At 43.8% G+C, this 71,454-nt stretch overlaps 6 protein-coding genes and 1 pseudogene across 6 annotated transcripts; 6 read left to right on the top strand and 1 right to left on the bottom strand.

Moving 5' to 3' along the window:
* Positions 1-26,304: 26,304 nt before the first annotated feature.
* Positions 26,305-39,069, top strand: LOC127334274 (probable UDP-N-acetylglucosamine--peptide N-acetylglucosaminyltransferase SEC). Its single transcript, XM_051360691.2, has 28 exons — positions 26,305-26,670; positions 29,041-29,186; positions 29,263-29,361; positions 29,457-29,507; positions 30,798-30,914; positions 30,988-31,044; positions 31,152-31,271; positions 33,686-33,748; positions 33,834-33,912; positions 34,464-34,573; positions 34,660-34,713; positions 34,789-34,856; positions 34,943-35,045; positions 35,216-35,418; positions 35,541-35,637; positions 35,908-35,979; positions 36,090-36,166; positions 36,259-36,375; positions 36,456-36,540; positions 36,614-36,781; positions 37,184-37,294; positions 37,400-37,486; positions 37,564-37,691; positions 37,773-37,855; positions 37,970-38,075; positions 38,181-38,327; positions 38,408-38,528; positions 38,637-39,069. The coding sequence occupies exons 1-28, from the start codon at positions 26,490-26,492 to the stop codon at positions 38,748-38,750; spliced, it is 2,964 nt and encodes a 987-aa protein (XP_051216651.1). The 5' UTR covers positions 26,305-26,489; the 3' UTR covers positions 38,751-39,069.
* Positions 39,070-42,335: 3,266 nt separating this feature from the next.
* LOC127330338 (cysteine proteinase inhibitor 10) lies at positions 42,336-42,915 on the top strand. The gene has a single exon (XM_051356586.2). The coding sequence runs from the start codon at positions 42,362-42,364 to the stop codon at positions 42,791-42,793; it is 432 nt and encodes a 143-aa protein (XP_051212546.1). The 5' UTR covers positions 42,336-42,361; the 3' UTR covers positions 42,794-42,915.
* A 16,299-nt stretch (positions 42,916-59,214) lies between these two features.
* LOC127330337 (uncharacterized) lies at positions 59,215-60,099 on the top strand. Its single transcript, XM_051356585.2, has one exon. The coding sequence runs from the start codon at positions 59,270-59,272 to the stop codon at positions 59,999-60,001; it is 732 nt and encodes a 243-aa protein (XP_051212545.1). The 5' UTR covers positions 59,215-59,269; the 3' UTR covers positions 60,002-60,099.
* A 915-nt stretch (positions 60,100-61,014) lies between these two features.
* On the top strand, positions 61,015-61,722 carry LOC127329005 (uncharacterized). Its single transcript, XM_071826401.1, has one exon. It carries the CDS (start codon positions 61,015-61,017, stop codon positions 61,720-61,722), a length of 708 nt encoding a protein of 235 aa, XP_071682502.1.
* A 1,230-nt stretch (positions 61,723-62,952) lies between these two features.
* LOC127334273 (uncharacterized) lies at positions 62,953-65,583 on the bottom strand. The gene is made up of 3 exons (XM_051360690.2): positions 65,377-65,583; positions 65,200-65,277; positions 62,953-65,070 (listed from the first exon to the last, which is right to left on the bottom strand). Exons 1-3 carry the CDS (start codon positions 65,446-65,448, stop codon positions 63,913-63,915), a joined length of 1,308 nt encoding a protein of 435 aa, XP_051216650.1. The 5' UTR covers positions 65,449-65,583; the 3' UTR covers positions 62,953-63,912.
* Positions 65,584-66,961: 1,378 nt separating this feature from the next.
* LOC139835696 (uncharacterized) lies at positions 66,962-67,799 on the top strand (annotated as a pseudogene).
* Positions 67,800-68,747: 948 nt separating this feature from the next.
* Positions 68,748-69,644, top strand: LOC127334271 (uncharacterized). Its single transcript, XM_051360688.2, has one exon. The coding sequence runs from the start codon at positions 68,748-68,750 to the stop codon at positions 69,453-69,455; it is 708 nt and encodes a 235-aa protein (XP_051216648.1). The 3' UTR covers positions 69,456-69,644.
* The last annotated feature ends 1,810 nt before the right edge of the window (positions 69,645-71,454 follow it).

The raw sequence follows: 71,454 nt of genomic DNA, 5'->3' as shown, positions 1-71,454 counted from the left end.
CACGTATTTTAGTTTTATTATGGGTGACACTCCCCCCAACCTTTGCTTACACAAGCCATGGTTAACCGTATCCTCGGGTGCCTACCATCAATCTCATACCATGGAGGAGTGTCTATTTGCAAAATTAAGTTGCTTACTGATGAATCAGAGCAAAACATGTGAAGAGAATTATTAATAAAGTTATTAGTTGGGGCTGGGCACTCCGTTGCTAGCTCTTATTATGAAGGTTGATACGTCTCCGATGTATCGATAATTTCTTATGTTCCATGCCACATTATTGATGATATCTACATGTTTTATGCATACTTTATGTCATATTTATGCATTTTTCGGCACTAACCTATTAACGAGATGCCGAAGAGCCAGTTGCTGTTTTCTGCTGTTTTTGGTTTCAGAAATCCTAGTAAGGAAATATTCTCGGAATTGGACGAAATCAACGCCCAGGGGCCTATTTTCACACGAAGCTTCCAGAAGACCGAAGATGATACGAAGTGGGGCCACGAGCTGGCGACACACTAGGGTGGCGCGGCCCAAGCCCTGGCCGCGCCGGCCTAGCGTGTGGGGCCCTCGTGTGGCCCCTGACCTATCTCCTCCGCCTACTTATAGCCTTCATCGCGAAACCCCCAGTACCGAGAGCCACGATACGGAAAACCTTCCAGAGACGCCGCCGCCAATCCCATCTCGGGGGATTCAGGAGATCGCCTCCGGCACCCTGCCGGAGAGGGGAATCATCTCCCGGAGGACTCTTCACCGCCATGGTCGCCTCCGGAGTGATGAGTGAGTAGTTCACCCCTGGACTATGGGTCCATAGCAGTAGCTAGATGGTCGTCTTCTCCTAATTGTGCTTCATTGTCGGGTCTTGTGAGCTGCCTAACATGATCAAGATCATCTATCTGTAATACTATATGTTGTGTTTGTTGGGATCCGATAGATAGAGAATACTATGCTATGTTGATTATCAATCTATTACCTATGTGTTGTTTATGATCTTGCATGCTCTCCGTTATTAGTAGAGGCTCTGGCCAAGTTTTTACTCTTAACTCCAAGAGGGAGTATTTATGCTCGATAGTGGGTTCATGCCTCCATTAAATCTGGGATAGTGACAGAAAGTTCTAAGGTTGTGGATGTGCTGTTGCCACTAGGGATAAAACATCGATGCTATGTCCGAGGATGTAGTTATTGATTACATTACGCACCATACTTAATGCAATTGTCTGTTGTTTTCAACTTAATCTTTGGAAGGGGTTCGGATGATAACCTGAAGGTGGACTTTTTAGGCATAGATGCATGCTGGATAGCGGTCTATGTACTTTGTCGTAATGCCCAATTAAATCTCACAATACTCATCATATCATGTATGTGCATTGTCATGCCCTCTCTATTTGTCAATTGCCCAACTGTAATTTGTTCACCCAACATGCTATTTATCTTATGGGAGAGACACCTCTAGTGAACTGTGGACCCCGGTCCATTCTTTTACATCGAATACAATCTACTGCAATACTTGTTCTACTATTTTCTGCAAACAATCATCATCCACACTATACATCTAATCCTTTGTTACAGCAAGCCGGTGAGATTGACAACCTCACTGTTTCGTTGGTGCAAAGTACTTTGGTTGTGTTGTGCAGGTTCCACGTTGGTGCCGGAATCCCTGGTGTTGCGCCGCACTACATCTCGCCGCCATCAACCTTCAACGTGCTTCTTGGCTCCTACTGGTTCGATAAACCTTGGTTTCTTACTGAGGGAAAACTTGCCGCTGTACGCATCACACCTTCCTCTTGGGGTTCCCAACGGACGCGTGCTGTACGCGTATCAAAGGTCTGTCAAAAGTAAATGACAAGGTTGAAAGATAAACACCACATACTTCCTCATGAGCTATAAAACATTAACACAAATTGAGAAGCATTTTGAATGTTTAAAGGTAGCGCATGAGAATTTACTTGGAATGGTTTGAAATGCCATGCATAGGTATTTATGGTGGACACTTTGGAACAACTTGGTTTTCAGGGGTTTGGAAGCACGAGCAGCGTTCCCGCTCAGTACAAGTGAAGGCTAGCAATAGACTGGGGAGCGACAAATCAAGAGAGCAGTCACTGTCGTAATCATGCTTGCGGCAAAATAAATTAACGGAGGCATAAAAGTGATACAAGAACTCTGAAGCAATGTAAATCATAGAGGCTTAATTGACTTTTGTTCAGTCATATGCATGCGTGAGCATGTGCCAAGTCGATTCAAATGAATTATTCAGAGGAGGATACCACAATGTCATACCTATTTATGAATAAAAAAATGCAAGCAAACATCTATGACATTGAAAGGATCGTATGCCGCACCTAGAGGGGGGTGAATAGGTGCTAACCAATTTTTAGTTCTTTTTCAATTTAGGCTTGACACAAACGGTAAATTCTCTAGATATGCAACTAAGTGAATTTACCTATATGACAAGGCTAACAACTAAGCAAGATATAGCTAAGCAATATAAGAGATAGAATAGGATAGAGGTAACCGAGAGTGGAGCACGCGATGACACGGAGATGATTCCCGTAGTTCCCTTCCTTTGCAAGAAGGTACGTCTACGTTTGGAGGAGTGTGGTTGCTACGAAAGCCAAACCAACAGCCACGAAGGCTTCACTCAGATCTCCGGTGAGCAACGCCACGAAGGCCTAGCCCACTTCCACTAAGGGATTTCCTCGAGGCGGAAACCGGGCCTTTACAAGGTTCTTGGGGCACACATCCACAACCAAATTGGAGGCTCCCAAATCTGTTACAACACAACAATCAACAACAATACATCAACACAAATCAACTAGGGAACCAAATAGGAACACTAGCATGAGATCCCTCAAACAAGAGAGGGGGAAATGAGAATCGCTTCGGTGAGGATGTAGATCGGTGTCTTCTCCTTCGAATCTCCAAAGATCAAGAGCTTTGGTTGGGGGAGGAAGGAGATCTTGCAAATCTTGTGTTTGCTTGAGGTGGCTCTAATGGAGGTGGCTTGGCAGATTTCTTGTGCAATGATTGAGCAAGCAACCAAGGTAGAAGAAGGGGGGTATTTATACCCCCGAAAAATGAGCCGTTGCGGCTTAGGGGCCGGATATTCCGGCCTAAGTAAGGGCCGGATAATCCGCCCCAGGATAATCCGGCCTCTGGGACAAAACCATGACAAAATCCGGCCAAATGTCCGGCCCCATGCCAGACTTGTTTTTCTTCAGGTCCTTAGCCAAAATCGAGGGGGCCGGATATTTCCAAAATATCCGGCCCGGATATTCCGGCCCTGGTACAAAACCGGGACAATATCCGGGCAAATGTCCGGCCCCTATACTGCGTTGCTTTTCCTCAAAGACTTAGCCGAAAACTGGGGGCCGGATATTTCCACAATATCCGGCCCGGATTATCTGGCCTGACCAACATTTTGCTGTTTTCTTTTGACAGACCGACCATATCCAACACACATAAACATGTATCTATGTAATCCCTGTACCACTTAAACAAACATTAGTGTATCACATATATTGACATCAAACACACAAAACATAATGTGAGAGATGTTCTTTCAATCTCCCCCTTTTTGGTGTTTGATGACAATATACCGATATGCAAGAGAATCACTATAGAGACAAGCATGATGGCAAAACATAGAGGCACTCCCCCTACATGTGTGCATATAAGTAATTTGCATTTGAATACAAATACACAACACATAGGAGTGAGGTGCCTCAACACAAGAGATATCCAACATGAGCTCTAACAATAGACATCGACAAATATGAAGTTGAGATAGGATGAAAGAAATCATACCCATGTGTAGATATATAATACGGAGATATAGCATCACACATAATGTAATATCCTTGATCTCAACAAATAGAAATCCGAAAACCATAACAATGTCTCACACCACATAGCACATAGTTTTGAACGGCACACAAACAAACCAAATAGTTCAAATAAGAGGGAACACAAGCAATATAAGAATGATAAACGCATATGCTTGTGCCCAAACCATGCAAATCCCCGAGAGTCCTAATAGAACACTTCTCCCCTTTGGCATCGAGACGCCAAAAAGGGGACAAGCGCGTTGCTACACGTCCCATGGGAATCACTCGGAGGCATCTTCATCATCGGACTGGTGTGCCGCTTCCTCATCTTCATCTTCAGTGTCAGGTGCATCCGGAGAGCGGCGAGTGAGGTTGGACCTTTGAAGGCAATCATCAAGATCACTCCATGGAACATGTGCAGAATGCCATCCACTGTAACCTTGGTGAGCTGGAGGCTGAGGTGGGGGTCCTTGATCACCACTGAGCTTGTGTAGAATAACCACCTGAGTATGCTTAATCTTAGAACGCTCTCAGCTAGCCGCATAGTTCTCCTTATGGATCTCAATGTTCATGCAAAGGATGTGACGCTGAAACCAACTAAGCCGGCTCACTTGCTTCCTCATAGCCGGGACATCAGGATGGCGAGCAGGAGCAAAACCACTAGAGCGAGCATCACCCATGAAAGAGTCAGGTGCAGGTACAGCAGAAGAGACTGGCTTAAGCCTGTAGGCCTTCTTTACATTGTGCTTCACCAAAGGGTACCCACTCAAGTCTTCACCACCCAAAGCCACAGAGTTGTTGATGAGAAGCTGGATGTAGGGTGCATAAGGTATGGTGGTCCGGGAGACCATGGCATCATGGATCTCATGGAAAATGAAGTCCATGACATCAAGAGTGAAGTCCCGTTCCTCATCGACATCACGAGCACACCTAAAGCTGAGGTGCATAAGATCCACAAGGGCTCCCCGGAGAGCATCATTGTTACCACCACTTGGGCAAATGGTTGCCCGAAAGAATCGGAGCAACTGACTGTAGATAGGAAGCAGTCCCTTGGCAGAACCATCTGCTCCCGCTGAGGTATAGAGATGAACCAATGCATTCTTATCTGTCTTCTGTGGTCCATGAAGGCGACGACCACCTTCTGCAGGAACTCCAAGAAAACCAGCAAATCGGCGTAGAGAGGCACTACAGTGAGTGGAGCCCGTCATCCATTCCATAGTGCGGTCATCATCTTTCTTGATTGCCAATGTGGCAAAGAATTGCTTCACCAACTCTTGGCTATAGTCACATTGAATCTTCATGATATCCTTCAAGCCCATCCTGCCAGCTACCCAGATTGCATCTTCAAAGTGATTGTTGACTGCCAGAAGGTCCACATCAATAGACTGCATGGGTCTCAGATTCTTCATGGGCTCATAGATGTCCTTGTAGATGAACTCCTGCTCCATGCACCAGTATTTCCTGCCCTCTATCTCTTCATCCCTTGGGAGGTCTTCATACCAGTTCTTCATGCGGATAGCGGAATAAGAGATTGGGTCCATGGTCTTGTAGTTTTCCCTCACTTCCTTGTTCTTCCGCCTTGAAGTGACAGACTTGCGAGGTGCATTGGGTGCAAACTCGTCACTTGAGCGATCATGCCTAGGGCGTCTCCGACCACCCCGAGAAGCACCACCTGTGAGAAGCAAAGGCGGGTAGCAAAGAGAAGGTAATGCTCATAAGTCATGTAAGATACAGTAATATACTCTAGAAACATACTATAAGACGGTACAAATCTAGACATGATAGATTGAAACAAAACTGCAGCGGCGATGAAGCTCCAGGCCGGATAATCCGGTGTCCCCTGGGGGCGGATAATCCGGCCTGGCCGGATATTCCGGCCTGCGCGGGGGCCGGATAATCCGGCCCTGCGAAACTTGCAGTTTTCCAATCAAAAGCTTGTCTAAGACCAGATCGGCCTTATAGCATGCAAGAGGAGTATACTACACTTGATTTGTGACAACTAGACACCAATTCCACCAAGAAAATAGCACATATAAAACACAACATCTAGGGTTAGAGATTGTGAATCATACCCACATCCATTGTGGAAACCGCTTGGAGGAGAAGGTAGCTAGGGAGGAGATGCACCCGATCCACCCAAAAAACTCCGAGAGGGAGCGGAAGGAGCGTCTCCGGCGAGGAGGAGGAGTTCCGGTGACCTTGAGAGGAGAGAGAGGAGAGAGAGGCGCGTGGGGGGTGGTGTGAACCGTTTGCCCCCCCCCCCCCCCGCGGCCTCGTCCTCAGCCCTTGCAAGATCTGCCCAGGCCGGATAATCCGGCCCTAGCTTAGGGCGGATAATCCGGCCGGGCCGGATTTTCCGGGGTGTCCTGGGGCCGGATTATCCGGGGTTCTGGAAAATTCCAGAACACCGGGAATCCGGCCCATCTTTCGTTGGTTATTTGCATAGACTCATATGCGATGCAATAATGTATCACGTCACATATAAGATGCAAATTTACCAATAAGATGGAGCAACCTAGATCATCCGACTGAAAAACCTCAAACTCCAAGTTTTTACCAAACATGACAAATGAGCAAGATGGAAGTGGCTTATAGGAGAGAGTAGGCTTAGGTTTTAGAAGATACAAACTGTTAATGGTACATGGTCACTCAAGTTTGCAAGATATGAGCAAATAAGGCCAAACTAGAGTGATTTCCCATAAGAACATGGAGTTGTCAAATAAAAGGCGATAAGATCCAAATAACTCCAACTCTTCACAAAGAAGAGTGTGGTGGCCTAGGCCACCATATATGAGTGTTGTGGCATGGCACCGCGAAGATATATCTTGGGTCCAAGCCACTACTCATCATTGAAGCTCACATATCAACATATGATATAAAGAGAATGATTTCTTAATGTTGGCATTATGGGGGGAGGGATAGCTCAATAATTTAAACCACACTCCCCCTATTTCCATGCCCACATCTAAACCAAATAAAGTTTTGAGACGAAGGTGTGTTTGCAAGATGGTCAAGCTATACTCCTTGAATCAATGATATTTAGCTCATTCCTCAAATAAGTGAACCTTGCTTCATCAAGAGGCTTCGTGAATATATCGGCAAGTTGATCTTTGGTAGGAACATAGATAAGCTCAATATCACCACGGGCAACATGATCCCTAATGAAATGATTCCGGATATCAATATGCTTCGTTCTTGAATGTTGCACCGGATTATAGGCAATCTTGATAGCACTTTCATTGTCACATAATAGAGGCACTTTGTCACAAATGACACCGTATTCCTTTAAAGTTTGCCTCATCCATAACAATTGAGTGCATCCACTTGCGGCGGCAACATATTCGGTTTCGGCGGTGGAGAGAGATATACAATTTTGCTTCTTAGATGACCAACACACCAAGGACCTACCAAGAAATTGGCAAGCCCCGGAGGTTGATTTCCTATCATCCTTGTCTCCCGCCCAATCCGCATCGGTGTATCCATTGAGAATAAAACTTGAGCCTTTGGGGTACCAAATACCATATCTTGGGGTATCAACCAAATATCGAAAGATTCTCTTGAGAGCTATCATGTGGCTCTCCTTAGGAGAAGCTTGATACCTTGCACACACACCAACACTCAACACTATGTCCGGTCTAGATGCACAAAGGTAAAGCAAGGATCCAATCATGGAGCGATATACCTTTTGATCCACCTCTTTACCATTGGGATCAAGTGCAAAATGACATTTGGTAACCATAGGAGTGGCAACACCTTTCATCTCGGTCATCTTGAACCTCTTGAGCATGTCTTGGAGATATTTTGCTTGGTTGATGAAGGTTCCTCCTCTCAATTGCTTGATCTCAAAACCAAGGAAGAACTTCATCTCTCCCATCACAGACATCTCAAACCTATCGGTCATAAGCTTTGAGAATTCATCATTGAAAGCTTTGTTAGTAGAGCCAAAGATAGTATCATCAACATATAATTGGCAAACGAAAAGCTCCCCATTGACCCTCTTAGTAAAAAGAGTGGGATCGATTAGCCCAACATCAAACCCACGGTCTACCAATAATTCCTTAAGGTGCTCATACCAAGCTCTAGGGGCTTGTTTGAGACCATAAAGAGCTTTATCGAGCTTGTAGACATGGTTAGGGAAGTTGAGATCCTCAAACCCTGGGGGTTGCTTAACATAAACCTCTTCATGCAAAGGACCATTAAGAAATGCACTTTTCACATCCATTTGTTGTAACTTAAAGTTATGATGCGATGCATAAGCAAGAAGGATACGGATGGACTCAAGGCGAGCCACGGGAGCATAGGTTTCTCCAAAGTCAATTCCCTCAACTTGAGAGAACCCTTGAGCCACCAATCTTGCCTTGTTCCTCACAACATTTCCAAACTCATCTTGCTTGTTCTTGAATATCCATTTAGTGCCAATAACATTGCGGCACCCCTTTGGCTTCTCTACTAAGGTCCACACTTTGTTGCGCTTGAAGTTGTTGAGTTCTTCGTGCATAGCTTCCAACCAATCCGAATCTTCAAGGGCTTCAAATACTTTCTTGGGTTCCACTAAGGAGATATAAGCATGATGGTTGCTAAAATTAGCCAATTGCCTTCTTGTGGAAACCTTCGCCCTTATATCACCAAGAACCTTATCATGAGTGTGATCACGAAGCTCAAGGTTCCTTTCTCTTCTTGCTAGACGACGGGCCTCGATCTCCTCCTTGGTTCTTCTTGGCCTTGGAGGTATCACTTGATCAACTTGATCTTTTGGGTCCCCGTCTTGACCTTCAACTTGAGCAACTACAATTTCTTGTGGGTGCTCAACATCATGTGCTTGATCTTGGACATCATTTGGTGCGGAGCAAATATCAAATGGATACTCGCCGGAACCATCATGAATTCTTGGTTGATCTTGACCTTGATCTTGTCCTTGATCTTGTCCTTGATCTTGCCCTTGATCTTGTCCTTGATCTTGCACACTAGAGGGAGGGTTTTGTTCTTGATCTTGGGTTGGTGCATCATTTGCTTCACTTGATGGGGTTTGTTGATGTTGTGAAGATGAGGGCTCCACCGTGGTAGAGCATAGTCCTTCCCGAGACGCCACACCGTGTCCCTCAACGGGGCGGAAAAATCCCACACCCATTCTTACTATGGCATCTTGAGGTATTTCATCACCTGCACATACATCAACTTGCCCCACTTGGGAGCCATCATTTTCTTCGAACCTCACACTACAAGATTCAATGATAATCCCGGAGGCTATATCAAAGATTCTATAAGTGTGAGACTCGGCACCGTAACCAACAAATATACCCTCCAAAGCTTTAGGAGCGAATTTAGATAAACGAACCCCTTTGATTTTGTAGAAACACTTACACCCGAACACCTTGAAGTATGAGATATTAGGATTGTTCCCGGTGAGTATTTCATATGGAGTCTTGTTCAAGCCCTTGCGGAGATAGAGCCGGTTGGAGGAGTGACAAGCGGTGGAGATGGCTTCGGCCCAAAAGTTATAGCGGGATTTATACTCCGCCATCATAGACCTTGCCATATCCATAAGAGTCCGGTTCTTCCTCTCCGCAACACCATTTTGTTGAGGGGTGTAAGCAGCGGAATATTGATGACGAATCCCCTCATCACTAAGAAAATCATTGAGTGTGTAGTTCTTGAACTCAGAGCCGTTGTCACTTCTTATTGCCATAATGAGGAGGTTGTGTTGGCGTTGCACCTCGGTGGCAAAGTCAATGAATATTTGTTGAGTCTCATCTTTCGTCTTGAGAAAGTAGACCCAAGTGTATCTTGAGTAGTCATCGACAATCACCAAGCAATGTTTCTTCGCACCAAGGCTTGCATGAGTAACGGGACCAAAGAGATCCACATGAAGGAGCTCCAAGATCCTCTTGGAAGAGATGATGGTCTTGCTTGGGTGCGGAGAGTCATGCATTTTGCCTTCAACACAAGCCCTACAAACACGATCTTTGGCAAAAGACACATTTTCCATTAGTCCCACAATATGGTTCCCCTTGTGAAGACTTTGCAAAGTTCTCATGTTGACATGGGCTAGGCGGCGATGCCACAACCAACCCACGTCCGCCTTTCCGAATAGGCACATCGCACTTGTCATGGTGGTCCCCGAAAAGTCCACCACATACAAGTTGTGTTCGCGATACCCAACGAATGCCACTTTTAGAGTCTTGCTCCACAAGAGGACCACAATATCATTATCAATAAAGACGGCGAAACCCATCTTGCCAAGGGCGGAAACGAAAAGCAAATTGTAACCAAGGGTTTTGACAAGCATGACATCCATAAGAGTAATGTTGTGTGCAACCACAACCTTGCCAAAACCCAATACCTCGGATGTAGAATTATCGCTAAAGGAGACGGTGATATGATTTATGTTGGGCCTCAACTCCTTGACGAGGTTCTTGCCGCCGGTCATATGACTTGTACATCCACTATCAAGTACCCATTTTGAACCTCCGGCGGCATAGTCCTACATGAGATCAATTCTTAGATTTAGGTACCCATTTTTCAATGGGTCCTCTTTTGTTAGCAACAAGGGTCTTTGGAACCCAAATAGACCAAGCAACATAACCATCATATGGACCAACATATTTAGCATAAACATCACCATAATAATCTTTAAAGAGAACATAGTGAGGGTTATTTATTCCCGCACCATCATCATTAATGGTATTGCCCTTTCGGGTTTCACCATTAGCTTTCTCATGTGCGGGCTTGGTCTTTTTCTTGTTTGCCTTTTTAGCCTTGGTATTATAACCAAGTCCCTCCTTCCCATTGTTTGACCTTTGCTTACTCAAAAGATCATCCAAGGAAAGTTTACTTTGGGGAGAGGAGGCCTTAGCAAGTTCATCCTTCAACCTAGCATTTTCCTCAATAATATTTGCATGATCACATGAAGGAGTAGAGGTACTAGGTATGTCATATGAAGCAAGCCTAATTTGAAGTTGCTCATAAGACTCGGAGAGGAGAGAGTATTCACTCTTCAAGGCTTTGTGAGCCTTGTCTAGTTCATCTAGATCCTTCACAAGTTTCTCATGATCAACACCAAATTTGGCCTTTTCCTTTATAAGCACTTTAGTCTTAGCTCTAGCAAGATCTCTAGCTTTAGTGAGCTTGTTAAGTTTATCTTGAGGTTCTTCAAGACTTTCTAGCTTCTCTTCAAGAGATGCTATAGTTTCTTGACATTCCTCAAGAGCATTTTTAAGAGCATGTATTTCTAGAGAGTCTTCTCTCTCTATTTGGCACTTTTTCTCAAGAGTATCATTTAGTTGAGCCATACGAACCATGAGACTTGAAACATGCTTCTTAGTGTTACCTTGTAGGTTACTAATGAAATCATCAAACTCTAGCATTTCTTGTTTCACTTTTAGACTAGCGGGGTCAACCCCTAGATCATTAGAAATGTTAGGCATAGAGGGGTTAGGAGATGATACCTCGGAAGATTTAGCCATGAGGCAACTTTCTTCCTCCACATGAATGACCTCATTGGGAGATTCACTTGTTGATGAAGAGTTAGTGGAGAGGGAGGCAAGGGCAACCAATCCATTTGAGGTTGCATCTTCTTCATCATCAACATCTTCATCTCCGGAGGTATACTCTTCTTGAGTTGATAGCACAATAGATGTGTCCAAGGTGGACCTTGCCATGAAGCAATGTGCATTCTTGCGTTGAGGGTTCTCATTGGTTGAATCAAAGAGAGAGGAAGAGGGAATGTTGGTGGTGACAATGGCGGCCACTTCTCTTGAGCTTTCCTCTTCATCATCACTAGCACTTGCAATCTCATCGGAAGAGTATTCTTCATTAGCCACTAGCACAATCCTTGAGGGCCTCTTGCCCTTCTTGTTCTTGTTATAGAATTTCTTGTTGGGGGGCTTTGAATATTTGCCCTTTGAGTCTTTGCTCTTGTCCTTGGGGATGAGCCTTCCACCATGAGTCTCCCTATTCTCATAGGGACATTCGGCAATGAAATGGCGCTTGTCATTGCAATTGTAGCAAGATCTTGTTCTTGGGCCCGAGCTTGAGGGACCCCTTGAGTTGTTTCTCTTGATGTTGTCCTCCTTGGCCTTGGAAGGATCAATCCAAAAGGTGTTTGCATGGAATGCCATGTGGTCATGGTAGTGGTGTTCCAAGTCTTCCGGATAGGTCATGCTCCAAGATGCCCTATAAGATTCTTGAGGAATCACTTCTTGCACGGGGTTGACCACCAAGGCAAGGTTGGACCCTTTTGTCATCCCAATGGCACGATTTCGGGAATCATGAGAGTTTTACTCAAGCACCTTGAGAGCTTGCATCTCGTGCACGGCTTGTTGAGAGGTGAGAGAGGCATAGCATTCTCTTCCGACAAGAGTCTTGACATCAATAGGCTCGAACGGCATCATGCACTCAATGTACTTCTCCTTGATCCAAGAGTCATTAATGTGAGTGGCTCCAACAATCCGGAAGGCGTCGGCAATGGTGAGAAGTCTTCCATACATGTCTTCATGATCTTCATCCGGAAGCCTCATGAATCCTTCGGCTTTATTCCGAAGAGCATTATACTTGTTCCTTCTTGTGCTCTCACTTCCAATGCAACCCGCGGCCAAAGCATCCCAAGCATCCTTGGCGGTGGTGAAATGCCGAACACGAGACAACTCCTTTGTCCCCACGGTAGTTTGAATCATGTGCAAGGCGGTGTTGTTGAGTTGACTATCAACCGCTTCTCTTCTAGTCAACTTCTTGGGGTTGTAAGGATTGAAGCCTTCCTCGATGATTCTCCAAAGTTCATTGGAGGCACTGCGAACATGACAGCTAAACTCAAATTGCCAAGTATCGTAATCATTAACGGAAAACTTAGGTGGGTCGCCCCGGATGTTTATATGAGGATGGGGAACCGGTATATCGGGTGATTGGAAAGGTGGAGGTACTCGATTGTAGCTCTCACTTCCACTAGTTCCCTTGGGAGATGCAATGGGGGGTTTGTTAGTGTTTGAGTTATCACCATCCATGGGTGTGGTAGCGGACGGTAATACCGAAGTATCACCCTCTACAACCGCATCCGTGATATTAACCTCTATGGTGGGAGCCACGGGACGGGGAGAAGCCAAAAGCTCGGAAATCATTTTTCTCATGCTTTCCATTTGAGCATCCATGGATGACTTAAACGAGTTGATATCATCCATGGTGACCGGCCTAGCCTCCCCTTCCGAAGGTCCATCGTCCGGCATACTCTTAGGCGGTTAAGCCCGAAATAAGAGCCGAGGCTCTGATACCAATTGAAAGGATCGTATGCCGCACCTAGAGGGGGGGGGGGTGAATAGGTGCTAACCAATTTTTAGTTCTTTTTCAATTTAGGCTTGACACAAACGGTAAATTCTCTAGATATGCAACTAAGTGAATTTACCTATATGACAAGGCTAACAACTAAGCAAGATATAGCTAAGCAATATAAGAGATAGAATAGGATAGATGTAACCGAGAGTGGAGCACACGATGACACAGAGATGATTCCCGTAGTTCCCTTCCTTTGCAAGAAGGTACGTCTACGTTTGGAGGAGTGTGGTTGCTATGAAAGCCAAACCAACAGCCACGAAGGCTTCACTCAGATCTCCGGTGAGCAACGCCACGAAGGCCTAGCCCACTTCCACTAAGGGATTTCCTCGAGGCGGAAACCGGGCCTTTACAAGGTTCTTGGGGCACACATCCACAACCAAATTGGAGGCTCCCAAATCTGTTACAACACAACAATCAACAACAATACATCAACACAAATCAACTAGGGAACCAAATAGGAACACTAGCATGAGATCCCTCAAACAAGAGAGGGGGAAATGAGAATCGCTTCGGTGAGGATGTAGATCGGTGTCTTCTCCTTCGAATCTCCAAAGATCAAGAGCTTTGGTTGGGGGAGGAAGGAGATCTTGCAAATCTTGTGTTTGCTTGAGGTGGCTCTAATGGAGGTGGCTTGGCAGATTTCTTGTGCAATGATTGAGCAAGCAACCAAGGTAGAAGAAGGGGGGTATTTATACCCCCCCCCCCCCCAGAAAATGAGCCGTTGCAGCTTCCGGGGGGCCGGATATTCCGGCCTAAGTAAGGGCCGGATAATCTGCCCCCCCGGATAATCCGGCCTCTGGGACAAAACCATGACAAAATCCGGCCAAATGTCCGGCCCCATGCCAGACTTGTTTTTCTTTAGGTCCTTAGCCAAAATCGAGGGGGCCGGATATTTCCAAAATATCCGGCCCGGATATTCCGGCCCTGGTACAAAACCGGGACAATATCCGGGCAAATGTCCGGCCCCTATACTGCGTTGCTTTTCCTCAAAGACTTAGCCGAAAACTGGGGGCCAGATATTTCCACAATATCCGGCCCGGATTATCCGGCCTGACCAACATTTTGTTGTTTTCTTTTGACAGACCGACCATATCCAACACACATAAACATGTATCTATGTAATCCCTGTACCACTTAAACAAACATTAGTGTATCACATATATTGACATCAAACACACAAAACATAATGTGCGAGATGTTCTTTCAGACATGCTACTCATATTAATAAATTGGAGCTAAACATGAGAGATCATGAACTACTAGATTTTCTTAAATGACATATACCTCACATGAACCAACTAAGCATGCTAACATGGATGAGTATATGTACAAAAATGAAAACAAATAGAGTTCATACCAGCCTCTCACCACAATCGAATTTTCGTAGATCGTCATTATTGCCTTTCACTTGTGTAGCTTGGATAATATGAAATGAAAACCACGCTCCAGCCACCGAAGACCATTGAACTCATAATGAACTTTACAAAACTAAAGAAGAACAGCAAATATTTTTGGTGTTTTCGAATTTGGAAACAAGAACAAAAGGAAACAAGCAAACAAAACAAAATCTTTTTGGATTTTCTTATAGCAAACCAACGATAGCAAATAAAGCAAAATAAAAGCAAGAAAACAAAATAAGCAAATGATGAAGAGAAACAACAGAAATATTTTTGGTCGTTTTGTGTTTTAGGAAAGAAACAAAGCAAAAACAAGAATATGAAAACTAGAAGAGTCACATAAACACAAAGCAGCAGGAATTCGTCAAACTTGATAGCAGTACAGTAATCGATTTTTAAGAAATTCTTCCGCTGCTCAAATCGAAAGTGTTCAACTAATGAAAGTTATATAACAACCTGGGGAACATGCACAAAAATTGGCTTCGCAAAATAACGTTCTGGCTATTTTTGAGATTTTTTTAGTAACAGCCCAGAATCTGTTTTCAGGCAGCACTTCCCCAAATATCATCTCCCTCTCATTAGAAAACCACTTAAGGAAACTAAACAAGTATATACAAGTATCCAGCAACCATAATATGCAAAGAATGAGTGATGCCGGTATACCTCCCCCCAAGCTTAGGCTTTTGGCCTAAGTGGAGTTCAATCCCATGGTGCCCATGAAGTAGCACCTCCGTAGTACGACGAAGATGGATCATATTCCGGGTATGTGCTGGAAGAAGCACCCGGATACGTGACGGTGTAGTCATAGGAGGGCTCGGCGTCCTCGGAGTCATGCTGCTGGTGGAAGGCTTGTATCTTCATTTTCTCATCCACCTCCTCCTTAGAGCGCGACCATGGTTTCCTGTCAACACTGAACAAATCTGGCTGTGGCAAAGGGATTTCCCTTTCATCCCCGTCAGCAAACAACATTCTATAGACCAAATTATCTGAACTAGAGTCAGCTGTAACAAATTGATGGCTCTTCATAGCAGCAATATCAAGCCTTATAGGAGTTAATGGCACATCAGTAGGGTCAAGAGGAAGTTCTAGATGTGCTAAAATGCGTGATGCAATAGTTCCTCCAAAAATCGGCCCCTTGTTAGACAAGCGGCGAGCAATAAGAGAACCAAGATGATAAGGTGTCTCTCCAGTAAGTGCAGCAATTAAGAAAGCAAGATGGTAGCTAGAAATATTGCTAGTGTTCTCCCTACCAAGAATGCTAGTAGCAAGGTAATAAGCAAAGTACTTAATGGTGGGGAGTTGGATGTTTCTTATCTTGCCACGCTGAATGGTGCGGCAGTCATCATTGGTGATCCCTCGATAGAGCTCAAGCAAGGCCCTGGGATTGTCCTCAATCCTCTTCGCTGTACCTACAGGGGCAATACCCAATGCAACACAAAATTCTTCCAATTTCATAGTAATAGAATTACCATAGATCTTGAATGCAACTGTCGGGCGATATTGCTTGTTGTTGAACTTGAAGCTCTCAACAAAGATTTTGGTGAGCATGAGGTATTGCTCTCTTTCATCTCCCATATAGGCGGTTAAGCCCGCCTTATCAACGAGGGTCAAGAAATCATCCAGCAACCCTGCATTACTCAAAAAGTCATAACATGGGAAAGATGAAGCGTTAGGGACTCCATTGTCTTCTTCGGGCTCGAAGCTTGGCGCGATGACATCCTCATTATAGGATCGCCTAAATCTGGTGGCGGTCCTAGAGGGCCTTCCCGTGCTTGTCGTCTCTCTCTCAAACACTTCTCCAAAGTTAAAATTATCCATCTTCCTTTTCTGAAATTTTTCAACAATCATTATAAAATTTGATTTGGTGACATATAATTGAGGGAAACTACCATAGGAACTTGCTAGAGTACTAATCATGCATCAAAACTAGTTTCTACAACTTAGAACAAGCATGCAAGCTCACTAAACATGTTACCTACAACAGCAAAATATTCAAGATATACTCAACCAAACAAAATTCTACTTGGATAATCGGAGGAGTCACATACCGGAGAGCAAATGTGCCAAATTTCAGACAGAAATCTGGGCTGAGCAAAGAGATCGAGAAATCTTGAGCTCTTGAGCAGAAACGCGAGTGAGAGAAAGCTGGTGCTGGTTTTTTGGGAGAGAGAAGAGAGTGGGAGTAAGAGATGAAAAAGTGGGGCAAAGGGGGACCCCACACGCCAGGGTGGCGCGCCCCCCTTCCAGGACGCGCCGACCTGTGGGGTGCCACCCTGGGGTGCCCCACTGGTCATCCCCAGGTGCTCCCAGGTGCGTCTTCGAAAATAGGACCAACGGTATAATTTTCGTGAATTTTTGAAAAATTTGAAAAATGCACATTTCTGGGTATTAAATTTATTATTACTGGACAGGAAAAGATTTTGAAATCTCTAATTAACTAAGGAACTTTGCAAAACAAAAGTGCTACAGCAAGTAGAACAAGTGGAGGAAGAAAGAAATGTTGTTTACCTCCTCTATGCATATAAAAAGTATTTGTTAACAAGGTTGATCAAGTCTTGCCACCAAATAAATTTTACATAGCATAAGAAGAAATAAACCTCAAATCAACCATGTTACCTTGAATTGTATTGATATGGATCCAATCATAAGATTTTGATATCATTCTTTAGGCTCATATATAGGACAATCAATAGTTCCAACTTTGATAGTTCTCCCATTAGAAATAGTATTAACTCCACATACTTTATCAATCCTCTTGGGGAAATAGACGGTATGCTCCTTGTCATCAACATTGAAAGTAACTTTTCCTTTATTGCAATCAATAACAGCCCCTGCGGTGTTAAGAAAAGGTCTCCCAAGAATAATAGACATTATAACATCGGTCGGTATCAACTTATCTAAATAAAGTCTCTTGTAAAGAGAAAAAGGCATAACACTAACACCGGCTCCCAAATCACATAGAGCAGTTCTAACATAATTATTCTTAATAGAACAAGGAATAGTAGGTATACCTGGATCGCCCAACTTATTTGGAACTTTGCCATTGAAAGAGTAATTAGCAAGCATAGTGGAAATCTCCTCATTAGGAATTTTCCTTTTGTTAGAGGCAATATCTTTCATATACTTTGAATAAGGAGGCAATTTAATAGCATCAGTCAAAGGGATTTGCAAGAATAAAGGTTTCATCCAATCGCAAAATTTATTATAGTGTTCTTCTTCCTTCGATTTTAGTTTCTTAGCAGGAAAAGGCATTTGCTTTTGTACCCAAGGTTCTCTTTCATTACCATGTTTCTTAGTAATAAAATCTTCTTTAGTATACTTTTTTATTTTTAGCATGCTTTTCAGGTTCATCTTCAACCTCTTCTTTATCAGAAGCATCTTTCTTATCATTATCATTATCATGTTCATTACCACTTTCAGTTTCAGCATCAGAAATAGAAATACTATTAGGATCATTAACAGGTTCAGAGGATTCTACAACATTTTTATGTTTCTTCTTCTTTTTCTTAGAAGGAGCACTACGTTCAGTTCGTTGAGAATCTTATTCAACTCTTTTGGGATGCCCTTCAGGATATAGAGGATCCTGGATAGAGACACCGCCTCTAGTTGTTACTTCATAAGCATGTTTCTCTTTAGAATTATTTTTTAGTAAGTCATTTTGCACTTTAGTGAGTTGATCAATTTGAGTTTGAACCATTTGAAAATGTTTAACAAGCATCTTAACATCATTGGAGGTTCTCTCCACAATATCATGCAAATTGCTAATAGCTTGAGAATTTTCCATCAGATGATTCTCTACTCTCATATTAAAATTTTCTTGCTTAACAATATAATTATCAAACTCATCTAAGCATTGAGCAGGAGGTTTTGAATACGGAATATCTTCCCTAGTAAAGCGTTGAAGGGAGTTTACCTCAATCATGGATGAAGGGGGAATTATCTCACATAAATCTTCTATGGGGGGTAAGTTCTTCACATCTTCGGATTTAATATCTTTCTCCTAAAGAGACTTCTTGGCTTCCCTCATATCTTCATCATTTAATTTAATCAAACCCCTCTTCTTCAATATTGGCGTCGAAGTTGGTTCAGGTGTAGTCCAATCATCATGATTCTGACCTATTTTAGCCAATAATTCTTCAGCTTCGTCTGGAGTTCTTTTCCTGAAAACACAACCAGCACAACTATCCAAATATGCTCTAGACTCAACGGTTAGTCCACTATAAAATATATCAAGTAAATCATGCTTTTCCAAATCATGTCCAGGTCGAGCTCTGATAAGAGAGCAAAATCTTGCCCATGCTTCAGGCAATTTCTCTCCATCTTCCTGGTTAAAGCTATAAATTTTCTGTAAAGCAGCATGTTGAGCACTAGCAGGAAAGTATTTCCGAAAGAAAACATTAAGCAAATCACGTGGACTTTTAATAGAACCAGGAGGCAAATTATTATACCAAGTTTTAGCATCATCCTTTAATGAGAAAGGAAAAATTTTAGCAACGAAATAAGTACGCATCTTGACATCATCAGAAAACAAGCTACTCATAGAAGAAAGTTCATTCATATGTTCTACAGCACTTTCTTTTTCAGTACCACAAAAGGGTGCTTTCTCTACAATAGCTATATGAGATAGATCAAGAGAAAAATCATAATCTTTATCCTTAATGTTTATAGGAGATGTGACAAATTTAGGATCAGGAGATAGCTTATATCTAACAGTATATTGTGCGAGAAACTTTTTAATTTTTCTTGCATCAGCAGTAGCATTGCATCTATTAATAAAATCATCATCAAGTTCCACATAATCTTCATCAGGATCATCACTAGAATAATCAACAGACTCAGGTGAATTAACAGGTGTAGCAGCATTAGGAGTTTCAGTATTTTCAATTTGTCTAGACCTAGCAATTGTAGCATCTAGAAAAGATCCCAATGAACCACTATCATCAAGCACAACAGAAACATTATCAATATTATGAGAGTTTTCAGATTTAGCAGAAGTACCAGCAAGTGAAGCTTGCGGCGGTGAAACAAGTTGACTCATCACAGATGGTGAATCAAGAGCAGCAGAGGTACTCAGAGTTGTACCTTTTCTTGTAGTGGATGATAATATGGCGACTTTAGGATCGCGAGATTTATCCATGATGGAGAATTTGCAGCGAACAATATCAATCTAAGTGAACTTCCAAATAAAGCTATGCTCCCCGGCAACGGCGCCAGAAAATAGTCTTGATGACCCACAAGTATAGGGGATCGCAACAGTCTTCGTGGGAAGTAAAACCCAATTTATTGATTCGACACAAGGGGAGACAAAGAATACTTAAAAGCCTTAACAGCGGATTTGTCAATTCAGCTGCACCTGGAAACAGACTTGCTCGCAAGAGTCACTACAAGAAATCTGCCATAAGTTGACAAAAATAAGGTGTCACTGAAACGTCACTGATGGCTACTTGTGACGTTACAGTGACGCTTTTCAAAACGTCGAAAGCTGGGAGTCAGCAGTGACTGCTTAAGACGTTCCACTTGAAAACGTCGTAGAGCTTTGTGACGTTTTAAAATGTCACTGGCGGCATGACGTTCCCAAAACGTCATGGGCACCTGCCCCCGAGTCCAGCGTGGCAATCCGACGTGGCAAAATTATGACGAAACCAAAACGTCTTAATTCGAAATCAGCCCGGTCCAATTCTGTATTCTACATGGGCCAAGCCCAATAATTCCAGCCTTTTACCGTAAGCATTGGCCTTTGTTTTGGTCCATTTCTGTTTTGGGCCTTAGCCTTTTTGCATCCTTTTTCTATTTTGGGCCTCACCATTTTTACAGCCTTTCTCTATTTGGGCCTTAGCCTTTTACGATCCATTTATTCTTGGGTTGGTCAGGTTTATATTAACAAGATTAGACAATATATAAACATCAACACATGATGAAATCTTCCATATAAGAGCAGTAACTGAATATATTACAATATTTCCACAAATCAGATATATATACAAGAGAGACACTGACAACAGATTCATATTTGTACTACAGTGACCCATTGCATTGTAGTGATCTCTGCTCACTACTTGTTGTTGTGTCCAGTGCCACCCCAAAGACATCCTGGGAAAAACGAGCAGTTCCAGATTCAGTTCCAGATTCACATTACAGGGACAAGGTACTTCTTGTCGTGTATGATAACAAAATAGTAGGTGAACTTGCTAACAGTATGAATTTTAATTCGCATGTGTCCAATTACGTTTAACAGCGAAATAATGCAACATAGGGCAGCAGTACTACAACAGGCGTAAATGAGAAAGAACAAAGCAGCAGTGTATGATTACAGGATGGGCGACTCTACAAGTGTTCCCATGTAAACAATGACAGCTAAATAGCATGTGTACAGACTCATAGGAACCTGACTATTGGTTCAGTCAGGAACAACAAATAAATCTGATACATGTAACATGCTTTGACACAACAAATACGATTTAGCTCAGATTAAGTAGTGGAAGGAAATTTATCATCTAGGTGCTCACAGAACAACTGCAATTATAAATTCTGGTGCTCACACAACAACTGCAATCATAAACTGCAGCAAAGACCATGGTTCACACATGTTGTCAAGCAGCAATCTTGCAAAAGGCACATGCATGCATATCTACAATCTACAAACCATTAAGGCTGTACAACATTAAACAACACAGCTAACTGCAGAATAGTGCCGAATTCCAACATTGGCAACCAGCCAACTATAGTATTTACTGTGAGCTGATTTCACATGATCACATAAGCATCAAAGAAATGAGCAGGATATTTCAGAACTGACCTAAGGTGTTAACTTGGCAGCATCTTGCTGAAACTGTGCCTTCCCAAATAAACATGCTCTACCTTCAACTTCCCAAAAGCTCTCTTAATAATACGTCCCTGTTAAAAATACGCATGTATTATTGCATGGCTGCATGTAATTTCAGTGATGTCATGAAGTTGTGATTGAAGAAAGAACAGTGGTGCTTTGTTTGCCTGTATATTTAATAATACAACGGTAATTTTACAAAACCAACACCTATCAACTTGTAACCAAACCAACCAAGGAGATAGAATATGCAAAGAAAACGTGGAAACACAAAGGCAAATAATCCATGGATGAGAAACTACAGCCAGATCATAGGCACACATTATAAAGTATTTAAGCTACTTCAGGGGTTACTTCAATGCAATACAGAGAATCCTAATCCCTAAGTAAGGTAGTGCTTAAGAGAGAAAATCAAGAGACATAATGAGTGCAAGCGATAAAATCACCATCACAGTTAGAAGTAATTGCTTCTTACTTTTAGAAGATATTATCAAACAAGATAATTAACAAAGTAATAGGAAGGTTACAATTCATATATACTGAGATAGTCGCAAATGATAGCAAATATAGATTACTGTACCAACTAATGTTGCAGGGAATAATGAATCAGATTAGGACTTGCTGATGTCTAATGATCATCATAACCGCTGAAGGAAATAACTTCCCCACCATATTCCTTTCCAGACACCAGATGGTCACATGTGATCTTTCCATACATAATGCCCAACCCTGTATCAAAATGGAAATTAAACAATAGTTGTAGCAAACCATTCGGTTCCGAAAATCCAATTAATCCAGAAAGATCTACCATGTCATTCAGCAAAGCATCAAAACAGAAGGAACCAGGTTTGACATGAACGCCAATGGTGAAACTGAACTGTAAAATATGAACTTGCTCAATGCTTGTACCCCACATAACCATCATGTGATTACTTTAGAACAATTATGTAATTATGAGTTTCCATTCACTTCTAAAAGTCAATCAGAGCTCCATTATGTAATTATGTAATTATGAGTTTCCATTCACTTGTAAAATCTGGAATTGCCCCGAGTGGCGGCAGGAGGAAGGCGACTCAATCAGAGCTCCAACGCTTGCCTATTGTAAACGGCTGCGGGCCGGCGATCCAATTCAGTCCGCATCTTAGTTATCTATATGCCTGAAATCTCTTGGCCTATTTTGTTTGTCCGAAAAATCGCCCAAACAATTTCTTGCCATAGCTGCACTAGCGAACGAAATCTGGATTTGCCCCGAGCCGCGGGATTCACAGCATCGCGCGCGCGACAGGAGGAGGAAGGCGAGTCGACCAGCGGTCCGGTCCGACGCACGCCCTAACCTCAACGGCGGCGCGCCGGCGAGCAACCGGTGCGGCGAGGACGCGAGCGAAAACGAACCGTAGCATGTAACCGAGCAAGCATTTGGGGAAAAGGGGGACGAGACGCGTGTGGGTGGACCGGACGTACCCTGATTCGCGCGGTGTCGTCCCGGCCGTCGCGGAGCAGCGCGGCGACGTCCCCGCGCATCTTGCGCAGCTGCGCGTCGCGGCGGTTCCGCAGCAGCTTCATCCTCGCCGCCGCCATCCGCGCCTCGGTCTTGCTGCAAACCACAACACCGCGCGCGCCCGTCAGTTAGTAGTCTTGCGAGACATCGAACACGGCGCGCCCGATGGGGGCGGAGGAACGGAGGGAGGGAGGGAGGGGACGCACCATTTGGATGCGCTGAAGGATCCGCAGAGGCGCGCGGCGGCGAGGAGGGCGCCGGCCATCCGGCGCAGCGCGCGCACGGGGGTGCGGGACTCGCGAGGGGAATCTAAAGGGGGACGGCTGCTGTTGAGGTCCTCTCCTCGCGAGGGGCGGCGGCGGCGGTGGCGTAGAGCTAGATGGGAGAATGAGGTAGGGTTTCGTTCCGCGCGGCTGAGTGGACCGGACTTGAACGAAAATTTTGCTCGCCCGCGAGTGGGTGTGGGCCTCCCACACTGGGCGGGACTTAAACGAAATTTTTGTTTTGCAGCGGGAAATGGAGCGGGTGGCGCGAGTCTAAATTTCGATTCATGTTTGGTGCGTTGGTTCATGTTTGGTGCGTTGGATGCATTGGACGGTTGAGATCCAAGTCTGGGGCTGATCCTTGGTAGGTTGTTTCCTGGCTTCTGATTGGCTAGATTTTTTTTGGCCTGCTAACGACATTTTGACCTGAATTGCCAATGACTTTTTTGCCCAATAACGTCACGATTTTCTAGGGTTTTGCCCCCCCCGAGTGGCCAAGGACAGTCAAAGCTAGGAACGTCATAAAGCTATGACATTTTGATTTCCAGTCATAAAAAAAGCGTCATGTTATGGCAGATTTCTTGTAGTAGGTTTATCAGTAGTAACAGTTTATAGCAGTAGCAATAGTGAAATAACAGCAGCAGAGTAACAAAGACAGCAGTAGTGATTATAGTAAACGGCAGGATTAAAATATTGTAGGCACATGGATGGATGACGGGCGTTGCATGGATGAGAGAAACTCATGTAACAATCAAAGCAGGGTATTTGCAGATAATAATAAAACGGTGTCCAAGTACAAAGCAATCCATAGGCATGTGTTCCGTATATAGTCGTACGTGCTCGCAATGAGAAACTTGCACAACATCTTTTGTCCTACCAGCCGGTGGCAGCCGGGCCTCTAGGGATCTACTGGATATTAAGGTACTCCTTTTAATAAAGTACCGGAGCAAAGCATTAACATTCCGTGAACACATGTGATCCTCACATCACCGCCTTCCCCTCCGGTTGTCTCGATTTCTGTCACTTCGGGGCCTCGGGTTCCGGACAGCGACATGTGTATACAACTTGCAGGTAAGATCATAAAACTATGAATATCATCATGAAACAATATCATGTTCAGATCTGAGATCATGGCACTCGGGCCCTAGTGACAAGCATTAAGCATAACAAGTTGCAACAATATCATCAAAGTACCAATTACGGACACTAGGCACTATGCCCTAACAATCTTATGCTATTACATGACCAATCTCATCCAATCCCTACCATCCCCTTCAGCCTATAGCGGGGGAATTACTCACACATGGATGGGGGAAGCATTGCTGGTCGATGGAGAGGCGTCGGTGGTGATGATGGCGATGATCTCCTCCAATTCCCCGTCCCGGCAGAGTGCCAGAACGGAGTTTCTGGTCCCGAGACGGAGTTTCGCGACGGTGGCGGCGTACTGGGAGGTTTCTGGCGACTTCGACTTCCTGCCTCGCGTTTTTAGATCGAAACCTTTAACTAGTCCAGAGGAGGGTGTCAGAGGGCAGCCGAGGGGGCCACACGCTAGGGCGGCGCGCCCCCCTCCAGGCCGCGCCGGCCTAGCGTCTGGGGGTCCTGGGCCTCCCCCAGGCCTACCCTTCTGGCTCCGTGAGTCTTCTGGTAAAATAGGCCCTTTGGTATAAATTCCGAGGATTTTCCCGAAAGTTGAATTTCTGCACAAAAATAAGACACCAGAGCGATTCTGCTGAAAACAGCGTTAGTCCGTGTTAGTTGTATCCAAAATACACAAATTAGAGGCAAAACAATAGCAAAAGTGTTCGGGAAAGTAGATACGTTTTGGACGTATCAAATATCAACAGAACATGGCAATTTTGTGCAGCTTCCTCCAATCAAACTACACGTCCTACTACCCAAATTTTGCAACTTTATCAAAGATTAGATACCCACAAATGTCCCTAACCGACTACAATCACTTATTACACTCATATTCATCTTCTGTCACAAATCGAAAAATTGGCCAGAAAAACAGAAACCAACTGCCGAGATGAACCAATGCGCGACAGAGGAATAATTGGCTGCAGCGGAAAAAAACCTTGTCTAATACATCGCCTTAACCATCTCGATGAAACCCTAGCCCGATCCCACGCAACGAGCTCTCATGGCCATGGCAGAAAGCGAAACAACCGACGCATACAGACCAACAGGCGGGGAGAAAGAAACCATACCATAGTCGGGAGCTTCTTCCAGGAAGAGCGATCATATGTTCGGTGGCATGGCAGCGATCGGCGGCGGCGCGACTGTCACCCCGTGATCGTGCCGAGATAGACGACACTAATGGATGCAATGGTGACGATGCTCGACTAAAAGAGATGGGCCGGGGGGGGGGGGGTTCCGTGAATTCCAAGAAATCCGGTAAGGGGGGGGGGGGGGGGGGGTTTCCGTGAATTCCAAGAAATCCGGTAGGGGGGGGGGGGGGGGGGGGTTTCACAAATACATCCGCTGCCAGCGTGTCCTTCCAAACAATGCACTTCGGATTGTTTGGGGCAGTTTGCACCCGAGTGACAACTTTGTGTATAGCCTGCCCACATTTTGCAAGTATTTGGGTGTGTTTGCACGTCCCATGCATATAGCTCTTTTTATATTGTGTCAAACCCAAGTTGTGCACATGGCTGCAAATGTCTTACATGGACAAATGATCGCATTTTTTCAATTAACTCATGGTTATACTTTGTTGTTTTTGGTTGTCATGTAGGTTATAAAAAATACATTAACATCTTCTTACACCAGATAGCTTCTATTTAAAATGATTGCTCCAATCCAAATCATCACACACACAGGATAAGAGATACGTGGATTGATCGTAAGCTTTGTGTACTCAAATTTTGAATCTGAGACATGCATTTAAATTTTAAATTTAAGACATGCATTTCACGTGCAAGCCTACTAATATTGACAAATGTTTGGAGAACACATGAGTTGAACTAGTAGAGAAGGTCACGGCCTGACTGATGTCACTTTCGAGTCTCGTACCAGATTTGTAGGTGCGCAGAAAAGTAAAAGCCGTATCAAATTCGATATCTCTCAGACTCAACTGCCTCTGATCTGATCTAGAAGCTGTCCCACCCAAAAGCATAAACGATCTGCAGCTAGACACCTGGCGCCTCCATCTGGGCTACGTACATCGGTGGAACACAAAGAAAAAATGAAATAAATTCTCCGCATCTTCCGGGAAATCTCTCTCCCCAATTCCCCAATCGCCGCGAACGAACGGAGGCGTCCCTCTCCGTCCGCGTCCATCCCACCACTCCCCAAAACCTCTCGCGCCCGCGCGAGAATTCGGGCCAGGGCGCTCTTGGCCGCCGGATCTAGGGTTTCCTCGCGATGCTCTCGCTGCGCACCGACGCGCGCCACCTGGCGGCGCCGGTGGTTCGCGGCCGGGACGACGCGTGGGCCGGGATCAGCGCCGGGCCGGGGGCGGCGGCGCCCGGCGGGCCGGCCACACCGGCGGCGCTGCTGCTGCCGCCGGTGTCCGTGGACGCCAGGACCAAGCAGCTAGTCGCGGGTGAGCACCTCAGCTGATCCCAAGTTTCCGCTTTTAGGACTTGTGGTGTTGTACCGCTGCTCTGTTAGCGGAGATTCTTCCGGGCACGGAAGTTCGTCGTTAGATTTGTGATCCCTACCTCTGCCAGGAAAGTTCTCTCTTTTTCTTTCTTCTGTTATGGTGTCAATGAATGATCTCAAAACTCATTTTTGTTTGTGGAGAATTGAGCTCTGGTTGTTTTTAAAGTTTGCTAGTACTATTATAGTTCACATGTGTTAGGATTTATAGGAATCGGTGAGCCATCGAGTCACTATTAACCTTATTATTATGGGGACTGCTAGCCTATCTGCTGGTCTCCCCAACCTCTGTTTGGGACTGCTTCGGTCAACTAAGTAGGTCCTCATACCCATTTCTGTGCGTATCAAGTTTGACACAAGTTGAATACACAGCACGCTTCTCAGGCAGGGCTGTAGATAAATAAAATCTGAACGATTTATCGAATCAGATGACATAGCGCTGAACTAATCATAGTAGGACCAAGTGTGCTTTGATCATTGGTGATTGACTTTCTATCTTGTTTTTTTAATGAAATCCAAGTATCTAAAACTATTTGCATCCATTGCAAAAGGGAGGGCTACTATCTCCGTCGAGAGAAAGTACAACACCGCTTTTTTTTCAGCCAACCCACTACTCCTTAAGCGGTTATGGTCCGTACAGTTGATGCAACGTCAGCATATTTGGATGGTTTCTGGGGCCGAGACCATAGCTAGATCGGCGGTGTGCAAAGCCCATGTGCTCAACATGTCGAGTGACGATGTGCAGTGGTGGCCTCACTTACTTCAGCTCATTTGAGTCACTCCTTTATGATTAGAGCATTTTTTCTATGCTTTAATATGACTATTCACGGGGCATTTTTTTTTTTGTCTTTTTACACACAGGCCACAAAAAATGTTGTTTTTTAATTCGTGAAACCATGTTTGCAAACATAGAATGTACAGATGTACACACGAATTTGTTGGCATTTTAAAATGCGTAGTTTAGGCATTTTTATAACAGGTGCATCTACACCTATGAGCCAAAGCACCGTCTCGTCAAGACTATCAAGAGAAAACCAGAAAGCAGACTTTCCAAGTCTGGGCAGATACACATGTAAGAGAACCAATGCGTGTGTAGAACTTACCACCAGCTTGTGTTGATGAAGTGAGAAGGGTGTGTTTGCCGGCACGTTAATGTGGCGGCCTGCGGTGGGAGGTGGATGCCACCTAAGTGTCAATCCATGGAGGGACCTAAGATGCCTACACGCTGTTGTTAAGATGGTTGCTTTCCATTGGGAATTTGAGTGATGCAACGTCGTGATCTGATCCAATTGATACCGTAGTGGCAAACGTTTTGGCAACATAGAAATCATGTATGCATCTGAATCCCAGCGAAGCACTCTAGGGGTCCCTACACTGAAAGTGTGAAACATACAAAATATGTTAGAACTGGCCAAGAGGGATTTGCATAACCTGGAATGAAATAGTCAGCTTTGTGGACGCGGGAGAAGTTTTACTTACGTTGAGCAATAAAATGCATGGCGATCCACTGACCTCCGTGCCAAATTTGTATGCAATTACAGTTAAAGCATGTTCCTTCTCCTGTTTAGGAGAACAACTATCAGTTTTGATCGTTCCAAGACATCGGTGCAGGTGTCTCTTGGTAGCAATGCTTCCAAACTATAAGTTGCATGCGTTCTTTCAGTTTAAGAGGCTATGTTTTACAACTCCAGATCCAGATGTTCTTATCTGATGGCTATTGTTTCAAAAATGATGTGGCTCAGTATGTATTCAGCATTATAAGTCAGTTTCAAGATAACCATCCCCTTTCCACTATTTTTAGCATTTATTACATGCAATTCACCCTTTAAATTAGGGATTTGTGGCCTGTGGATGGTAGGCAAATTTTGTGTTGTAATACAATATTTTGTTGGTGTTCTGTTGTGAGTAATGAAGGTTTTGTGCGAAATTTCATTTTTCCCATAGATCGTGTCGGGCACTTTTTTGAAGTCATGAGTGTGATGTTCAGAGAACTGTAATTGTATTGCAAGATTTACAATTCCGAGTCACATTATTTTGGCTTCTGCATTAGTATGCTGTCTTGGTGGAGGGACTGGAGGCAACCTGGCGGACCTTATTAGAAATATGAACCTATTGGAGTGTACGTGTTGCATTGTGTGAAATTAAGCAGTATGGTTATGTAAATGAATACCCATGTTGAAATTGACAATTTGATATAGATTATACACCTTCCCAGCTATCATAGACAAAGTCAGCATGTGGACTTTACCTTCTAATTCTTACTCGTTTTTTTAAATATTTTAACTGTGTTATCTTGTTTCTTCAAATGATTTAGTTGATGAAGAGGGGCACTTGGCTCTTGCACATCAGAGCTACAGATCAGGAAAATATAGTCAGGCACTGGAGCATGGAAATGCTGTTTACGAGAAGAACCCACGTCGCACTGATAATCTACTTCTTCTGGGGGCTATTTATTTCCAGGTTAGTACTATTGTGATGCTTTGGCATGTTTTTTTCTACCTTCCAAGTCCACCACTGAAAGTTCTCTCCTTTGTAGCTTCGTGATTATGATCAGTGCATTGCAAAGAATGAAGAGGCCCTGGCTATTGATCCACAATTTGCAGAGTGTTATGGCAACATGGCAAATGCTTGGAAGGTATGTTGAACAGTAAAAAATCGTTCGAGAAATGGACATGTTTTTGGATGGTCCCTGAAATTCGTGGAGCAATGCGTTTTTATTTTGTCATGCAGGAGAAGGGCGACATTGATCTCGCAATTCGTTACTATTTAACAGCTATTCAGGTGTGTTTGTTTATATTTTCCCAGCTTTAATGTCTTTTATGCTTCGTTCTGGTCTTTTGCCCTTAAAGAGCATTGCCTATAATATTCAAATATGACAAGAGCCCCTGTTATGTTGTTATTTTCGTTCTAGCCATTGAATAATTTTCCGAGTCTGCAACATTTTCACTGCAGTTCTGGACACTGAACTGTAGTGGCTGTAGAGTTCACGTAACAGCCGTATCATGTCCGACCATTTCAGTCTGGTTCTGATTAGTGACAATTAGAAACACCACCGGAGGGGGTTGTCCATGGAAGGTGCATACAAATGCTACGAGTCTCCCCCCTTGCATCACGCTACTCCCTCTGTTTTGCTGTCATATGGACACTGTAGACACCTATTGTTGCAGAAGCCCGCCGGTGTGACAGCAATAGTTTTACTGATTTTGGTGTGGACTAAATGATTTACCAAATAGAAAGGCTATCTCATCTAACAGAACCAATGAACAACAATAGTTCAGCAATAGTCATTATCAAGAGCTGAGAAATCGGCAAAAACACTTCTTGGGACAGAACCAGTTAACCAAGAATTATCAAACAATCAAGAATCCCTCACTAACCAAGAATTGCCAAGAACCATATACAGCCTACAGGCAAGGTTATTAAAACAACCAAGAATTGACCCAGAAGAGGATTGTCGTCAAGTATCCAAGCTGTCTTGGCCAAAGCTGACAAGGTCCATGGCTGGACAATGAGATGCGTGAAGGCAAGGATGGCACGCTTGGCCACCCTCCATGCCTGGCTTGTCAGATCCGCGTAAGGGTACTCAGCAGCTCAGTAACGACATGTGGTATCCCTACCTTCAGTGAACTAAACTATTGGTTGGGAGTTTTATGATCCACAGTGCAATTTGCTCTCATTTCTGTGAAGATGTTCCCTATTTTTAAATTTAGAGAGTTAAGTACTTCACGATTACACAGATTGGTATCCCTACCTTCAGTGAACTAAACTATTGGTTGGGAGTTTTATGATCCACAGTGCAATTTTCTCTCATTTCTGTGAAGATGTTCCCTATTTTTAAATTTAGAGAGTTAAGTACTTCACAATTACACAGATTTTTTCATGACCACCAGCGGTGCTAATTGGCCCTCTAGTACACTGGTATGCCTCATGTGGCCAGTGCACACAATTGGCCCCTGCTCTTTGTTCGTTTAGTCCAATAAAATTTATATCTTTGGCAGTTCCTAAGATGAACTATCAATTGCAAAATTGTAAAAGAGATAGTGGTTTAACTGTGGATTTCTTTTCTCGCAGATACGTCCAGCTTTTTGTGATGCATGGTCAAACCTTGCAAGTGCATATACACGCAAAGGGAGATTGAATGAGGCAGCACAATGCTGTAAACAAGCGCTTGCCCTGAACCCATGTTTGGTATGTGTGTTCAGATGTTACCAGTAATTCTTATTCACTTTATGAGCTGACATTTTGTTATTCTATGATTTAGGTTGATGCACATAGTAATCTAGGGAATCTAATGAAAGCCCAGGGGCGTGTGCAAGAGGTAAGCAAGTCGTGTTCTAAGCTTCGGTAACCAAGTCGTGTTCTAATCTTTGGTAACAAGTGGTACCGTTGAATGATCCTTACCATTTCATATGATTGCATCTTCAGGCATACGCTTGCTATCTTGAAGCAATACGAATAGATCCGCAGTTTGCAATTGCTTGGTCAAATCTTGCTGGCCTGTTTATGGAGGTTGGGGACCTCAATAAGGCTATGCAGTATTACAAGGTAAATATCACATCGGCGTGGGCTTTTGGTGGAAATGAGAAATATCTACTTGTATGTGTATTATAAGAATGCTTCAACCTGAATTGTTTATACATCAGGTCAATGTATGTGAACACATGAAATTTATGTTGCTACCTTGTTTGGTTAATAAAGTTTGAGCGCTAGTTCATTACCATAGACTTAAATGTTAAGGACTGGTAAGAAGAGTATAATATTTACTGGCATTTAGTCTATGTGGGTGGTCAAACAATCGAGTTTGTCAGTGATATATCATTGAGTGATGACATCATGGGCTCTACCTGCCTTTTTGAATTTGTTAATTGCAAAAAATAATCTGTAGGTTTGTGCTGGCATTTGATGCTGTGAGTAACCTGACGTACAAATGGACTAGTACTGCTTCAACTGCTTGCTGTTTCTTTATATGATCTTCATATTTAAAAAGTACATATCAAACTCAGGGGCATTACAGGTTTTCAACAACTGAACACAGCGAACAAGCCGAAATTCCAGAATGTAAAAAGAATAGGAAGAACAGTTTCTAGGGCTTCTCCCCACCGAAATCCATAAACCGGCTTCTCCATAAGCCTAAACTAAAAAAAAATACCCCTCAGACTCTTATCAAGTTTCCAAGTGCCACTGAGATGAGTGCCTCGTGAAAGAAGATAACTTTAATGCAAAGGTGAAATGAAAGAGATCATGCTTACTATACTCTTCTTGGTCTTATCCTGTGCACGATTATGGTTACAACTGTAGAACCTTAAACCATTTAGGTTTTTCCTGGATACTTTGTATAATTCTTCGAGATACCCTCAACGGGGCACACTGGTGTTGGAAACAGATGATGGCCATTTTTTTAAAATGCTGGTAATCTGATATGGTAACATTATAAAAGAATAAAAACAGATATTGCTTTGAAGTATATGGTCCCATCGATTGCAATTATCATACCTATTCCTGCTAAAAGTCCTAAATGAAAATTGCTTTTAGGTTTGCCCATTAGTATATAAACATTCTGTAGATTGATGACATTAGTCTGATTGCGAAATATGCTTTCATGGTGTAATTTTTTTATCATTTATAATAACACGCTGAGCTATCGAAGTAGTGTAGTTGAAACTGAAAAGGTTTTTGTTCGGAAGAATATACCATGTGTGGGCAGGCCCAACCGTGTTGTTCTTTTTCACCCTTTCTTTATTTATTTCTCCTTAATCCGAACAAGTCTTGTTTTCTTCCCCGGGGGAAAGGCCCTTTTAACTGTTTCCAACACCCATACAGAAGTGACTGCACTTTCCTCTTGCACTTCATTCTCATAACTGCACAATACTGCAATCATCCTGATTTCTTGAGCACACCAATCCCTTAGTCATCCTTGCACTACATATGCTTGGCTCAAGGAATGAGCCTCACTTAGCTAGGGTAGTGGATGTACAACCCAGCCACCCAGGTTCAAGTCCCTGCTGATGTGAATTTGGGTTCTTATTATTTGTAAAAAAAAAACTCTGCTGCGTGGGTCTCCCCCACCGCTTTCCTTAAAAAACATTTGCTTGGCCCCACCAATATTTGACCGTGGTCGGCACTAAGTAAGCAGATCAGTGATGACACTCTGCATCGTGTAGATTTGACCTTGATATAAAGAAATGTAGCTTCTTGGCAGCAACAGCTAATACTCTTCGAGTGCATTATCCGTGAGTTTCTTGTGGTATGCTGCTGTATCATAGATGTATTTTACCCTTTCAAGAGTTTTTGATTCCCTCCTACATACCGGATAAATTGATATTCTCCTGAGGCATATTGATGGTGTTCTGATGGGATTTTAGTCCCTGATATGGATACAGTACATCAAGTTCTGTAACGTGTTTGTGTTGCACTTCCTTATGTGATATGCAATCTTTTTTCTTGGTGTATTCATGGGCATGAAACCAAAATGATTTAGTTTTTGGAAAATGTAGTATGTAGAGTTCTTGTACCAACCCTTTTAAATTTAATGTCAAATTAATATTAAAAGAAACAAAAAAGAGAAGTAATGGTGGCATTTGTTTTTTTCTATGTTTTTTATTTTCCATTTAATTTATCATGTGTTTGAAATTCTCATATTTGTTACTCTCATATATAGTGAATTTGAACCTTAAATTTTACATTAGTGGAGTAAATTGACTAACTCCATGCTGTAGATTTTTGGGTGAATTTTCTTGTTCATGAACGCCTTAACCAAACACAGTTGCATGATTGCGGCAAACGGTGATTGCATAGCAAGTGTTGCCTGTATGTATTGTAGCTCCATATGTTGCATGCTTGTTATATCCTCACAAAATAGATGGTTGATTTTCTTTAACCTTCCTGACTATAATTCTGATGGTTATGTCCAACGATTTATGTGGTACCATTGCTGTTGTTTTTGTTTAAAAATCTTGCAGGAAGCTGTTAAACTTAAGCCATCTTTTGCTGATGCACATCTTAACCAAGGGAATGTGTACAAGGTGAGTCTTATGAACTATGACAGTAGCTTATAGCCTGAGAAGTTGTCAGCAATTGGTTATGGAGCAAATGTTTTGGCTTGTCCAGGCTATGGGAATGCTACAGGAGGCAATTGCTTGTTATCAGCGTGCTTTGCAGGCTCGCCCTGACTATGCAATGGCTTATGGTACGCAGTCTTTCTTTACTCTGTGTATGCAAGGATGTATGGTAGGTTTGGTTTGTGTCCAACAACTACTATGCTAATTGTTGACAAATCAGAATGGTCAACTTTTCTTGTTCATAAACCAAATGAATAACATTTTTTTAATTTAATTATTGGCAAGAAATTCTAGTCCCACTTGCCATGCCGAAGGAATTTGGCTGCTGATTGTTGAATCATACAAGGAGACATCCAAAAGTAGCTAGAATAATGTCAGGCAAATTAATTATAGTCAATTACCAAACAGGTATAGATTTCATTAGCTGTGGCTGAAACCTAGCACGATAGCTGTTGGATACTAACTAAAACCTACCATTAGTCCTTTCTCTTAGGATCTTGCAAATTTTGTGACTGTAAATACTAATTTAGTGACATTTTCCCTCTCGAGTCCATTTCTTTAGATGTTCATCATCGATGAGATATGTACAAGCTGACAAGAGAATGGTCCTTTCTTTACCTTCAAAGTAGAGCCTTAGTATACCTCGTAATGCAAAGGGCGGGGGGACATTTTCATGCAGGTAATCTTGCTACTATCTACTATGAGCAACGCCAGCTCGATATGGCAATTCACTGTTACAGTCAAGCTCTACTGTGTGACCCTCGGTTTGTGGAAGCATACAATAACATGGTAAGTTCATGAAGTAGTCTCCGTTCATAACTGATTGCGACAATAGTTATGTGGGTAACTTGGTTAACATTGTCTATCTTTGATAGGGTAATGCACTTAAAGATGCTGGGAGAGTAGAAGAGGCAATTAATTGCTTCCAAGTATGGTGTACTTCATTGCTGTGATTTCCACATTTTGTTCTAGTTCCAACCCATTCACTCTTTTTTGGGGTGCAGTCGTGCCTTATGTTGCAGGCAAACCATCCACAGGCTCTTACTAACCTTGGAAATATCTACATGGAGTGGTAGGATTCTCATTCTTCGTAATCTTTGATACCCCACAACGTTGATGTGCTTTTACTATGCATACTAAAATAAAATCGCATCGCAGGAACATGATAAGTGCGGCTGCTTCATTCTACAAAGCTGCAATTGCTGTTACATCTGGGTTGTCTTCTCCACTCAACAATTTGGCAGTCATATACAAGCAGCAGGTACTAGCTTCAAGATTTTGTTCTGTATAGTTTTGTAGAGGATACACTTATTACTTTTGTTGTTTGACATATTTTTGCATGCTTAATTTTCCACCCAGATTTTAGTTAGAACGTGTGCAGTCACATGTGTATTTTTTTCCTGATATTCTTTTTTTCTTTGTGTGTATCAGGGAAGCTATGCTGATGCTATTGCATGTTACACCGAAGTACTTCGTATCGATCCTACTGCAGCCGATGCACTAGTTAATAGAGGAAATACATTTAAGGAGTTCGGAAGGGTAGCTGAGGCAATTCAGGATTACGTACAGGCCGTGACAATCAGGCCAACAATGGCGGAAGCTCACGCGAACTTAGCCTCGGCTTATAAAGATAGGTACTACTCCGTATTTAGCAATCAAGATAATTTACAGTTTTGGTATAACCATCTGGTTTTTATTTTGGCCTTATGTTTCTAGTTTGAGTTTAATCTTGTGAAATGTGATCTTTACCCTATAGTGGACATCAAGAAGCAGCTATAGCTAGCTATAAACAAGCTCTTTGTCTCCGTCCTGATTTTCCAGAAGTAACGTGCAACCTTCTGCATACTCTACAGGTAAGATCTATTCCACATATACAGAAGCATACGATCATATATGAAAATTGCTGCTCTCCTCACGTATTTATGAAGACCACAAGAGCTAATTTTATACCTTTACTCAGACGATTTGTTAAAACTGAAGTGCATACGATATATTTTGTCATGTACGAAATTATCATGTATTTTGGATATTTCATGTTCAATGTGCCCAGAATGCGAGCTCATTGCAGCTATGACCAGTAAAAGACAGTAATTAAAAATTGCTACATGTTTGTTTCACTGCAGAGTGTTTGTGACTGGGAAAACAGAGAGACTATGTTCCATGAGGTTGAAGATATAATCAAACGGCAGATTAAGGTGCCCCTTTTTGATAAATTTCATTTCGTAAAGTAATGTTTGGAATAAGATAAAGCTTAAATAATGGAAATATCCCGAGTCATGACGAGCTTTGGTTATTGTTCAAATAGATGTCACTTCTGCCAAGTGTGCAGCCATTTCATGCTATTGCTTATCCTATTGATCCATTGCTCGCCTTGGAAATCAGGTAGACATCCGCTTAGCTCTTACTATGCTGCTATTTACACCATTGGTGGTATTTTCTACTTTGTTGTTTACAATGTATATTTTGCTTTGCAGCCGCAAATATGCAGTCCAGTGCTCGTTGATTGCTTCGCGCTTTGGGTTGCCACCATTTGTCCACCCATCCCCTTTACCTGTCAGAGCAGAGGGTAAACATGGTCGACTCAGGATTGGGTACGTACCTAAAGTCAGCTCTATCATATTTGTTGGGCACCATCAACAACTGTCTAATAGACATCTCATGGATTTTGCAGATATGTTAGTAGTGATTTTGGTAATCATCCTCTTTCCCATCTCATGGGTTCAGTATTTGGAATGCATGACCGTGGCAATGTTGAGGTGGTTCACTAATCTTTGTTCTCTTACACCTGAAGGATATATTGTATCAATAACTCATCAATTGGTATGTCAGGTTTTTTGCTATGCGTTGAGTCAAAATGATGGTACTGAATGGAGACAGCGTATCCAAGCTGAGGCAGAGCATTTCATCGATGTGTCTGCCATGACGTCAGATGTGATCGCGAAAATGATAAATGAAGACAAAATACAAATTTTAATCAATCTTAATGGCTACACAAAGGCAATGCTTAGACTTCTCCTTTCCATGGCCTGTCATTTAGTTTCTCATGCTCACTTCTGTTTGCCTGTACTTTTATTTGCATGCATTATATTCCGTCCATTCCAAAGTAATTGACGCAGCTTTGGTCAGATTTGGTATAGATACACATGTAACTAGACACGTTTTAGTCAGTAGGTTTGTTCATTTTGAAAAAAAAACTGTGTCAACTAATTTGGAACTGAGGGATTATATCTATATTGGGGTTATTGGGTGGTATATTGTATTCTTCAAGTTGTTAGGTAGTATCACTAAACATCTTGAAACATGCAATCAACTGTGTTTTTAAAGCTTTGTGGGCGCTCAAGAAGCTGTTGTTTGATTTTATTAACTTGTCATTCTGCTCTATGCATTTAACTTAAACAGGGTGCAAGGAATGAAATTTTTGCTATGCAACCAGCACCTATTCAAGTCTCATACATGGGGTTCCCAGGGACTACGGGTGCTTCTTACATAGACTACTTGGTCACTGATGAGGTCTGAATTGTTCTAGTAATATTCTGACTTTTGATGCCCATTATTAGTTTCTTGCTTAGGTGCACTTGATTGACCTTTTTTTATATTGTTGAACAATCTTTGCAGTTTGTTTCTCCAACTCGCTATGCACATATATACTCCGAAAAGCTCGTTCATCTCCCACACTGCTACTTTGTCAATGACTACAAGCAGGTTCACTTCATATTGCACTATGTTATTTTTGCTTTCTTTCATTATAATGTTGTTTCTGACTATGGCTACTATACCAGAAAAATTGTGATGTCTTAAGTCCCGTGTGCCCGCATAAAAGATCAGATTATGGGTTACCTGAGGATAAGTTCATCTTTGCATGCTTTAATCAGCTTTATAAGATGGATCCAGAAATATTTGATACATGGTAACTTCAATCACCTGTACTTCCCTGCGCAGTTTGTCTACATAGATTCATACATTAATGTTTGTTGTCTCTGTTTTGAAGGTGTAATATTGTCAAACGAGTTCCAAACAGTGTGTTGTGGCTCTTAAGGTTTCCAGCCACTGGTGAAATGAGAGTAAAAGCGCGTAAGCAAATTAAATATTTCTTTGTTGCCTGAGCTTTTCATCTATAAAAGAAGAATCAAATGAGCCAACTGATTTTTTTAAATATCTATAATACCGGAGTACTATTTTATACAGATGCTGCTGCAAGAGGAGTGAGCCCTGATCAGATCATATTCACAGATGTTGCCATGAAACATGAGCATATCCGAAGAAGTGAATTAGCAGATCTTTTTCTTGACACGTATGCACTTAACCATCTGTTTCATTTGTTCTTCATGATATAAGCACATCAGTTCAAACTGATTCCTGGTACATATTATGGGTCTCTGAACTTTCTGCATAACAGGCCCCTTTGCAATGCACACACAACCGGTACTGATATTCTATGGGCTGGCTTGCCGATGATCACACTTCCACTAGAGAAAATGGCAACCAGAGTAGCTGGTTCCCTCTGTTTAGCGACTGGCCTTGGAGATGAGATGATAGTTAACAAGTAAGCATTAATTAGAATCTCTTAATGCACTCGTGGGTGGTATGTACATTATTTATTTACCCTTCCTTCTCTGATTGTAGCATGAAGGAGTATGAAAATAGAGCAGTTGAACTGGCAACAAACCCGGCAAAGCTCCAAGCACTGACTAATAAGCTTAAAGAAGTCCGTCTAACATGTCCATTATTTGATACGGCTCGATGGGTACGTGATTTGCTCACAAATTCAGAATGTTCCTGTTTGATACCCGCCATGTTTTCATTTTCGTCTAGGCAATGATTTTTTACCAGCTCTTCTCGTGAACTGTTTCAGGTTCGGAACCTTGATAGGGCATACTTCAAGATGTGGAACCTTTATTGCGCTGGCCGCCATCCGGAGCCGTTTAAGGTAAAGGAAGACGACAACGAGTTCCCATATGACAGATGAGTGGCGTGAAATCTCGGCTGTGTAGATAAAAGCAGAGTTGTAACATAGTCTTATGTAACTCATATGTCTGCGCCCTGTCCTGTACTATCTCGTGTGGAGTCCTACATATGTACCCAAGAGAGAGTCATTTAGGTTTAGTCATCTATTTATGTATGCCAACAAAAGATTATAGTTTTGTTGGTACCTGATTGTTGTACTATCAACCCGAGCTTCTGCCTTGACAGGATGTTGGTTAAACTTAGCTGCAAGTCTGAAACGGATACAAGATCAGTATTTTAAATCAAATATCATCAATTGGTGTGGCTTTGATTGTGACCAATCCGTGCTCGTTTTGATGGTTTACCGACAAGAGCAAGCGTGTGGATGCTTGTGCCCTACCCTGCAAGGCTATCACGTAACCGATCATTGGTATGTGGGAGATGGCAGACGAGGATGGACGAATATATAATTGGATTTTTGGATGTTTAGCATGGCATTGGGGCTGAGAAACTATGGGCAACCTTTTTCTGGTTTGTGAGTTCAAACTTGCAGGACCAGCAGCTACAGAGCCTTCCAGAGACCCGCGGAAAAAGATCTTTCATTCTGGACTTTGCTCTCAGTCGAAAATCTAGAATGCTTCCATTCTGGACTCTGTTCACAACAAGTAGTATGATTTCCCCTTCGTACTGTCATTAGAAAAAGGATGCATCCAGTTATAATTTTTCCCCTTACAGCTCCCTGACTATCATTAGCCTGGAGAAGCAACTCAATTCTGAAGAGGCAAGGACGGCCCAAGTTCCATTTCTTCACTGTCTACACAAGGGAACAAACTGAGCAAGCACGCATAGATTAGGTCACCCGTGACTGGCTGACCACATGCACTTGCAGAATAATGCAATGCAAATCCTTAGAAACAGGGAATGGCACATGCCGACGGGCCAGCCAAGATCACCCCACGCCTACGTCTCCTATGGATTTAGCATTTCAGCCGGTTCACTAGGTGATGGCGCACTGTTTGGCCTCATTAGTTCTCTTATTAGGGAGTGACTTGCAAGGAACCCCTAACAGTGTCACCCCTCCTCACACATCATACCGCTGGCTTACCACAATTCAGTCGGCAAAGCTGTTGCGTACTGCTAATTTCAGGGACCAGTGCACATTGCACAATCGACAGATATAGAGGAATTACATGTTTTAGCTCATCATATTCTTCTTCTAAAAAGCATAATGCCTTGCCACACATGCATCTTACTTCCTCCAACTAAAGCCACATCTGCGTGGCACAGATTCATGGAGGTTAGGGCTTGTTTGGTTCAAATGAGTTCTATAGGAATTTTGGAGGATCTCATTCCTTATGACTATCTCTTATAGAGTTTGTTCGGTTTGTAGGATGTGAAGCCATTTTTTTTTTCATATGGTTTACTTCGCATGCAATTTCATAGGAAAATTTCTCTTAGTTTCCCCAACCCCATAATATTTTCCCTTATTTCTCTGACAACTATGGCAAACACACAATCCTTCACCATGTTCTTCTTGCAACACAACCAAACAACATGTATTACAACATTATAGTGTATTCAATTCCTGTAGTATTCAACATGTCATGGCATTCTTTTCCTATGTTTTCAAATTTTAACATGTAATTTTCAGATATGTTTTAATTGTATAGGATTCCCCAATATATGAGCCATTTCAGTTCCAGAATCAGGGCTGCCAAATTCGTAGCCCACAATTCCATAAGAATTGAGAGCTGAACATAAACCTTATGCTTTATCCCTCCCTTGGCGTGCGTGCGCGCTCACGTGCATGTTGTTCCCTGGTGGCCTTACAAAAGTGTTCCATAAACTAAAACTATGACAAGATTTATGGAACTGAGGGAGTACCGACCATCATCTTGATAAATATTTTGTAACAAACGTGTCCAAAATTAAACTATTGCTCTTTCTTGTACTAGTTAGCAGCACGTGCTTTGCACGTTAAAAGTAAGTCATTACTTCATGAGTACTCCACCAATTTCTACTCAAAATAACATTACGGAGAATCAAATTTGAGATGATTATGTCTTAATGAAACATTGGCCAGTTTTTATTATGCAGAAGTGTAAAAAAAAATTGCGGGGATGCAGAAGTGTAAATTGATGCCATGTATGTGCACTTGTATATACCGGTTGAACTTTGCAGAACTTTTTTTTTTGTACACTAAGCCTGTTTGTAATACAATACCGGGAAAAACGATTCCAGCCTAGAAAACTTGGTACTCTCACTTACAACATGGGCCCACTTGTCATTTTCATCTTCTTCCCCAATCTCTAGTACGTCCCACCCAATCTGTGGCCATCGGGAAGCACGCGAGGCGGCTCTACATGGGCAGTTGTCGCGGGAGCACGCGGCTGCAGTTGTTCACACACGCGTCCAGAGTTGGGGCGAAGGCGAAGAAAATCCACGCGCCTCCTGCTTGATCCACCGCGTCGGGTCGCGGCTGCGCGCTGCGAGGAGGCCGGCTCAGGTGTCGAGGCTTGCCTTCCCGACCATTCTCGGTTTCTCTGCGTTCAACGCGGGCACCTGCGCCCAGCCTGAAGCCCCCAATGCCTCGCTGATGCCTCTCCCGGGGGTTGAATAGGCACTGGCACACGTGCTGGATCCTGTGGCCGCATGCTAGTATGCACGTCAACTCCTCGTTGGGATCCCCAGTCTCATCTCTTTTAGGCCACCACTCCATCAAACTCCAGCCAGCGACGGAACAGGAGCCGTGAGTTTGTCCCCGGAGCGAGTGGCTCTATCTAAAAATTCATGGATGTCTCTGGAATAGTGTAGAAAAAGTGTGTGTTACTCTGCGAATCCCAGTGTGCTAGGCCGTTGGATGATGTACAATCAACGGCAGAAATTGCATTTCTGTGCCTGGATTCAAACATTCAAAACTGCCACACTATATAGGAGTATAGATTATCTGTCTCTTTCTCTCTCTCTCTCGAAGAAACTTTTGTACTAGCAAATTAAAGAAGTCCGCAATTAAAGCGTTGTTGGTCTCTTTTGTTTTATTTGTTCCTTACGAAAAATACCAGCCATAAATCACGTGTAACAAAGAGGTCCAAAATTAGAGTGTTGTTGGATGTCATGCGAAAAGTGTGAAAACATTTGCACCAAAACTAAATAAAAATTGAGGTACGTTAGACCCACGTTTGCTTTCCTAGAAAACTGAACATGGATTGCATGCTGCAACTGAATCATGAATCATAGCAAGTAAGCAATTCCTCACCCCGCCCAAACTGCTTATATCATACGGAATCATAGCAAGTGAGCCTTCTCTTTCCCGAGAAAGATTGCACGTGTACGTAATATTCCGGTAATTACGCGAGGGCGGAAGGGTAGAGGAGACTAGATTTTGGAGAGAAGTTTACGCGCACCGGAGCGCTGCGTTTGTCGTCATTGCTCACGGAGGCAAGCGGACGGCCAATCATTCCATATCATCAGCCTTCTTTCTTCTTTTGGTTCTTACTAGTACGTAGTACTTACTATTACTGTCTACTATACTATACAAGATTTCCTTCTCCACACTCGGTTCGTCACCAACGCACGGTGCTTATTTATAGGCACCAAGGGTCCAAGAGTTCAACCCAACACACAGCTGCAACAATGGCCGCCTCCGCCTCCGCCATCTCCCTCCTCCTCCTCGCCACCCTCGCCATCGCCATCGCTGCCGCCGAAACTGCGCAGCCGTTGGCTCATGGCGCGACAGGAGGACGGACAACCATCAAGGACGCGAGCACGAACAAGCTGGTGAAGTCCCTGGGCCGGTTCGCGGTGGCCGAACACAACCGCCGCCTCCGCCACGGCGGCGGGTCAGCTGGCAACGGCGACCCGATCACGGTCCGGCTGGCGTTCACCGCCGTGGCGGCGGCGCAGAAGCAGGTCGTCTCCGGGGTGGCATACTACCTCAAGGTCATCGCCCGGGAGCGCGGCGCCGGGGCCGGCGGCGACCGGCCGATCGACGCCGTGGTGGTCGTCAAGGCCTGGCTCAAGCCCGAGTCCAGGGAGCTTGTGTCTTTCATGCCTTCTCCCAAGTGATTAACAAGCATGTCTAGCTCGTGATGGTTCGGTTCTGTAATTTGGGTTACGCGGCGGTGAACTAGTGATATGTATTAGTAGCCACTGAATAATAAGTAAACATATGGTTCATGCTTGATCCACGCACGCATGGCCCTCTGTTACCTTTTTTTTCTTTTTCTTTTTCGAAACGCATCACCTGGCCTCCGCATATGCACACATCTAATCTTATTACGAAGTTCAGTATTAAAATTATTACAATTCGATCGCAGATCACGGCAAAGTCAATAAGGAATAAGCCAACGAAAACAAAATAAACATAACATATCTATCCACTCAGTAATCTGCTAATGTGCCGCTAGCCATCTGGCTGCAGATATCCTAAACGACAGTCAGCAGTAGTTGCATTCCAACAGCTATAAGTTCGCGCTGATCCATCTGGAAATGGAAGTATCGTCGCTATCATGTGGAAAGCCATTTGATTAACCAGCAATTGAAGATCCGACATTGCGGAACACATTGTTGTTCCTACATCTCCCTAGTATCAATTCCATTAACCAATTCTCAAACATAATTATTATATTGGTTGGTGGAGAAATATTGTAGGTCATATACAGAATATGCCACCCAATACAAGCAAAATGACATTTTAAAAATAGATGCTCAATAGTCTCCTCAAATCACGAAAGCAACATTTTTACATCCATGCCAATTCCCTTTTTGATAGGTTATCTTCCGTAAGTAAATTTTATCTGTTTAGAAACTATATAAATATTTTCATATTGAGCGGAATTTTTAGTTTTCACAAATATTTGCGTAGAAATCTAGTGTGATCATTAATGAGGTCTCTACATATAGACTTCACCGAGGGGACGTCTGTGAATGTGAGTCTCCAAACAAAAATATCTGGTTCATCCAAAAGATGAATTATCGTTAATTATTGGCATAAAGTACAATCAGTTTGATCCACTTATTACAGACAAAACCCTTTTGAAACCAAAGTTTAGAGGATTGTGCGATAACACAGTTGATACGGAAACGTATTTCCATTGTCCTATGTTGTATAGTGACGTCTATTGTTGAGCAAGGGGCATGTCTTCAAGCCAAATATGTTTCCAAAATCGGATGCCTGTGCAAATTCCATTTTTTAAATCCTCCTTAGTATGCATGAGTCCTTCCAAAAAAAAGGAGAGTACATGGGGTTCGCCTCAACTTGGGACAAAATTATATTCACTAAATACTTGTTGTGCAACAACTCTTGCCACACCTTAGTATGATTCCTATACAAAAAAGTGATGCAAGGCTATACAAAATGCTATTGGTAAAGAATCTTAGGCTGTGATTCTCTCTTACTTGAGCTTTGCTCTTGGATTGGATTCTTACCGTCACTTTCTTGGGATTTATGTAAATCCCCACTTGACATGTTCCAAAGAAAGGGACTGAGCGAATTACCACCTCAGTATGATTCCTCCAAGATTTGCATACAAAACACATGCCCGAATGATAAGATGTTTATGAATAAATTCACCACCTCGTTGGTACAGTGTGCATTATCAGTGCATCCTGCTCCGTACTGCAATATCATCTCGCGAATAGAGATGTTGAGAAATGTGTAGGGAAAATTATTTAACTTCGACTATGTTGAACTAGCTCTAACATCTATGCTAGAGTAAGCTTGTTTTCTTGTATAGAATCTGTTTCTTTTATCTTTTCAAACACTTGACTCAACAACCAATGGCTACTCTCGTTTATCGAGATTTATAGAAGGTTGCTTAAATTACTCAGACAGACACTCGATATGACCGTTAGGCTAGGCTCTGGCGACGCGCTGGGCGACGCGGGCGAAGATCTCTCTGCGCCCGATCCGGCGGCCACTCCGAGCAGGTTCAACGACGGCGAAGCTCTTGAACACCCTCCTGAGGGTCGTTTCTGGGTGTTGTCGTCGTCGGACGATGAAGAGGAGGATGAAGTCGCCATTGTTTCGCCTCTACCGTCTGCTGGATCTTGGAGATATCTCTGCCGCACGCCGGAGGAAGTTGCCGATAGGGATCTCCAGGATCCTATTCGCGAGCTGGCACGGAGGTCGATCAAGCGGCTTCATCGGCGTCAGATGCAGAGACAGGTGGCCATGGCATTCATGGCAATGGAAGGTACGTCGCTTTCTACGATGTCGACGCCGTTGGGCAGGTCGAGTTCAAAAAAATCTCTGAATTTACCGGTGCTTGAACCATCTGTTTTCACCGATGATAGTCAAGAAGGTTGGACTACCGTTCGCCGGCGATGTTGGTCACCAGAGCTCGGCAAGAAATCGCATATTTCGGTGATTGATCCGTGTATTGCGGGACGTTCGAATTTGCGGGACAGAGGCTCAAACTTGCGGCCCTGTCCTGTCCCAGTTCGGCGTGGCCCGGCCCGAACGCTGGTTCGCAGGCCCGTTCCGATGGCCGCTGATCGATCTGCTGAGGTTGATAGACCGATCCAGGTTAAGGTTGGAAACGCTGTCGCGGGACACGCTTTTCGACGGCTGCTAGGGTTTGCCTGGCGAAAGATAGAGAGAGGCGAGAAGATTGTGCAACCGACTTCCGCCGAGGGGATGAACGGAGATGGCGCCCAGGGTTGCTTCAACCCTGGCAGGGGCGGTTTCAACCATGGGCGCGGGGGTCATCAACCTCGTGGTGGCCGTGCGGGCAATGCCATGCGCGGACGCATGGGGCAGGGAACTGACCGAGGAGGGCAAGGCTTCTCCGGCGGCCGTGGCTACCAAGGTACGTTTCAAGCTGGTTTTGGACGAAATTTCGTTCAAGGAGAATCAAGCGGGACAGGAGGAGGTGGGAATTACACCAACTGCAGAGATGAAACTTGGGGAGGACAGAGAAACTATGGCAACAATTCCTATAGCAACAATAGGGCCGGTTTTGGGAACAACCAGCATAGATGGCCTAGTCAGAATAATGGGGGAAGAGGAGGTGCTTTTCAGCCGAGGTTCCGAGGAAATGGTGATGGGGTACCGTCTAGAGGACAGATTGATGCTGACTTGCTTCATCAAACAGTTCAAGCCGTGGTTGCTGCGGTTACGGCGGCTAATAAGGTCAATGATGTGGCTACTGCACCAGAGTCTAATGTGGCAGCCGGTGCACCTATACCGGCTGTGAATGTGGTGGAGCCTCTTGTGGCTCAAAGCATTGCAAAATATAATGAAGGTGCAGGGCCTGCAAAGAAATAGAAGGAAGACAAGGAGGTTTGTTTTCGTTGCAAGAAGCCGGGTCACTTTATTGATGATTGCACTACACCATATTGCGACATTTGTGAGTCAGTTAATCATGTTTCTTCGGCCTGTCATCTTTTGCAAGCTACAAAACCTACTGCTATTCTTCATGGTTATGCCAATGAGGTCCTGATGTTTTTTGAAATGCCATGTGAAGCTTTCAAATCCAAGGTGGAAAATCCTAAACTTGCTAAGGTGTCGGTTGAAGGAGAAACTATGACTATCCCTGAGATTATAGAACATATGAAGAGGATTGTGCCCTATGAGAAATTCCACTGGGAAGTCTTCCATTACAAGGATAACATATACAGAGTAAAATTGCCAAGTAAAAATGAAGTGCAGAGACTCAAGAACTTTGGTTCCTATGTTTGCCCTCAGAAGGACACTGTTTTATTTTTTGATTTTTGGTCTTCAGTTGAGGAGCCACTTTATATGCTGCCAGAGGTGTGGGTACGTGTTGATGGAGTGCCATCTGACATGAGATCCGATTATTTGTCCTTATGGGGGATTGGTTCTCTTTTTGGAAAAACCTTGGATGTGGACATGCCCTTTACCCGCAAGAATAAGCTACTTAGGATCAAGATTGGGTGTCTGGACTGTAACCTTATCCCGCGGATAGTGATGTTTTTATTAAGAGGGGTTTCTATAAACTCCGTTTTGAGGTAGAGACTGGACATATTGCTCAGGAGGTGAATATGACTGAGGCAAATATTGACAAAGATGGGGGAGGTGATCCAAACAATGGTTTGGGAGGTTTTGATGGGCACAATGATATGGAGATGGATGCTAGAGGAACGGCAGAAGAGGCAACTTCCAACAAGGGTGGCCGAGATGGAAGTGTTGCACAAAATGGCGTTGTAGGGATGCAAGAGCTCAATGATCAAGTGGAGGGAATAAAAATTGGGACACTAAGGGTGCCTCTTTCTCCAATAGGTACTGTTCATTCTGATCAAAATTTAGCTGAAAAAACTATTATGGTTGAGCCTATATTTCATGCTTTAAAACTGTCACTAAACAACAAAAGACACACTGATTTCAATGCAGATTCGGAGAAGGTCCGATTCTCCTCGGGATTGCCGAGGGGCAGGGCAGTTGGGGCCTGCAGTGCTGCGCTGTCCGCTTCCAACAGGTTGCACGCTTCCCGAGACGGTGCTCCTCAGCCCAGTGGCCGACCAGGTGTGCTGCTGGTTGCTGCAGCAACTAATGCGACGTCGCCAGCTGTCCAGGAGCAGTCCGGCGCTGCTGCAGAGACTGGGGCGGGCTCCCGACGGACCAATGAGAAGCAGGGGACAACGCCTGTTGGCTCTGCTGGCGTCAGCGGCAGCTTTGGCACAGATGGGCAGGGGGGATCTTCTGTGACAATGCAAACGAAGTCTGGTTTGGTTGATAGGTCTGCTGTGCCACAGAAAATCCTGCCATCTGATCACACTGCCATTGCTGCTGACTGCGGGGACCAGACACATGATGCGGATAATGATGGACCAATCATGAGGTCTCTGGTACAAAATCCGAGCGGATCCGGTGTGCATGAGAATGGTATGGCCTCTGATGTGTTACACCTTAATCCGCTTTTTAACAATCTATCCTCTGATTCAGGGCTTCTTGCGCCACCTTTTTTTAGTATTAATAATGATGTTGCTGCTTCTTTGGAACCAGATAACATACATATGGATGATGCTATGGGAAGTTCTTGTGTTCAGAAGACTGAGAAGAGTGCTTTTGGTTTTAACAATACAACGAGAGATGACTCATTTCTGAAAAATACCGGTGAGTTACCTATGTTTTTCGAGGGTTCATCTAGCGATACTTTGCACACTCAAACTATATCTTTCGTGGAGAATGATTCTGTTTCTCATTGTCCTTCTATAGAGGAGGTAATTGCGTTTGGGGGTATTCCAAAGCCCAATTCTGGTGTGAGGTCGAGTATACGGCTGGGTGGCCAGCCTAATGCCGACATGCCTCAGATGGAGAAGGCAATGAAGATGGCGCAGGTGCGGGATGATTCTTTCGCCTCAGGTCAGTTGACTACCCCTTTGCACTCTATTATTAATATCCCTGATTCTGGGATTGCTAGGTGAGCGGATCGATTAGGCATATCTTTAGGTAATTCAGTTGGAGAGATAGGTAAATCTGTTAAAGGGATTAAAATGGTGGAAGAAGCACGCATTCTAACTATTTTAGAGAAAAAGAAGATTGAGACTGAAAATATGGAGGAAGGGCTGAAGACTTTTGTATTGTCAAGAGTATCCAACCTTTGTGAAGACTTGATTGATGATGATGTCACCTCACTTGATTTGGATGATCAAATTGAACATCTTAAACCAGTAGTGAAGGTAAAGAAAACGAGGCAACGGAAAATTTATGATACTAACAATATCCGCAAAAGTACTAGGAAAAGAATTAAGAAACAATTGTCGTAATGCAGAATCTAAAAGGCATTAATTGGAATCCAGGTGGTTTTGGGGATACTGCTAAACACTTGTTTGTTAAAGAGACGATTAGGGAACATAAATTGGACTTCATAGCTTTGTTGGAAACTGGAAGATCTAATTTTTCGATTCCCTTTCTGAACCAATTGGCGGCGGGGTATAATTTCTCTTGGTTTTGCTTACCACCACATGGTCGCTCAGGAGGTATTCTAGTGGGAATAAACTCCGATACGCTACAAGTGTTAAAAGTAAGTACATGAGATTTTTGTGTTAAACTCCATATCAAATGTAAGAGAGATGGTTTTGAATGGATTCTGGTGCCGGTCTATGGGGCTACCCAAGACGAGCACAAAGCAGAATTTTTGGCTGAATTAGTGAGAACTTGTGAATCTGAAACATTGCCTATGTTGGTAGGGGGTGATTTCAATATTATTCGTAAGCGAGAGGAGAATAATAATAATAATTTCAAAGCGCGTTGGCCCTTTGATTTTAATGCAATTATTGAGCATTTGAACTTGCGTGAAATTGCTCTCACTGGGAGACAATTTACATGGGCAAGTAGAAGAACTGAGCCTACTTATGAGAAGCTAGATAGAGTTTTAGCATCCATTTCGTGGGAACAGAAATTCCCTTTGGTAACTGTTAGAGCTTTATCCAGAGCTGATTCTGATCATACTCCTATACTTATTGATTCAGGAGTGAAAGCACACCTGGGTAACCAAGCAAAATTCTCTTTTGAGTTACATTGGTTGCGTCAAGAAGGTTTTTTTGATATGGTAGTAAAGGAGTGGAACTCAGTATTTGGTGGAGCTAATCCTATGGAGATTTGGTTGAATAAGTTAAGACATCTAAGGAGATTTCTTAGAGGTTGGGCAAAGAACCAAAGTGGAAAGTATAAGAAAGAAAAAGAGCGATTATTGAATATCATCGACAAGCTGGACGTGAAAGCCGAAACGAATATTTTGAATTTAAATGAAAGAGAGGCTTTAAAAAAGCAAATGATAGTTTAAATAAATTAAGAAGAGATGAGGAATCCAAATGGGCCCAAAGAGCGAAGGTTAAGCATATCCAGGAAGGGGGTAATAATACGAGATATTTTCACTTAATAGCTAATGGTAAACACCGAAAGAAGAAAATCTTCCAACTTGAACAGCAAGAGGGGACTATTGTTGGGGAAGATAATCTAAAAGTTTATATTACGGAGTTCTATAAGAAATTATTTGGAGCACCCAATCCAACAAATATTACTTTAAATGAAACGGAGTTACATGATATTACGCAAATTTCACCAATTGAGAATGAAATTTTGACGGCCCCTTTACTGAAGAGGAGGTTTTTCAAGCGATTTCTCAGATGGAACTGAACAAAGCGCCGGGGCCTGACGGGTTTCCCGCTGAGTTCTACCAGAAATTTTGGGGAGTAATAAAGTATGATCTGATGGCCTTATTTTCACGGTTTTCTAAAGGGGATTTGCCCCTTTATAAACTGAATTTCGGGGTTATCACACTACTACCCAAAAAACAAAATGCAGTTCAGATTCAACAATATAGACCTATTTGTCTACTTAATGTCTGTTTCAAAATATTCACTAAAGTTGGTACTAATCGCATATCGGGGATTGCCCCGAAAGTCATTAAACCGACTCAATCAGCCTTCATGCCAGGTAGGAATATTTTGGAAGGGGTGGTAATACTTCATGAAACAATTCATGAGCTACATACAAAGAAGATGGATGGGGTGTTATTTAAGACCGATTTCGAAAAAGCTTATGACAAGGTGAAATGGCCTTTCTTACAACAAACACTAAGGATGAAAGGTTTTGCTCCAGAGTGGAGTAGGCTAGTGAAACAATTCGTCCAAGGTGGTAGTGTTGGTGTTAAGGTGAATGATGATATTGGTCATTATTTCCAGACAAGAAAAGGCCTAAGGCAAGGTGACCCGTTGTCTCCGATTCTTTTTAATATTGTAGTGGATATGCTTGCCATCTTAATTGAACGTGCCAAAGAGGATGGCAAAGTTGGAGGACTTATTCCGCATTTAGTTGAGGGAGGTCTCTCTATACTACAATACGCTGATGATACAATTCTTTTTTTGGAGCATGACTTGAGCAAAGCTGTTAATATGAAATTAATTTTATGTCTCTTTGAAGAATTATCGGGACTCAAGATTAATTTTCATAAGAGTGAGATTTTTTGTTTTTGAAAGGCTAAGGAGGAGGAGACTCAGTATAAACAGATCTTTGGATGTGATGCTGGACAACTTCCCTTTAGATATTTAGGTATTCCAATCCATTACAAGAAACTCAAGAACTCTGATTGGTATCCGGTAGAAACACGGTTTGAGAGTAAATTAGGATGCTGGAAAGGGAAGTTACTATCCTATGGTGATAGGTTAGTTCTTATTAATTCAGTATTAACTAGCTTACCGATGTTTATGTTGTCTTTCCTGCAAATACCTGTTGGGGTCAGGAAACGTTTGGACTTCTATAAATCAAGATTTTTTTGGCAGTCTGACGAAAACAAAAGAAAATACCGGCTTACAAAATGGAATATAGTTTGTAGACCTAAAAATCAAGGGGGATTGGGTATTGAGGTTCTCGAAATAAAAAACAGATGTTTACTGAGTAAGTGGCTTTTTAAACTTATTAATGAGGAAGGTTTATGGCAAGAATTATTACATAATAAATACCTAAGTCATAAGACATTATCGGAGGTTCAAGCAAAACCTACTGATTCCCCATTTTGGAAAGGTATAATGGAGGTCAAACAGGAGTTTTTTTTCTAGGGGGTTTTTCAAAGTGGGTAATGGTAGCAGTACTCGCTTTTGGGAAGATACCTGGTTAGGGAAGACTTCTTTAGCCCAACAATATCCGTCGTTATATAATATTGTGCATCATAAGAATGTCAAAGTTGCTCAAGTACTAGGTCAGACGCCATTGAATATTACTTTTCGGAGAATTTTAAATGGTAATAAATGGACTTCATGGTTGCAGCTATGTAGAAAACTAATGATTGTACAGTTAACTGATGAAGAAGATCGTTTTGTTTGGAACTTGTCGTCTAATGGTCTGTTTACAGTAAAGTCGATGTATGAAGATCTTATGTGTGATCATACCCCTTTTCTGAGAAAATATCTATGGAAGGTGAAAATTCCGCTAAAAATTAAAACTTTCATGTGGTTCTTGAGTAATAAGGTTTTGTTAACCAAAGATAATTTAGTTAAACGGCATTGGAATGGGTGTACAAAATGTGTCTTCTGTGGGGAACAGGAGACCATTCAACACCTTTTTATTGAATGTCCCTTAGCTAAACTATTATGGCAAACGGTGAACTTTACTTATGATCTTCCATCTCCCACCAATATTACCAATATGTTTGGTAATTGGTTAAATGGAGTAGATAGACAATCTAAGGCATACATCCGGATTGGGGTTGCTGCTTTATGCTGGTCTATTTGGAGGGTCAGGAATGATATGATTTTTAATAAAAAACCTTCTTTTCATTTCTTGCAGGTTATTCATATGGTCTCCCATTGGGTCCAACTTTGGGCTCTACTATCTCCGGTGGGACAACGGGATGCCATGGTTTCTGGATGCACACGGCTCCTGATGGTCGCTCAGGATATCTTGTGCCAGGCTGGTTGGAGTCATACTAGAAGGCTATGTTGATATGTAGTCTTTCTTCTTTTGATTTTCTTTCATGGATTGATTGTTGTATCAATCCTTGATCCTGCGTGCCTTGTAATGTTTTAATACTCAGAACTTATTCACTTAATAAAGGGCATCGTCACGATGTAGAAGCCGGGGCATACCCCCATTTCGAAAAAAAAAACTCAGACAGAAGTAGGATCAAGACGACCGTCTTTGCATTAATCCATATATATAGTCAACTCCTCCTACCCATCTAGTATATTTGCGTTTTTCGGGAAATTAGTTGCAAATTCCGTATCTCTTTTCTCAAACTTCGAGGCTCAAAGTAGAAAATAATTCCCCTCTCTGAATCTCTACTCAAACTAGGTTAAATACAATCGAGATAGAATGGCCACCTCTGCTTCTTGAGCTGGACTGTTTGATACTTGCGCAATGCCGCCTCGTCTTGAGCTGCACCGGAGCTGCCCCTGTGGAGACCGTACTTTGCAGTTTCTCTGAACTTTCTGACGAACGAGGAGAATGAACCGTTGGATTCAACATGATCAACTGTTACGAAGTGCAACTGTAACAGCCGTTCACAGTAAACTGCCGAGTTTCGTCTGAATCTGAAGAGTGAATAGCATAAAACCACCACTTTGATGGTGAAATTTACCGTATACCACCACTTTACGTTTGCGGGACAAAAAACCACCAGATTTTGCTCAGTATTTTGCGGAATGTGCTAAACCCGAACTAAACGCGAATTGGGGGAATTTCATAAGCAGGACCCACTAGTCAGGGCTGAGGTGGCATAACGGGATGACGTGGCAGCAATCCATATGAAAAGAAATTAAATTACTGGGAAGGCCCTTGCCTCCCGTTGACCTCCTCCTGCCGGCCTGCAATCCACCGGACCAACCAGCCGCCGCCGAACTCCGGCGAGGCTCCGGCGACCCCATCGACTGGCTCCGGCGACCTACCAGCGCCGCCCTTATGGCCTTTGGACGGAGCGCGACCTCCCGTCGCGGATCAAGTTCCCCATCGCAGTTCCCGTCGCGGATCACGTTCTTCATCGATTTGCTCCGGCCGCCGCAGTTCCCCGTCGCGGATCAAGCTCCCGCCGCCTTCGACTGAAATAAAGAGTTCCAGGAGACGGGCGAGGCTCTACCGGTACCCCTCGGCCTAGCGTTGCATCCCCGCGAGCTTCCAGTCGAATTCCGGCGAAGTGTCGGCCGGCCGCCATGGCCACAAGCTCGCGGAGCTCGCGCTCGAGGCGGCGCCTCCCATGCGTCCCCGCCTCCATGGCATCTTTCATCGGGGGAGGCGCGGCAGGGCGGCCCCGTCCGTGTTCTCGGCGAGCAGTGGCGCGTAGCGGAGCGGGCGGCCCCGTCCGTGTTCTCTTCCTGCTCGATGCTGATGCCCCCCGCGCCGGCCGCCGCCTCCCTCAACCTGACACGGGCGAGGCCCCGGGCCGCATCAGACCTCCCGCGCCAGAAGCATTTAGGACGAAGGGCATGCACGGCGGCGCCGGACGACGGGCATGCGCAGCGGCGGCCGACGGCCATAACCAGGCGCGCGGCACGGAGCTGTTCTGCGGTGATTTTTTTAATGGATTTTTGGATTTTTTTATTAGCCTGATACGTGGGTCCCTGTACGCCTCAGCATATTCTGCAGATTATTGCCACGTCATCACTTACAGCAGGCCCCACCTGTGAAATTCCTTGTCAATTCACGTTTAGTTCAGGTTTAGCGCCTTTCGCTAAAAACTGAGCAAAATCTGGTGGTTTTTTATCCCGCAAACGTAAAGTGGTGGTATACGGTAAATTTCACCATCAAAGTGGTGGTTTTATGCTATTCACTCGAATCTGAAGCTTGGCTTTCTATGAATCTCACTGCTCCCACGCTGTAACTAGTTCTTTTGGATACAAGAGCCGCTGCCTGTGATGAAAGGCAGCAAGGCTGCTTTCATTGCGATTAGATAAGAGAGAGTACAAAAGGAAGAAGATCTTCCTGGATACAAAACAAGAAAAAGGAACAGAACCTAAGAGAAAAACGAAGGAAAACAGCTACAGGCAGAAGCTTTGCAACCTGCCGCTACAAACCATGGCGAGCACTCAATCTAGTTCGCGAGGCCTGATTAGCAGGGCGCTCACCCTTTCCCTGCCAGCATCAGCCCAGTCCCTGGCCTCCGTTTTAGATTGATTGGAACAAGGCTGTAACCGGCGTAGCAGTATGTCTGAAAATTCTGTTGTTCCTCTCCTTCCATATGCACCACCAGATCAGAGGAACCAAAGCTCGCCAATCTTTTATGGTATTGGCCCCTACGAGTTGATCAGAGTTGCACAACCATACCTTGATGTTATCGTGGGCGTTCGGGGCAATTGTCAAGGGAAGCCTGGCCCTGGTGATGACCATCCTCCAAACTGTCTGCGCATAGTGGCAGTTAATCAGCAGGTGCGAGGCTGTCTCAGGAGAGTTGTTGCACAGGGAGCACAATGGGCATGCGGGCATCCTCTTATAGCAAGCACATCTGCAGTGAGGCACCTTCCTTGGACCGCTAGCCAAGCAAATAATCTGCATTTTGGTGGTGCTTGAGAGCCCCAGATGATCTTTGTGAACTCAGGTCTTATGGAGCCAATGAATTGTTGCGCGTACGCCGAGCCAGCCGAGTAAGCTCCGTCTGCTGTCCATCGCCAAGTGACCCTGTCAGGGACATCCGTGAGCAGCTGCACCTGGCGGCAGAGGTTCCACAAACAGGTGAACTGTCGGATGGCGGCCGGCATCAAGTCCTCCTTGAAGTGTTTGACCCACTTGTCACGCTCCAGAGCCTTATGGAGGGAGATACGGCACAGCGTACATAACTTGAAAAGATCAGGGAAGCGGATGGAGAGTTTCCCTGTGGCATGCCACTTATCTGTCCAAAACTGAGCCGTCTTGCCATCGCCGACCGAGATGATGGTAGATGCCTCGAATAACGACCTGGCCCTCTCATCGATTGGCAGTGGTAGCCCTGCCCATGGTTTTTGGTTGTCCATCCACGCCTGCCATAGCCACCAGCAGCGAAGAGCGACGCTACGGGTGGCGATGTCAGGAATTCCAAGGCCACCGTATATCTTAGGGGAGCACACTTGCCTCCAATTCACCAGGCACTTTCCGCCCATCGCCACGTCTTTGTTAGCCCATAGAAAACCTCTGGCAGCCTTTCCAATCCTTTTACACAAAGGTGAGCAGCATATATTATGTTGTTCACCATGTTTGGGTACTTGTCTCTACTCTCTTGGTAGTATAGGATCTGTCAAACTGGTATAAGAACAAGTGAGATCTCAGATACAAAGGTGCATCTCGGAGCTAATCTGTGAGGTATCCATGAGGACACCGTGGAAGGTGATGAGTAGTGATGAACCAGTGCTGTAGAATTACACGCTTACGGCTTATCCACACCTGTTCTGTGTCATAGCAGCACTGTTGATTCTGAGGTGAAACAAGTTGTTAGATAAAAAGACAGTTAGAACTCATCCGTTTTGCACAAACAACACAGAATAAGCTGATTTATGACTTCCCACTTTTCCATGTATCATGCATGACAAACCTATTGCAAAAAGGGAGTATCTAAAAATATTTGTAAAGTAAACCCACATATTGTTTCAACGCACTCACCAAAAATGAAGACTTTATTTTCAGTAATTACACATTTACAGTACACGCTGGGTAACTTTACAGGACCTAAGAACAAGTACCCAACGTTATACCGCTTCAGCAAGTAAAAAGAATAACCGTATGTATATTACCACAATCCTTGGCATCTGAAGTTACATTACATGCATAGATTAAAACACCCATGTGGGTGTATCCCTACCTGTAACTAGAATCTTACAGTGTGAGTAGAGTGTACTTAGGACGTATGTGGAACATCACTGGATGACATCTCAGTTAATAAGCCAGCGACGCTGCACAAATTAGGCTGATTTGTGTGGGTTCAACCATCAGCCGACCAGCCTATCATTTGTGATGAGAAACAGATCACAATTCGTAAACATTTTTGTTGGAGCCTGGAAAGGAGGGTGAAGTGTCAACTATTCCTCTTCCACCACTAAAAGAAACTGCATTGCGTCCGCACTCGTGCAGATGATCTTGCCTTCCTAGTTCCTGCATTGCTGGAGACATGGCTAGCTAGCTGCCACTCCTACACCATGCAAATACATAAAAAAACAGAAACTTATCGTGTAGATTAGTTCATCTGTTGGTTCAGCTATTTAGCTGCATCGTCTTTTGTTGTATATAGAGAGAAGTAATAGCTAGGTAGCAAGTGACACCATCATGAAAACTTTGGCTTATCTTCGGTTCCTAGACAAAAACCAACAAAGTACCAAGTCTTCCGTTGCAATGCTTGATGGTTTTACGATGTTTTTTTTTTTCGATAAAAGGAATATATTAATATCAAAAGATACCAATTACATCCAGCCTCTGCAACAACGTCCCACCCTAATGGCAGTACGGATGCACACAGCCAAAAAAGAGAAAATAAAACTAAGAAATAAAAGTCCCGCTATAGCCTTCTAGACCTAGCAACAGCAATACAACCACCACCGTGACAACACCCGAAATACAGACTCTCCAAAAGCGATGCCTCCAAAAAGGAAACAGTGCACCAGCGCCGTCGTCGCCCGACCAAAGGTCTTAGGATTTCTCCCTGAAGATAGTCCACTCTCAAAACAATGCCTCCAACAAGAACATTGCCAGGCACAACCAGTTAAGGCCAGACCTTGGGTTTTCACCCTGAGAGGTAAGACTCCAAACTTCCCCTGTGCTGCCGCCCCCACATGCATACCATTGTTGCAAGCCCGGAACGCCAAGCAGATCCCTCAGCATCACGTTGACTCGAACCTCCTTTAGTCAGCCCACCAACCCGACCTTCATGATATTCCTTCTTTTGACTTCACCATGGACCAAAAAGTCACCATATGTCAACACAGAATATAGCTTCGCGGCGCTCCCTCCGGAACCAAACGATTGAAATAAAAACATGGGTGCGCCTGACCGAATACCACCCGATCCAGCAAACAGCAGGCAAAATATGCAATGTTCCATTCGCCAGCGGAGCTTTCCGGAACTCATCTCTCCAGCCAGATCAAAGCAAACTGACCTCCGGTAGATCTTCATCTTCGCTTGCGAGAAACCCGAGGACCTCCACAAAAAACAAAGGAAGACCAGCAGCCCCCACGCCGCCAGTCCCTCCTGCTGGATCACCAGAGAAGAAGACGGCGGCGCGGATCATGCGTACCACCGCTGAACCGTCACCGGGGGCGGAGGCCACCACCGCTCCACCGAATCCTTCATGGCTACCGACGGAGAGCATCAGGCCCCGGCCAAGTAGCCGTGCCGCCCGGCTTCCTCCACCGGCGCTTCATCACCACCCATGGAACGCCACTGTGGAAACCCTCTCCTCCCCCTCGTCGTTCGACGGAAGGGGCGCCGCCACCACCGCTGTGGCCGAGGCCGGGCCGGGGCTGTGGCCGGGCCGGGGCTGAAGTCGGGCCAAGGCCAAGGCCGGGGCCAGGGCCGAGGCCGGCAGCAGCGGCGGCTGAGGTGCGGCGATCCGGGGGCGGCTGCTCGGAGCGTGACGGGTAGATCCTCCACCGCCGCCCGGGAGGGGGGCGGGAGAGGAGGAGACGGCGGCTAGGTTTTACGATGCTTGGAGGTGTACGACAACATCGAGAAGATGACATGCTTGACAAACCCTTGGAGAATTGAGTTTGTCATCAGTATAGTAATTGGGCCTCTCTTCTGAATACCGTTGGGATGATGCACTAGCTCTGATCCCCAAGAACCAATTTTCTGATCATGAAATCAAATTTTGTAAGTAGAGAGATAATGTACAGAAAAACACTCCGTTGAGAAGCAAAACTATTAATATACTTCATACAGACCTGAGAAAGTGTTTAAATAGTCAAACAAAATAATTTACTCAGAATATGTCCATCATCATCCGTTATGGAAGCAATTGCTATGGTGTGTTCAAGTTTTTTTTTTTGTAACACTATGCTGAAGCAATTGGTATGGTCATGTCATGTTATTCATAATAATTTATTTATGCTGGTAAAAATATTAAATAAAGAAGTGGAAGCCATCACATGCACTTCACCTCAGACCTTCATAACTAATAGCATGCCACCTCACATTTTATTTACTTATACTTTGTGAGGGAGATCATAATAAACAGTGCTTGACAACTAATGGTTACCGATCAACCAGAAACTCACATAGCACGAACACTACTCGGTTAATTCTCCATTGAAGAAGTGTTGGAGCATGCACACATGACATTCCCTAGAAAAGTAAAATGTGATGCACCAACAGAGAATTGCATCATCCTGACATTGCAACAATCATATCCTCATTCCTGAATGGCAGAAACATGCCAGCCTTGCTCACGAGATAAACACATCATGTTGCGTTGGAGCCTCCTCAAGGTAAGACACTAAGGTCACCAAAATGCTCTGTCAGCCAGCAATAAGGAACCAGCTCTCTTCACTAATTGTTCTGTTGCACGCTCACTGGTCTCATGATCTGGATCTGCCATTAGCTGGAGCATGACAATATGAAAGGCCTAGCTTGTAGCGCCACGTGCAGGTGTGCATCAATAAAGAATTGCATGATACTGAGATCGCAACAATCATATAATAATTGCACTAGCATAAACATGCCAGTGATGCTCAACAGATCAACCCAGCGTATTGCGCTGGAGCCTCAAGGAGAACTCCAACTGCTCTTTCTCTTATCATTTCGCTGCATGCTCAATGGTCTTACGATCTGGATCTGGCATTAAGCTATAGCTTGTGTGGATGAGTTTGCCTCCAATAACTGAGGCATGAAAGGTTGGCCATAAGCTCAACAAAAAACTTGAGTTAGACTGCTAGAGATGCTTCTCATGCTGATCAAACATATAGAGAAACCACAGCTTGTCTAGGAGATAGGTGGCATTTGCACAGCAGCACAATACTTCATCCTCGACAATATTCTTCCTGCCTATAGGGTCAGGCGTGAACTGGCTTCATCTTCATTCTGTTATATAAAGGGGTAAGCCATACCGGGTCAGCACCATCACAGCGCAGCACAGCTCCTCATCTCTTCCATTTTCCAGATAAAAAGAAAGCTCTTCAGCTTCATTTCACGACATGGCTTGCCATCTCAGATCCTCGAGCGTGCCTTCCAGTCCCTGCTACAATGAGACGACCAACATCGAAGAGCAGCTGCAGATCCTGAAGGCGACCATCTCTTCACCTTTTGTGGCCATTGAAACAATCCTAGATGGCTTCAAGAGGATTGGAGGTGTGTTCAGGAACATTGATGAGATCATGTGCTTTCCAAGCAGCCAAGTTAGCCTTTCCAAGCGACAGCAAAGGAAAGCAGTGGAGGTGGCGCTCGCACACTCTCTTGTAGTGCTCGACCTCTGCAACGCCATGCAAGACAGCTATTCTGAGCTTAAGACAAGTACAGAAGAGATGCAATTGGCTCTCAAGAGAGGAGATGACGCAGCTGTTCATGCCAAGATCCAGTCCTACATCCGTGTGACGAAGAAGGCAACAAAAAAATTGAAGAAGATAAGCAAGAAGTCTGATCAAACTGAAGAGAGCTGTGGGGTGGTCCAGTTGTTGGCTGAAGCAAGAGCGGTTGCTACCTCAATGCTCGAGTTATCCTTGCAGCTTCTGACAAAGCAAGGTGTGATACCGAGTTCTACGAAGTGGTCTTTTGTCTCCAAGACATTCCAGAAGAAAAGAGGCGCATTCGAGGAGGAGCACTTACGAGCACTGGAGTTGGACATTGGTGATCTTCAGAGCGGAGTCGAGATTTTGTTCAGGAGATTGATCCAGAGCAGAGTTTCTCTTCTGAATACTCTGAGCTTTTAGATAGATAAAACACTAACTCTGATCCTGTGTGATTGGCATCCGCTTTTTAGAGGAATCGTTGATCACCACAACAATTTTCCAATGTGTAAATTAGAGGAATTGTACAGAAGATGAGTCAAGTGAGAAAGCATAACAATTAACAAATTATTGGTCTATTTTGTGGTGTCGACTTCACATTTCCTACATGCTGTGGTACATTATCCAAGTCTGGAGCAGTTAGTTTCGATTAACTTCCCAGGAAAAGAAAAATGTACTAGGAAGAACAGAAGATACTGACCGTTGTTAACTGTCATAGAAGCAGTTAGCACACATTATTCAAGCTAAGATGTGCACAGATTTACTATGAGATGCCATGTTATTGGATGTCTTGTGTTGGCTCAACAACGAGCAACATATCCCTGTGTGGTGGATCTAGATATTGCCACGTTATTGAGATGCCATGTGTTGGCTCAACAATGAGCAAATGATCATTGCACGATGGATCTGGCGCTCCATAGAAAAAAACAAGACAGCTCCAAACCACAAGGTTGAGCACTCAAGTAGTATAAAATGTAAGGAATACAATGCATACCGAAACTATTGTGCGATAATTAGATGACACACATACCACCAATAATTAATCCCCGGTTAGGGATCCATTACAATATATATAGAGCGTGTGATTATGCCAAGTCAACCAGTAGAGATACCCTGTTGATTCTTGTTGCCGATGGATGGACATGATAATGTGATAGCAAATTCGGAGGGTCGATACGGCACTAGAAAACTGAATACGCATGATTGATGACAGATTTCATGTGCTCCTGCCAGAACTAAAATCTTGAGAGACATCATTTCAGAAATGAGATGGCCGAATTCTGTCTGTCTACAATCCAAATGATGCTGTCCCATATCTTTTGTATAAATAGGTGTCATCAGAAAGCTCAAAACATCATCAAAACCACATTACGTCTCTCATTCTCAGCCGCTCAAACTCAAGAGTCGATACAAAGAGAAGATTTTCAGCAACAGATATGGCTAGCCATCTAAGATCAGTTAGCTTGCCCTCTAGGCCTCACCGCGAAGTTGAAGAGGAGCTGTGCAGCCTAGAGGCATGCATCTCTTCACCCTCCTTGGCCATCGAGACAATCTCTGATTGTTTGTCAAGGCTTGGAGACATGTACGGCTCTATCGAGGAGATCATGTGCCTGCCCAGCAACCAAGTTTGCTCCTCCCAGCAAAGGAAGATGTTAGATGGAGAAATGGAATGCTCCCTTGAGATTTTGGATCTCTGCAATGCAGTGCGCTCGGAGTTCGCTGAGTTGAAGAACATCATCCAAGACCTGCAAATGGCTATCCGAAAAGGAGACAATGAAGCCGTTCAAGTCGGGGTACAGTATTACTCTCGTTTATTGAAGAAGGCGAAGAAGCATTTTAAGAAGACTGTGAAGAAGGTTACTTCTTCCAAGGAAGATTGCAGGATGGTCAGATTGTTGAGCGAGGCTAGAAAGATCACCACCTCTCTGCTGGACTCAACATTGCATCTCTTGTCCAAGCAAATCGCAGCGCCAAAACGGTCTCTTGTCTCAAAGGCATTCCAGAAGAAAAACTCACTTGTGTTCAAGGAGGAGCAAATGCAGACGCTAGGTTGCAGCATTACAGATCTTGAGGCTGGAGTAGGACTTCTGTTCCGGAGACTGGTCCAGAACAGAGTTACTCTCCTAAATATTCTTTGCGTGTAGTCAATCACTCTTGACACCGTGCGATTAGCATCCGTCTTTTAAAGGATTGGCTGATCCTTCCAATTGTATCTGTAGAAATGTACATAAACAACATACAGAAAAAGAAGTTTTGACCTATGAACAATCTGAAACCAATCCTTGATTTTGTTCACGATACAATTATGTGAAGCCTATCTTATTCCCTTGGCACTTTATGATGAATATAAAGCACAAAATCCAGATTATGAATTACGAACTACGTGGCTCATTAATCATAGGAATATCTTGCACTAGTTAGCACCACATGTATACTCCTACTCCACAATTCATTTGGACAGCCCGGGTATGCCACCTATAAATAGCGTGGCCTGCTCCACACGGATTGGCACCATTAAGGAGCTTCTTCATCTCATCTTTGTAGGCTAGCTCCTTTAAGCCATCATCCTCTAGTGGCCAATGCGAGTCAATGGCTCCTGCTCTATGGTGGCCTCTGTTGTTGCCCTTTGCGCCTGCATCGTGGTGGTTCTCAACTTGGGGCAGGCGGATGCAGAGGGGACGGTGGAGATCGACCTGGTCACGAGCCTGACCAACTTCACCGCCATAGCAAGCGTGCCCACCGTTTTAGGAGCATCTGCTGATAAGAGAGTTGTGCCGCTTGCTCCTAGTCTTGTGCCTTCATCAAGTACTCTTTGGAGAGGTGGAGGGAGACTGACCGCCAAAATACTATACCCATCGGCACATGTCATGGGTTAGGATGAACATGTGGAGAGTGTACAAATGCAGCTAACTTTGGCTCTCAGTCCCGAACTTCCAACTCTGCTTGGAGCACGCTGCAACGGTGTCATGACGTCACATTATTTAAGTTCAATCACATGAAAGACACATGAGTAAAGAGGTAATCATGGTATGAATTTTGGACCGGGTATCATGCAGCTAAGCATATTTTCTGATTACCACACAAGAACAATATTAAATAAATTGCGCACCGTCAACAAAAGTCATTTATCATGCCCAGGTTGATACCAACGAACCCAACACTACCACAGAAAATGGTATGAGCAACGGTAAAAAAAACACAATTTGGCTACACAACAAACTTGATGGTGCACATATACCGTACAAAGTCAACGGAAAAGTAGTATTTCTTGAAGTGATTTGGCATTGGTGTATATCAGAGGTTTAAGAAAATACAAACCAAGGATAAAATATAAATACCAGAGTTATAACCAACTTATAAAAGAAATAAGGATATGGTGAAGCTTCAAGTGAAGGCACATTAATAATTGATTTCCAGCCTTGCACCGGAAGGTCTACAGGGATAATTTATGGTCAAAGTACATATTACCTGAAGATAATTCAGTTTGCAGGACATGATATATAGAAGCCACATAAATAAAAAGTTCAAGTTTAACTAGGATAATTTAAGCTCAGGGTACAACTATGATTAAGTTGATGAAATAACATAGTAAGTTCAAGCTGTACTAGATTCAGTGTTTTTTGGTTCCTTGATGGTCTGGAATTGCTCCACTGTCAATGATTTGCTCTTGCTCTTCCACATCTGTGCCAGTTTGTGCACTGTCCGATGTTAGAAAAACAGGGAGGCCACACTCCAACTTTTTGTCTGGGATCCAAGTTGTCATCTTACTCTTATAGCTACTCTCATACCAAAATTGATTGATTGCCCTGTACTTTCGTAAATTCTCAGGAAGAACGAACTTTCCTCTCCAGGTATTACCTAGATAGGGGAGGCTGTAGTAGGGAGAAATGTTTGTAGAAGTGCTAACTCCAATTTGACAGCAGACGGCCATGACATGAGAGCAGGGCTTACGGAGAAGCCGCATCTTGTTGCATGAACATGCAGCACTTTTTCTGAGTGTGCATCCTCCAGACTTTTTCATGATACCGTTAGATTTTGAATACAGGTGAACGGTTACACTCTTCTGCCCTGTCTGAACCTCATACTTCACAACATCACCCCCCAATATAACATTTTTGTTCTTGGGATTCATGCAGATCGTCACCTGATGCTTATGGGCCTTCTGCATCTTCAAATTCATGTCATCCTGGACACGTTGAGGGAACTCTATTGCTGGGTTCTTGATTGCTTCATTTGCTGCGGCACTTGTGTTGTTGAAGTACTCAGCCATGCGCTTGAACGTAACCTCCACAATGGCGCCGAGCGGAAGGCAGAGTATCCCCTTCAATACATGGCTATGTGTGTGCAAGGTGTTGCATACACCACCGGCTCTTTACATCTCTCCATGGATGCGGTTCTTCAGGGTCATTCTGAATACCATCTACAGCATCAACCAACTCTGCTTTGCAGTCATGTATAATGCAGACACCAGAGCGCTCCTTCACAACTGCTTGCTTCACATTCCTTAGGAACCAAAGCCAGCTTTCTTTCGTCTCGCTCTCGGCAACAGCAAATGCTACTGGAACAAGGCAATCATTAGCATCTAATGCAAGGGCAGTCAACAGCACCCCTTGGTACTTCCCACATAACGGTGCGCCCTTAACACAGAGCACAGGACGACAGTAACGGAAGGCTCGTATGCAATGTCCAAATGCCCAGAATATATGGTGGAGGACTCGAAAATCCTCGCAGCCTGCAACCTCTGAATCCTGGATGTCAACGAAACCACCAGGGATGCATTCTATCTCCTGAAGTAACCTCGGGACCGAGTTGTATGAACTATAAAAAGTACCAAACTTCTTCTCCAAAGCCTCCTGTTTCGCCCTCCACGCCTCAGGGAGACTGATGTTTTTGTTGTACCAGCCATCAAGATACACTGAAAATTCCTCAGGCGTCAATTTGGGGCCTTGCACGGGGCCGGAGGGATTACCATGCGAGTCATCGGTTGGCAGATTTTCCATCCTCGGCGGCAGCACATCGTCACACGCTGCTTTCCGCAGAGCATCGTAGTGCTGGAGTTGATGACAGGCCACGTACAGCCTGAAGTCCTGAACCATATTCTTTCTCTTCATTTTATTGGCAAATGAGGTCCAGCATCTGTCACCGGAGATATAGCGGGTGTCCCATTCCATGCCCTCCAGATGGGATTCCAGGTGAATAGGTTCCACTTCCACAGACTCAGAGTATGTAAAAACGTCGACGAAGCTATCCGAAAGAATGTTGGTGCTGTACTCTCTGAAGAAGCCCATGATAAAGAGATCCTGCGTTTCTGGATGGAGCCGGAACAGCTTCAAGATCCAGAGCCGCAGATCGGCCAATGACATCGGCCGGGGTTGCGGCAGCTCGGCGACTATGTGGGCTCGTCCGTCCAGAGCATTTCCCCTTAGATTATAACGATCTAGCACGTTCTCCATATGGCCGTAGTACACGGGGATGCGATTGGTGCTGTAGTCCTACAAAATATGCATGGGCGCAGAAAGTTGGGGACGAATCAGATTAAGAACTAGTAGTAATCCGTAAGAAGCAAGCAGGATGGGGCAGGACTGTGAATCTGTGTGTATGAGTGTTGTAAATAGCAGAACCTGTGTCCTCCGGCGCCCCCGATTCCGAGCGGCCGCCGGGGCCTTCCGCTTCCTCGTGCTGGTGGTGGCACTGGCACCCTGCGAGCTCGAAAGACGCAGTACGAACTTGAACAAACGGAGAACGGAGAAGGGGAATCGAGTGACACAAAGAAGGCGGCGAGTAGAGAACGAACGTACGGGGCTGGAGTCGGAGGAGGCGCACGGTTCTACACCTGCCGCGCGGCGGGAGGAGCCCTCGCGTTTGCCCATGGACGGATTCGTCGGAGGCAGGCGCTGCTCGGCGTGGGCGGTGCTACTGGCGGAAGGGGGCGTTTCCCGCCATTTTCTCTCGTTTTCCCTCCATTTTCTGGGGTGGAAGCTGGCCGGTCTGATGTTTGGGTCTTTTACGCGGGCTTTGCTGTTTCGGCTGAGTCTTCTTTTTGGGCCTGACTTGCTCTCTGTGAAGAAAGATCCTCTATTTGGGACCTAGGAGTATGATGGAAATGGGGGCCTATGTGTCGCGGCCCACTCAACTGGTAATGCTGACGCCAATACCAACATGGTGCTTACGTTGGCATGCCATCATTTAACTATTTTTCTGCTAAACAATTACAGCTTCATGAACGAACCATGTTGGGATGTTCATGTACTGAATGTTTATTGAAATTATGTATTTTTATTTTTCTTTTAATTCTTAGACCACTTCATTTTTTTTGCAAAAATATCACTCTATCGTGCTAGGTGACTGTGATAAGGCCGTGGGTCGGCACCATTTGAATTGGCGTGGAGGTATAATGTTGGCGCCACGTGGATTGGCACCGAGGCGGAGGAGCTATTCAAGTTAAGCTCGACGCCAACAGAATTGGCGCTGCATGCATCAACGAAGCATCAGATACTGGAGCTGCACTTCTAACATCAACTCTACACGAGACGTGAAGTTCTCTGTGACGACCGAAATAGCGAACTGATAATTCGCTCATGTATGTAACGAATAGTACAAGATGGCAGACAAAATTAGGGCTGTAGGCATACCTTGCTTAGGGAAGAACGCTGGAGGGCTCGCTTGATCTCTGTCGGCAGCGAGCGGCTATCCAGGGCGAGGCTCCCCAGAGCAGGTTCTGTCTTCTGAATACACTTACTAACACTTGGCTTATAGAGAGATGATGCACTAGCCTGACCCCTAAAGATTTGTGTTCACCTTTTAGAGACTCGGTTTGATGATCATGAAATTAACTATCATAGTAGCATATACTGTACAGAAAAACACTGTTGAGAAGTAAAACTTTTGATCTACTATATACAGACATTTTTTTATCTAATTCCTTCGTTCCAAATTAATTAATGCGGATTTTTCTAGATTTACATGTATTTGGACGCGTTTTAGTGTGCACGATACATGTGAATCTAGATAAACATGAGCCAATTAGTTCGGAACAGTACTACATATCTCATGGGTTAGCGACATGGAAAGCAGAAGCATCATCCTGAGATTGCAAAAATCATATACTGGAAGCAATAGCAGAAACATGCCAGTGATGCTCACCAGATAATCACAACGTGCTGTGTTGGAGCATCAAGATGAAGTCAAACTATGTCGCTGCATGCTCAGCAGTCTCATGATCTATATCCAGATCGCGCAATTAGCTATACACTCAGATGAGTTTGCCGCCAATAAGTGAGACATGACAGGATGCCCATAAGATCAACTAGAAACTCGAGGGGGGTGTTAGAGATGCTTCACCCCGATCGAACATATATAAAAAGAAATCAGCTTGTCGAGGAGATGGGTGGCATTTGTCACAGCAGCGCAACACTTCATCCTCGACAATATTCTTCCTGTCTATAGGGTCAGACTGTGGCTTCTGTTTTAGTTCGGTTATATAAAGAGGTAAGCCATATTACCAGGTCAGCACCATTCCATTACAGGTTCGCTCCTCTTCTCTTCCATTTCCCAGATAAAACTAGCACTCTTCAGCTTCCACTCAAGAACAGCTGCAGATCCTTCCACGACCATTGCAACGTTGCTCGACCGCTTCAAGAGGCTTGGAGGTGTGTACAGCAACATTGATGAGGCCATGTGCCAACTTAGCCTTTCCAAGCAACACCAAAGGGAAGCAGTGGAGCTGGAACTCGCACACTCTCTTGTAGTGCTCAACCTTCCATGTAACGCCATGCAAGGTAGCTTTTCTGAGCTTAAGACAAGCACACAAGAAATGCAATTGGCTCTCAAGAGAGGAGATGATGCAGATGTTCATGCCAAGATCTAGTCCTACACCTGTGTGACCAAGAAGGCACAAAGACAGTTCAAGAAAATCAGTAAGAAGTCTGATCATCCTGACCAGGAGAGCTGCAGGGAGGTCCAGTTGTTGGCTGAAGCAAGAGGGGTTGCTATTTCAATGCTCGAGTCATCCTTGCAGCTTCTGACAAAGCAAGGTGTGATGCTGAGTTCTACCAAGTGGTCTTTTGTCTCCAAGACATTCCAGAAGAAAAGAGGTGCATTCAACGAGGAGCAATTAGGAGCACTGGAGTTGGACATTGTTGATCTTGAGAGCGGAGTAGAGACTTTATTCAGGAGATTGATCTAGAACAGAGTTTCTCTTCTCAATACTCTGAGGTTTTAGATAGATAAAACACCAACTCTGGTCCCATGTAATTGGCATCCACCTTTTAGAAGATTCAGTGATCACCCCAACAATTTTCCAATATGTAAATTAGAGGAATTGTACAGAAGATGGGTCAAGTGAGAAACATAACAAATTGTTGGTCCATTTTGTGGTGTCGATTTTACTTTTCCTGCAAGCTGTGTGGTACATCATCCAAGTCTGGAGCAGTTAGTTTCAATTAACTTCCCAGGAAAAGATAAATGCACTAGGAAGAACAGTAGATGCTGACGTTGTTAACTGTGACCGTTGTTACCTTCATAGGAGCACTTAGCACACATTATTCAAGCTAAGCTGTGCACAGCTTTACTATGAGGTGCCATGTTTTTCAGATGCGCTGTGTTGGCTCAACAACGAGCAACAAATCCCTGTGTGGTGGATCTAGATACTTCCACGTTATTGAGATGCGATGTGTTGGCTCAACAATGAGCAAGGATCTTTGCACGATGGATCTGGCGCTCCATAGATAAAACAAGACAGCTCCAAACCACAAGGTTGAGCACTCAATGCTCAGTTATGAAATCCATTACAATACATCAAGAGAGTGTAATTATGCCAAGTCAACCAGTAGAGAACTAGAGATACCCTGCTGATTCTTGTTGCCAATAGATGGACATGACAATGTGATAGCTAATTGGGAGGGTCACTATGGCACTAAAAAATTGAATACACATGATTGATGACAGATTCCATGTGCTGCTGCGAGAACTAATATCTTGAGGGACAGCATTCAGAAATGAGGTGGCAAAATTCGATTTGTCTACCATCCAAATGATGCTGTCCCATATGCTTCTTTTGTATAAATAGGCCTCATCAGAAAGCTCAAAACATCAAAACCACATTAGCTCTCTCATTCTCATTACCTCAAACTCAAGAGTCAATACAAAGAGAATACTTTCAGCAAGAGATATGGCTAGCCATCTAAGATCAGTTAGCTTGCCCTCTAGGCCTCACCGCGAAGTTGAAGAGGAGCTTTGCAGCCTAGAGGCATGCATCTCTTCACCCTCCTTGGCCATCGAGACAATCTATGATTGTTTTTCGAGGCTTGGAGACATGTACTGCTCTATCGAGGAGATCATGTGCTTGCCAAGCAACCAAGTTTGCTCCTCCCAGCAAAGGAAGATGTTGGATGGAGAAATGGAATGCTCACTTGAGCTATTAGATCTCTGCAATGCGATGCATGCGGAGTTCGCTGAGTTGAAGGACATCATCCAAGACCTGCAAGTGGCTATCCGAAAAGGAGATGATGCAACCATTCAAGTCGGGATCCAGTCTTACTCTCGTTTATTGAAGAAGGCGAAGAAGCATTTTAAGAAGACTACGAAGATGGTTACTTCATACAAGGAAGATTGCAGGATGGTCAGATTGTTGAGCGAGGCTAGAGAGATCACCACCTCTCTGCTCGAGTCAACATTGCATCTCTTGTCCAAGCAAATCGCTACGCCAAAACGGTCTCTCGTCTCCAAGGCATTCCAGAAGAAAAACTCAGTTGTGTGCAAGGAGGAGCAGATGCAGACTCTAGGTTGTAGCATCACAGATCTAGAGGCAGGAGTGGGACTTCTGTTCCGGAGACTGGTCCAGAACAGAGTTACTCTCCTAAACATTCTTAGCGTCTAGTCAATCACTCTTGACACCGTGCGATTAGCATCCGCCTTTTAAAGGATTCGCTGATCCTTCCAATTGTATATGTAGAAATGTACATAAACATACAGAAAAAGAAGAAGTTTTGACCTATGAACAGTCTGAAACCAATCCTTGATTTTTTCACGATACAATTATGTGATGCCTATCTCATGGCCTTGGTGCTTTATGATGGCTATAAAGCAGAAAATACAGATTATGAATCACGAACTATGTGGCTCATTAGTCATAGCAATTTTTTCCTCTTTGAAATATTGTACAGTCAACATGACCTGCTCTGGAAATAAATGGTTACAGCCCACTGGCAAACTTTTTAGTCTTGGTTTTGGTTGCATACCCCCTGCACTGATCGATACTTCTTTGATGGGTTAACTAGCCATGGTGCCTGACCCACTGTTTGATAGGCTTTGCTGTGTATCAATAAAACATGCCAGATCCAAGCTGTCCACGACTCTAAAGAAACTGTAATTCGAAGAACAAGTTAGACTGCTGGGTTGGCTGCCATGGTTGTTGCACAATCTGGACATACTATTTCACTGTGTTTTTTAGTTGGCATGATATATCTTTGGAATTAAACCTAATACGGAGTATATCTTAAAAATAAACCTTGAGAAAGAAGAGGTAAGGTCTGTTCAAGGAGGTAACTGCTATTTATTTTCTGAAGAGCTACTTAGATGGTTAAGAACCATCTGATGACTCGCTCAATGAGTGGCAATTTTATATGTGAATAAGCACAAAGCACAATGCACATAACGTGACTAAATTGAGAGTCTGAGAGTTGACTCTTACATATTTTAGGATCTCAATTGTCCATTGCATTCGAGGATAATGCATAGTGGTGACCTTATTGTACTGCATTTTAATACCAACAAAATTTGTTGGACTTACATGCAACAATGAAGCATCAGAAACTGGAACTGCAATTCTAACATCAACTTTGCACAAAACGCAAAGTTCTCCGAGACCATGGAAATAGCAAACTGATATATTCACTAATGTATGTAACGAACGGAACAAGATAGCTGACAAAACTAGGGATATAGGCATACCTCACTTAGGGAAGAACGTTGGAGGGCTTGCTTGATCACGGTCAGCAGTGGGCGACCATCCAGGGCGAGGCTCTCCGGAGCAGGGTGTCTTCTGAATACACTTGGCTTGTAGAGAGATGATGCACCAACTATGATCCCTAGAGATTGGCTTTTACCTTTTAGAGGCTCGAATTGATGATCATGAAATCAACTTTCACAGTAGACATATACTGAATAGAAACACTCCGTTGCGAAGCAAAACTTTTGATCTACTACATATAGACCTGAGACTATGTATGAATACTCAGCTACCTACAAGTTGGAGCTATGTAAGTTCAGTTCTTTCCTTTGAAACAAAATAATTAACTCCAAAAGGTCAATTATCAACCCTTATGGGAGCAATTAGTATAGAGAGTGTTCAAGTTTGCTTTTCAAATACTGTACAGAGGCTGAAACAATAAGGTGATCATGTAATTAAAATTTATGTAATATTTTGGTATATACAAGAACAAAAAAAAAAGAGCTGAAGCCATTGCATTTATCTCAAGCCTCCATAACTACTAGAATGCAATCCCATTTATTAATTCATTTATACTTCGTGAAGGAGATCATAATAAGCACCACTCAACAATTACTCACTCCGTTCCATAATTCTTGCTGTGGTTTTAGTTCAAATTTCAATCACGACAAGAATTATGGAACTGAGGGAGTATTGTTTACTGATCACCTAGAAAACACGCATGGCACAGATACTACTTGGTTAATTCCCCCATTGAAGAAGTGTTGGAGTGTGCACACATGACATGACCATCTCTTTGCATTTCCCCTACAAAAACTGAAATATGATGCACTGATAGAATAACATCATCCTGAGATTGCAGCAATCATAGCCTGAATGGCAGAAACATGCCGGACACACTCAACAGATCATTACATCATGTTGCGTT

Source organism: Lolium perenne, chromosome 2 (assembly GCF_019359855.2).
Source record: "Lolium perenne isolate Kyuss_39 chromosome 2, Kyuss_2.0, whole genome shotgun sequence".
Lineage (NCBI taxonomy): Eukaryota > Viridiplantae > Streptophyta > Magnoliopsida > Poales > Poaceae > Lolium > Lolium perenne.
This window is presented reverse-complemented; position numbering and strand designations above follow the sequence as displayed.

Excerpts from the sequence above, each read along its gene's own strand:
- LOC127334274 (XM_051360691.2), top strand. The coding sequence starts at position 26,490 with ATGCTCTCGCTGCGCACCGACGCGCGCCACCTGGCGGCGCCGGTGGTT. Across the intron at positions 31,045-31,151 it reads CCCAGGGGCGTGTGCAAGAG|GCATACGCTTGCTATCTTGA; the intron begins GTAAGCAAGTCG and ends TTGCATCTTCAG. Across the intron at positions 37,487-37,563 it reads TTGTCAATGACTACAAGCAG|AAAAATTGTGATGTCTTAAG; the intron begins GTTCACTTCATA and ends CTACTATACCAG.
- LOC127330338 (XM_051356586.2), top strand. The coding sequence starts at position 42,362 with ATGGCCGCCTCCGCCTCCGCCATCTCCCTCCTCCTCCTCGCCACCCTC.
- LOC127330337 (XM_051356585.2), top strand. The coding sequence starts at position 59,270 with ATGGCTTGCCATCTCAGATCCTCGAGCGTGCCTTCCAGTCCCTGCTAC.
- LOC127329005 (XM_071826401.1), top strand. The coding sequence starts at position 61,015 with ATGGCTAGCCATCTAAGATCAGTTAGCTTGCCCTCTAGGCCTCACCGC.
- LOC127334273 (XM_051360690.2), bottom strand. The coding sequence starts at position 65,448 with ATGGGCAAACGCGAGGGCTCCTCCCGCCGCGCGGCAGGTGTAGAACCG. Across the intron at positions 65,278-65,376 it reads CCTCCTCCGACTCCAGCCCC|GGTGCCAGTGCCACCACCAG; the intron begins GTACGTTCGTTC and ends TCGAGCTCGCAG. Across the intron at positions 65,071-65,199 it reads GGGGGCGCCGGAGGACACAG|GACTACAGCACCAATCGCAT; the intron begins GTTCTGCTATTT and ends CATATTTTGTAG.
- LOC127334271 (XM_051360688.2), top strand. The coding sequence starts at position 68,748 with ATGGCTAGCCATCTAAGATCAGTTAGCTTGCCCTCTAGGCCTCACCGC.